Genomic DNA, 72,089 nt, shown 5'->3' with positions numbered 1-72,089 from the left:
AAAGCCAGGAAGAGAGAGAGGCAGAGGACTGAGAGAGAGGAAGACTAGGAGGAAAGAGAGAAGAGGGACAGAGGAAATCAGAGAGAGTGGGAGAAAGAGAGAGTGGGAGAAAGAGGGAGGAAGAGAGAGGCAGAGAGAGAAAAAGAGAGACAGGAAGACACACACACACACACACAGAGGTGCATTACACAAGCTACTTAGTGGAAAAGCAGATTCCTAACTTGTGTCCAGCCCTGCACATTTAGGGGCTATGAAAGGCTATTTCTGGCTGTCGTGCTATGTCTCTGCTCTCTTCGTCTTGGGCGTCCTGCAACAGAGAATCAACTGAGGTCCCTTCTTCAAATGCCCTCGCCTGAGTCTACATAAGGCTGAGGCCCAGGAGGGAGGGTGCTGCACTTGGGACCACTGGGAGGCCATTTGCCCCTGAGCCAGGGATGCAAGCAGAGCAGGTGAGTCGGTGCGGGGACCCTTTGCTGAGCGTGAACCCTCAGGGAATTGCAAATGAAAGTCACACCCCCGTGAGAAGAAGAAGCAATAGTTCTAGTAGTGGCTTTAGTAACGAGGTAGTTGACGAGCTGTAGTAATAGCATTAATTGCAGTAGTAGCATAGTAGAACTAGTAGTAGCAATAGTCCTGGCAGTGGTGGTAGTAATGGCAGTGGTGGTAGTACTAATTGTTGAAGTAATAATAACTATAGCAATGGCTGTATTAATGGTGGTAGCAGTAACAATGGTCCCATATATAGTCCTTGGTAAGCATCTGGAGCTGCTGTACACATGCATTCCATATATGAACTCACCTAATCCACTCAGTGACTTTGTTTTTTGTTTTTGTTTTTTTTTCTAAGACGGAGTCTTGCTGGGTTGCCCAGGCTGGAGTGCAGTAACAAGATCTTGGCTCTCTGCAACCTCCGCCTCCTGGGTTCAACCAATTCTCCTGCCTCAGCCTCCCGAATAGCTGGGACTACAGGTGGATGCCACCAAAGCTGGCTAATTTTTGTATTTTCAGTAGAGACGGGGTTTCGCCATGTTGGTCAGGCTGGTGTCGAACTTCTGACCTCAGGTGATCCACCTGCCTCGGCCTCCCAAAGTGCTGGGATGACAGGCGTGAGCCATGGCGCCCGGCCTAATCCCTGTTTTCATTTAAGCCTTCTGGGTTTGGTGTCATGCTCCCCCTGTGTTTCTGGAAGTCTTCTGAGATAACTGCAGGGTTTATGTAAATATAGATGTTACTCACCATGTGTTTCTTTCTGGAAGTCTTCTGAGATAACTGCAGAGTTTATTTAAATACAGACGTTAGTCAGCATTGGAAGGTACAGCGGGTTGAAGAGTGTTTCTCCCAAATTGACATCCACCCAGAACCTCAGAGTGAGACCTTATTTGGAAATAGGGTCGTAGCTGATGGAATTAGTTGAGATGAGATCATCTTGGGTTACAATGGGTCCTGAATGCAGAAGTATCCTCCCCTAGAGCCTCCAGAGGGAACTGAATACTATTGTAATGGACTGAATGGCGACCCCCAAAATATGTTGATGTCCTGTTCTCCAGAACCTGTGAATGGAACCGTATTTGGAAATAAGGTCTTTGCAGATGCAATTAGTTAAGGATCTGGAGATGAGATCGTCCTGGAGTAGGGTGGGCCCTAAATGCAATGACAGGTGTCTTTCTAAGACAGAAGAGGAGACACAGACACAGAGGAGGAGGCCACTTGGAGGTGGAGGCAAAGACTGGAGTGATGTGGTCACAAGCCCTGGGATGCCTGGAGCCCCCAGGAGCTGGGAGAGGCAGGAAGGTTTTTTCCTTAGAGCCTCCAGAGGGTGTGTGGTCCTGAGACACCTTGATCTCAGACTCCTGGTCTCCAGAACTGGGAGCAGATGAATCTCTGTTGTTTGAAACCACTCATTTTGTGAACACGGTTTTTTAGGAAAGTCCCAGAAAAGTCGTACAGAAGGATTCAAGAGTCCATTTCTAAAGAAATCCTCATGCAGCCCAAAATATTCATAAGCATGAAGTCGGCTCCTTCCAGATGTGACTGAATAATTTTTAATAACTACAACTTTGAAGTTCTCGAAAGTCTTTTTGGGGCACCCTGCTCAATTACTTTACAAATTCATGCTGATAATACTTCACAATGGGAAGCTATAAATTTGGCAAGGCATGGCAGGGGACAGGGCAGAAGTGTTTCAATAAGTTGTCTAATTCTTTTTTTTTTAACTTTTTAAAAAATTATTATACTTTAAGTTCTGGTATACAGTGCAGAACGTGCAGGTTTGTTACATAGGTATACATGTGCCATGTTGGTTTGCTGCATCCATCAACCCATCATCTACCTTAGGTATTTCTCCTAATGCTCTCCCTCCCCTAGCGCCCTACCCCGCAACAGGCCCTGGTGTGTGATGTTCCCTCCCTGTGTCCATGTGTTCTCATTGTTCACCTCCCACTCATGAGTGAGAACACGTGGTCTTTGTTTTCTGTTCTTGTGTTAGTTTGCTGAGAATGATGGTTTCCAGCATCATCCATGTCCCTGCAAAGGACATGAACTCATCCTTTTTTATGGCTGCATAGTATTCCATGGTATATATGTTAGGCTGTCTAATTCTTTATACATTGCTCTCTGCATCCTGGCTGAGTGCTGCATTGCTGGGAGGTTGTCAGAAGCTGAGACAAAAGCTGCTGTGTGCTGCTTTCTGGCTTTTCTCCCTTGTCCTTTCATCTTGGCACAAAGTCAAATAAAACTACAAGAGAAGACTGTCTTCCCATTCCATCCCCTTTCCAGCTCCCCATCCTGCTGAAAGCCACTTCCATTACTCAATAAAATCCTCTACCTATCTGTGCAGAGTATGCCAAAGGTTCTGCCCGCATCAAAGACCCTTTCTTGCCATATGTTAACACACCACCTACATCTGGACCATGTCAGACCATGACAGGATATTGTTCTTGTCAATGTCCCTCTTCTTGGACTGGTTTATACGCCCTTTTTTCTTTTCTTTTCTTTTCTTTTCTTTTTTTTTTTGAGATAGAGTCTTGCTGTGTTGCCCAGGCTGGAGTGCAGTGGTGCGATCTCGGCTCATGGCAACCTCCACCTCCTGGGTTCATGCCATTCTCCTGCCTCAGCCTCCCGAGTAGCTGGGACTACAGGCATCTGCCACCATGCCTGGCTAATATTTTTGTATTTTTAGTAGAGATGGGGTTTCACTGTGTTAGCCAGACAGGTCTCTATCTCCTGATCTCATGATCCACCCCCCTTGGCCTCCCACAGTGCTGGGATTACAGGCGTGAGACACCGTGCCCAGCCTTATTAACCCTCTTTTCTATTCCCTTTCTCTTGATGGTAAATGTTGCTTTGTTTGTTGTGGAATGTTTAACCTGTACCATTTATATATTGATTAAGTATACTATTACGTATGGTTTGCAATATTAACTAACTTGTGGAGTGGCTTGAGCCTGTATGACTACAGCTCTGACTACCAAGTGAACGGAAAGCACTAAGGAGAATTGCCTCCTTGGGAACTCCATGTAGCTGGTGGTGATATGGACAGGAGGAAGGGAAATACCGGGTAGAAAAGCGTGGGGTCCCTGGCAAGTGCTCCACCCTCAAGCCTGGGCCCATGGTCCTAAATGACAACTTCACATCCCTTCACATACAGTAAGCATGACTGGGTAGGCCTCAGGAAACATACAATCATGGCGGAAGGCAAAGAGGAGGGAGGCGTGCACGTCTTACATGGCATGAGCAGGAGGAAGAGAGCAAAGGGGGAAGTGCTACACCCTTTTAAACAACAAGATCTCATCAGAACTCACTCGCTATCATGAGAAGAGCAAGGAAGAAATCTTTCCCCATGATCTAATCACCTCCCACCAGACCTGTCCTCCATCACTGGAGAATCACAATTTGACATGACATTTGGGTGGGGACACAATCCAAACCATATCAAGTGCCAAACTGAAAGTGCAGGAGAGTCACATTCTCCACCAGTTACTGATGGATGTAGAGTGTCAGCACCCCAGCTCCCTCACCCCTCTGGTAGGATGATTCCCAGGTGGGTGTTTTATGCTGTTTCCCAGAGCATCACAATAAGATGATGCCCTAGGTGCCCTCTGTAGAGCTGGCTTAATAATTCACCCCTCATTGATGGATGCCCTTCCCTGTATAACCTTCCCCTGGCCCCCTGCCCTGGCCAGAGCCCTTACCACCCTTTCCGTTACTCAATCCTTAACCCAGGGTCTGTTTCTGGGAGAAGCCCAGTTGAGACACTTTACCTAGATTATAGTGGGGAAGGAGGAAGGAGGTGATGGGAGGAATAGATAAAAACTGTATTGGTTGTTCGGGGAGAAATTATTGCAACCTGGGCCAGATTGAGGACAGAGGTGCAGTGGTGAGACGTGGGCAGATTGGGGACCTGCTGATAAATTAGATGGATGGGTAGGAAAGACCCAATGTGGTTGTCTGTGCTTCTTCTTTTCTCTCTCTCTCTCTCTCTCTCTCTCTCTCAGGCTATTGCTGTGACCTTTTTCTACCTCATTTATTTCTCTGTTGTTTGTTCTATTTTTTTCCTCCTCTCTCTTTCACCTTGCCATATCCGGCTCTCCCACACCCATCACCTCGCTCTGGCTCATTAACATTATTGCAGAATTTAATTCAACTCGACACTTTTGCAGAGCACCTCGTAGGTGTCAGACACAGAGCCAAGTACCAGGGAGACGGAAATTACTACTTCACGTCCAAGGTGCAATGGGCATATGGAATAAATAATCAGGATATGGCATAAAATTGCAACCAAGCCTATCTAGTGTGAGGAGAAAGTTTGGAAAAAGAAAAATTGTTAGTCTTTACTGAAGAGTGTTTTTAAATCTCTATTGTAAAATCCAACGGGTGTCTATTCATATATCTGTCTTGATAGACAAATGCATCCACTTGTACAGGTACATACACACAAAGAAACAAATGCATAAATAATAAATAAATAATCCCTATCTAATTAATTGGAGTAGTTATTTTGCAATGTGAACCTTCAAGAGAAAAGAGATTTTCACCAGAAGTGGCCCACTAGAACAACAATTATTATTTGTATAACACATTATAATTTTCAAGAAACTGTATAATTTAGCTCATTTGTCTCTTCTAACAGTTCTGTGGGGCAGATGACATTATTACCACCCTCATCATCATCATTATTACCACCATCACCATTATCACTATCACCATCATTTCCATCACCATTATCATCACCACCACCATCATCATCATTATCACCACCATCACCATTATCTCCATTAGCATCATCATCATCACCATCATCACCACCATCACCATTATCATCACCATCATCATCGCCACTATTATCATCATCATGATCATTGCCATCACCATCATCACCATCATTATCATGACCATCACACCATCACCATCATTATCACCATCAACACCATCACTGTCATCACCATCACCATCATCACCATCACCATTATCATCACCATCACCATTATCATCACCATCACATTGTCACCGTCATCATTATCAAAATCATCACCATCATATTTTCACCATCATCATTACATCCCCACCATCATCGTCCTCACCATCACCATCATCACCACCATCACCATTATCATCACCATCATCATTGCCACTATTATCATCATGATCATCACTATCACCATCATGACCATCATTATCATGACCATCACATCATCACCATCATTATCACCATCAACACCATCACTGTCATCACCATCACCATCATCACCATCACCATCATCATCACCATCACATTGTCACTGTCATCATTATCAAAATCATCACCATCATATTTTCACCATCATCATTACATCCCCACCATCATCATCCTCACCATCACCATCATCACCACCATCACCATTATCATCACCATCATCATCGCCACTATTATCATCATCATGATCATTGCCATCACCATCATGACCATCATTATCATGACCATCACATCATCACCATTACCATCATCACCATCACCATCATCACCATCACTATCATCACCATCACCATCACCATCATCACCATCACCATCACCATCACCATATCATCACCATCATCATCATCACCATCACCATATCATCACCATCATCACATTTTCACCCTATCATCATCATCACCATCACATCATCACTGTCATCATTATCACCATCATCACCATCACCATCATCCATCAGCATCCTCATCATCACCATCATCACCATCACTATCATCACCATCACATCATCACCATCATCACCACATCATCACTGTCAGCATTATCATCATCATCACCATCATCATCGTCATGTTACGGAAGACAAAACTTGGGTTCACAGAAGTTGAGCCTTTCCCAAGGCCACAGAGCTTAAAATTAATGACACCACTCCTACCCACTCCTTAGAAATGCTAAACCTTTTTCTTTCTTTCTGTACCCACTGCTGCTGCCACATGCCAGAAACTTTCTTTCAAAATCATACGTGATTTGCCTTTTTCCCTCTTCCTCTTCCCTCCTTCCTGCACGTGCTTCATGGAGTGTGAGAGCTACCGTCTTGGATCATGAGGACAAAGAGAATATGACCTAGGGGAGGGAAAGCAAGGAAAGAAGATGAGCCTTATTTTTGAGGACTGTGTGACACAAAGGCACAATGCCAGCCCTGGACCATGTACCTCAGGGTCACCTTTACGTAAGAGAGGAACAAACTTCTGTTGCTTTAAAGCACTGTTGTTTTAGGGTTTCCGTGTCAGCCAAGCCTAATCCTGATACAACATTCAAGCTCCATGTAGCTTGCAAATAACCCCCAAGCTCTTACATCGGTACACACCCTAAACCCTCTATTACAACTACCTCCAAAGGCAGCTCAGCCATTTCTGTAATCTGATTTGCTTTTAATCCCTGGTGGAAAGGATAGAGGCAGTGACCTTCAAGGACAGTCCTGAATGAAAGGCATCCGATTGCGCCAGGTAAACATAGTGTACGGGGATAAGCGTTTGTTTGCAAAGCTCCAGCTCACCCTGAGTAATCTCGCAAAGAGCTATTAAAAAGCATTAAAAATTTAGTGTTGTTCTAAAATGCACATTTTCCATCTCTGATCAGGGTTGAGTCAGTGAAGGAAGGCAGGCAATCTTTGGCTTGAGACAACCTTTATCCCTCATTCCAAATTAATCATCATGGCTAAATGAGTTATGAAAGCTCTCAAGCCATCGTCCTGCAAAGCTCCGGGAAAGGGAGATGGTGAATCATCATTAGAGAGCTCGCCGGCTGACAGTGTGGTCACTCCAAACTCTAGCTAGGTATTACTGAGTTTCAGCCTTTCCCGTCTTCCTACGCCATCATCCTTGCATGTGGCTGACCAAATCCTGCTCTGCAAAGACCACGCATCTTCAGAACACAGTCCCTGCCTCAGGATGGTTTTTTCGACACAATAAGCTGCCAGTTATTACAGGCAGTCAGGTTTGGAGCATAAAGATGGCTCCTGTCGGAGAGCAAGCTCTTCTTGATGATACCAAGCAGTTCTGCAAGCTCTTTAGACTAAATCCGCAGAGTGCTGAGAAAGGGTAGGGCTGATACTAGCAGATGGATGAAATGCTCAGTGGTAATATATTTACATAAGTCGGCTGACCCATGCCCAAGTACCACTCTGCTGCCGACTTTGCGGAGAGCCAGGAGAGCAGGCATAGAGGCGTGAGGAGCTGTCTGCAAACTGATTCCTGAAATTGCAATGAGCAAAACAGTCTTCAGGATTTATTCCCCCGCAAAGAAAGACCTCTGGGTTTTCTCATGCCAAAAGTTCAAATTTATCTTGCAGAGAGGGTGAGGATTTCATCCAGTCCAAAGAAAATGAGATGGAGGGAAAAGTATCTCAGGAAATGATTCCAAAACATTTTCAAAAGACATCGTGTGATGCTTTCAAAAACAGTGTCGGCCAGGTGCAATGGCTCAAACCTGTAATCCCAGCACTTTGGGTGCCCAACGCAGGAGGATTACTGGAGGCCAGGAGTTCAAGATCAGCCTGGGCAGCAAAGCAAGACCCCATCTCTATTTAAAAAAGAAAAAAATAGAAAAAATTAGCCAGGCTTGCTGGCACATGCCTGTAGTCCCAGCTACTTGGGGGTCTGAGTGGGGAGGATCACTTGACCCCAGGTGTTTGAAGCAGCGGTGAGCCATTATCACGTCACTGCATTACAGGCTGGACAACAGAGCAAAACCCTGTCTTTAAAAAAAACTGTTAAAGAAAAAACTGTTTACAAGAATGTGACAAAGGTTTTGTGTGTATGTCTGTGTTGTGGGGGAACAGGAAGAGACAGCAGATAAAGAAAACACAGGGACCGTGCGTGGTGGTTCATGCCTGTAATCCCAGCACTTTGGGAGGTCGAGGCGGGTGAATCACGAGGTCAGGAGTTTGAGACCAGCCTGGCCAACATGGAGAAACCCCGTCTCTAGTAAAAATACAAAAATTAGCTGGGCATGGTGGCAGGCACCTGTAATGCCAGCTACTTGGGAGGCTGAGGCAGGAGAATCGCTTGAACCCGGAAAGCAGAGGTTGCAGTGAGCTGAGATCGCACCACTGCACTCCAGCCTGGGCAACAGAGCAAGGCTCTGTCTCAAAAAAAAAAAAAAAAAAAGGCTGGGCACGGTGGCTCACGCCTGTAATCCCAGCACTTTGGGAGGCCGAGGCAGGCAGACCACGAGGTTGGGAGATCGAGACCATCCTTGCTAACACGGTGAAACCCTGTCTCTACTAAAAATACAAAAAAATTAGCGAGGTGTGGTGGTGGGCACCTGTAGTCCCAGCTACTCGGGAGGCTGAGGCAGGAGAATGGCGTGAACCCGGGAGGTGGAGCTTGCAGTGAGCCGAGATCATGCCACTGCACTTCAGCCTGGGCGACAGAGTGAGATTCCGTCTGAAAAAAAAAAAAGAAAAAAAAAGAAAATAAATCACAGGGCCTGATGATAAGCACCCTGCTGGAATTTACAATACTTGTTTTGATTTTAATTTATACTACTGACTAAAATAGCATTTTCAGGCCGGGCACAGTGGTTTATGCCTGTAATGTCAGCACTTTTTGGGAGTCCAAGATGGGAGGATCACTTGAGGCCTAGTAACGGTCTTAGGAAATTCATGCAGATCCCAAGGGTGCTCAGAAGTTGGAGTGGCTCTCACTGGAAATGCCGAGTTATGAAGATCGAATGAATAGGGCAGATTGGAAAATTCAAAAGTGTAGGGAGAAAGATCAATTCTTTCAAAACTGATTTATTGAGTTTCATGACTGTTTAATGTGAGTCTCCCTTGGAGGCTACTAGTAACCCTGAAACCAGGACGCAAGTTTATTTGTTCACTTTTTTTTTTTTTTTTGAGGTGGAGTCTCGCTCTGTTGCCCAGGCTGGAGTGCAGTGGCGCGATCTCAGCTCACTGCAACCTCCGCCTCCAGGGTTTAAGCGATTCTCCTGCCTCAGCCTCCAGAGTAGCTGGGATTATAGGCGCCCGCTACCACGCCTGATTAATTTTTGAATTTTTAGTAGAGACGGGGTTTCACCATGCTGGTCAGGCTGGTCTCGAACTCCTGACCTCGTGATCTGCCCGCCTCAGCCTCCCAGAGTGCTGGGATTACAGGCATGAGCCACCACGCCCTGCCCCAAACATGCTTTTAACATAGTTATTGCAAATGTGTCAAACTGTGCCATTCAAAGAACAATAACAACAATAAGAATACACTTCAGTTGAGTGAAAGACCAAACCTTCACTGTACATAACCTACTGGACACTCTATATGTAAAGACCTTTGGCAAATTCAAGTGCGAATTTAAGGCAGAAAATAGCAAATGGGGTGAAAACGGAAATTTTATATTCCTCAAAGCCACAGTGGAGAGTGAATATTTAATCTCCACCAGCCTTCCTGTGTCAGCACAAAATTAAATAAATAAACCAATAGGGGCAGGGCACGGGTGGCTCACGCCTGCAATCCCAGCACTTCGGGTGGCTGAGGTGGGTGGATCACGAGGTCAGGAGATTGAGACCATCCTGGCCAACGTGGTGAAACCCCGTCTCTACTAAAATACAAAAAAAAAAATTAGCTCAGCATCATGGTGCACACCTGTAGTCCCACCTACTTGGGAGGCTGAGGCAGGAGAATCGCTTGAACCCGAGAGGCGGAGGTTGCAGTAAGCTGAGATCATGCCACTGCACTCCAGCCTGGCGACAGAGCAAGACTCCAAAATACATTATTTGTGAAATGCTCTTGAACATTTACAGAAACCAATTCAAAAGAAATGAGGAAGAGCGGCCGGGCATGGTGGCTCACACCTGTCATCCCAGCACTTTGGGAGGCCGAGGTGGGTGGATCACCTGAGGTCAGGAGTCCGAGACCAGCCTGGCCAGCTGTGGGGAAAAAAAAGAGAGATCAGACTGTTACTATGTCTACGTAGAAAAAGGAAGACATAAGAAACTCCATTTTGATCTGTACTAAGAAAAATTGTTCTGCTTTGAGATGCCGTTAACCTGTAACTTTAGCCCTAACCGTGTGCTCACAGAAACATGTGCTGTGTTGAATCAAGGTTTAAGGGATTTAGAGCTGTGCAGGATGTACCTTGTTAAGAATAGGTTTGCAGGCAGCATGCTTGGTAAAAGTCATCGCCATTCTCCACTCTCTATTAACCAGGGACACCACGCACTGCGGAAAGCCACAGGGACCTCTGCCCGAGAAAGCCTGGGTATTGTCCGAGGTTTCCCCCACTGAGACAGCCTGAGATATGGCCTCATGGAGAGGGAAAGACCTGACCATCCCCCAGCCCGACACCCATAAAGGGTCTGTGCTGAGGAGGATTCGTAAACGAGGGAGGTCTCTTTGCAGTTGAGATAAGAGGAAGGCCTCTGTTTCCCGCGTGTCCCTGGGAATGGAATGTCTCCGTGTAAAGCCGACCATTCCTTCTATTCTGATAGGAGAAAACCGCCCTGTGGCTGGAGGCGAGCTTTGCTGGCAGCAATCCTGCTCTGTTACTCTTCGCTACAGTGAGATGTTTGGGTAAAGAGAAACATAACTCTAGCCTACGTGCACATCCGGGCACAGTACCTTCCCTTGAAGTTATTTATGACGCAGATTCCTTTCCTCACATGTCTTCCTGCTGACATTCTCCCCACCATCACCCTATTCTCCTGCCACACTCCCCTTGCCAAGATAGTGAAAATAGTTATCAATAAATACTGACGGAACTCAGAGACCAGCGCTGGTGCAGGTCCTCACATGCTGAGTGTGCCGGTCCCCTGGGCTCACTATTCTTTCTCTATACTTTGTCTCTGTGTCTTATGTCTTTTCTCAGTCTCTTGTGTCCACCTGACGAGAAATAGCCACAGGGGTGGAGGGGCTGGCCCCCTTCAGCCAACATGGCAAAACCCCATCTCTACTAAAAATACAAAAATTATCTGGTCGTGGTGGCGCACACCTATAGTCCCAGTTCATTGGGAGGCTGAGACGGGAGGATCGCTTGAGCCCAGGAGGTTGAGGCTGCAGTGAGCTGTGATCGCGCCACTGCACTCCAGCCTGGGTGACAGAGCCAGACTCCATCTCAGAAAAAAAAAGGAAAGAGTGAGGTAGGACTAACTAAAACAGGTACAGGGCAGAAGCACCTCTGTGTCAGACACACCCACCAGTGTGCCATGTCAGTTTACCGTTGCCATGGCAACAATCCAATGATCCGGACGTTACCACCCTTTTTCTAGAAATTTCTGCATCACCGCCCCTTCATTTGCATGTAATTAGCAGTGGGTATCAATATACCTGTAGAACTGCCTCTAAGCTTCTGCTCCAGGTGCATTGCCTACGGGGTAGCCCCGCTCTGGAAGGATCCAAGCGTTTGCCGCTGCTGTGCACGGCCAGGATGCTTCAATAAAACCTGCTATGTAGGCCCGGCGTGGTGGCTAACACCAGTAATCGCAGCACTTTGGGAGGCTGAGGCGGGCAAATCACTTGAGGTCGGGAGTTCGAGACCAGCCTGGCCAACATGGTGAAACCCTGTCTCTACTAAAAATACGAAAATTAGCTGGGCGTGGTGGTGCGTGCCTGTAGATCTAGTTAATCATGAGGCTGAGGCAGGAGAATTGCTTGAATCCGGGAGGTGGAGGCTGCAGTGAGGTGAGATCACACCACTGCACTCCAGCCTGGGCAACAAAGTGAGACTCCGTCTCAAAACAAACAAACAAACAAACAAACAAACAAACAAACAAACAAAACAAAACAAAACTGCCAGCTGGGCGCAGTGGCTCATGCCTGTAATCCCAGCACTTTGGGAGGCCGAGGCGGGCAGATCACCTGAGGTCTGGAGTTCGATACCAGCCTGGCCAACATGGTGAAACCCTGTCTCTACTAAAAACACAGAAATTAGCCGGCGTGGTGGTGGGCGCCTGTAGACCCAGTTAATCATGAGGCTGAGGCAGGAGAATAGCTTGAACCCGGGAGGCGGAGGTTGCAGTGAGCCAAGGTCACGCTACTGCACTCCAGCCTGGGTGACAGAGCGAGAATCTATCTCAAAAAAAAAAAAAAAAAAGTTGCTGTCTAACACCACCGGCTCACCCTTGAATTCTTTTCTGGGCAAAGCCAAGAACCCTCTTAGGTTACCCTAACGTAGGGGCTCACCTGCCCTGCATCAGAAGGGCTCACCTTTCTCTCTACCGTCTGGCCTCACCTGGCATAATCAGGCTTAGTGAGAACGTGCTGGAAGAGGGTTGATGAGTCAGAGGTTGGATTTGACTCGTGCCTCACTGGGGATCAATTCTCATAGCCCACAGTCCAGCACTCCTGACAGTCAGGTGTGGTAGGTAACCCAATGCATAGTTGAAAGCAGGTGCATTGTGGCTGAGTGCCCAGGGACATGATGCGGAGCCTATTTATTAATTACCCTCTGTTTTCAAGCATCTGGGATCCCCCTGATTCCTCTGCAGGAGATGCTGAAACCTCAATGACTTGGGTACCTACATTTACCATTTGTTTTTGTTCTTGTTCTTTGTTGTTTTTTTCGTGAGTTTTTGTTTTGTTTTGTGTTTTAGACGGAGTCTCGCTCTGTTGCCAGGCTGGAGTGCAGTGTGCTATCTCAGCTCACCACAAACTCCGCCTCCCGGGTTCAAGCGATTCTCCTGCCTCAGCCTCCCGAGTAGGTGGGATTACAGGCGCCCACCACCACGCCCGGCTGACATTTGTATTTTTAGTAGAGACGGGGTTTCACCATGTTGGCCAGGCTGGTCTCAAACTCCTGACCTCAGGTGATCTGACTGACTGCCTCAGCCTCCCAAAGTGCTGGGAGGACAGGCGTGAGCCACCACACCCGGCCGATTATCCTCTGTTTTTATGCATCCAGGGTCCCCTTGATTCCTCTGCAGGAGATGCTGAAACCTCAATGACTTGGGTACCTACGGTTAATCCATTCCCTTTCTTCCCAGTGTATCTCCCTGAACCACCTAGTTTACTCACCTTCAGCGCCCCTGCGCCTAGCTCAAGTAGGCATTCCATAAAGAATTGCTGGATACATAAGCCAATGCGTGGCCCAGAGGCACGGCGTGAATTCCAAGACAGCCGAGGCTGGATTAATGATAACGGCAGACCATGCTTTTGCATCGTAATTGGACATCTACACCCTGGTGGAGAGTCTGTAATAAAAATGCAATTTCCACATGTGGATTTCCAAGCTCTTTGCTCAGGAAAGAGGCAGCTTGACAGGAATCCTTTCCAGCGCAAGAGAAAGTCATTGACCTTGAAGCTGGTCAGCTTCTTGGTCCTGGCTTTGAACGCCAGGCCCGCCTGGGTTGTGTGTCCTTGTGGAAGTCATTTTCGTCTTTGGAAGTTTTTCCTTTCTCGGGAAAAGATGAGTATTATGAACTGAACTGCGTCTCACTAAATTCCTAGGTTGAACCCCTGACCCCCAGGACCTCAAGATGTGATTGTATTTGGAGATCGGGCTTTTAAAGAGGGGATTAAGGTAAAATGAGGTCAGTAGGGTGGGCCCTTATCCAATAGGACTGGGGTCCTTATAAGAAGAGGAGATGAGGACACAGAAACACACAGAGGGACGACCCTGTGAGGACACAGGGAGAAGACGGTGTCTCCAAGCCCAGGAGAGAGGCCTCAGGAGGAACCAGCCCTGCCCACACCTGGATCTCAGACTTCCAGCCTCCAGGACTGTGGGAGAATCAATGTCTGTTGTTTATAAGCCGCCCAGTCTATGGTATTCTGTGATAGCAGCCTGAAATGGACTAAGACACTTCATAAGAGGAGGAGATGAGAACACAGACACACACAGAGGGACGACCCTGTGAGCACACAGGGGAAGACGTCATCTCCAAGCCCAGGAGAGCGGCCTCAGGAGGAACCCGCCCAGCTGACATCTTGATCTTGGACTTCCAGCCTCCAGGACTGTGGGAGAATCAATGTCTGTTGTTTCTAAGTCACCCAGTCTATGGTGTTCTGTGATAGCAGCCTGAAATGGACTGAGACACCTCATAAGAAAAGGAGATGAGAACACAGACACACACAGAGGGACGACCCTGTGAGCACACAGGGGAAGACGTCATCTCCAAGCCCAGGAGAGAGGCCTCAGGAGGAACCCGCCCAGCTGACATCTTGATCTTGGACTTCCAGCCTCCAGGACTGTGGGAGAATCAATGTCTGCTGTTTCTAAGCCTCCCCGTCTCTGATATTTTGTTACGGCAGTGCGAGAATAGTAATACAAGGAATTATGATAATTGTCTTATCAGGATAATATATACTCAAGGTGATGAGAATCATATAAATCAATGCAACGTCAACACACTCTCTTAACTATCATCTTTCTTTTCATTTAAAGAAACAGAGGACAGGCCGGGCGCGGTGGCTCACGCCTGTCATCCCAGCACTTTGGGAGCCCGAGGCGGGCGGATCACCTGAGGTCAGGAGTTTGGGACCAGCCTGACCAACGTGGTGAAACCCCGTCTCTACTAAAAATACAAAATTAGCCAGGCGTGGTGGCGGGTGCCTGTAATCCCAGCTACTAGGGAGGCTGAGGCTGGAGGATTGCTTGAACCCGGGAGGCGGAGGTTGCCGTGAGCCGAGATCCAGCCACTGCACTCCAGCCTGGGCAACAAGAGTGAAACTCCACCTCAAAAAAAAAACGAAAAATAAAAAGAAACACAGGACATAGGAAATCATGTTTACTTGTTGACTTTGGTTAAACAGAAGACAAGAGGGTGATTTCTGGATTCTGTAGAACTGAGACACTGTGTGTGTGTCTGTGTGTGTGTGTTTGTGTGTGTGTGTGTGTGTGTCTGTGTGTTTGTGTGTGTCTGTGTGTTCGTGTGTGTGTCTGTGTGTGTGTCTGTGTCTGTGTGTGTTTCTGTGTGTCTGTGTGTCTTTGTGTCTGTATGTCTGTGTGTGTTTGTGTGTGTCTTTGTGTGTCTGTGTGTGTCTTTGTGTATGTGTGTTTGTGTGTGTGTCTTTGTGTGTGTCTGTGTCTGTGTGTGTCTGTGTGTGTTTGTGTCTGTGTGTGTCTGTGTGTGTGTCTTTATGTGTGTCTGTGTGTGTCTGTATGTGTACATATGCATGTGTGTCTGTGTGTGTACACATGTGTGTGTGTCTCTATGTGTGTGTCTGTATGTGTCTGTGTGTCTTTGTGTGTGTCTGTGTGTGTGTACACATGTATGTGTGTGTATGTGCGTGCATATGCCTGCATGCACCTGTGTGTGTAGGGAGGTAAGACAGGTACCTAATGATGGAAATCGTAATCATGGAAAAATAAAGGGTTAGCAACATCAGTCCAGGTTTTAGTCATTGCCACGAAAATAGCAAGGTACTGACCATTTTGGTATATTCTGATTTTCCAGAAGAAAAAGGAACAGCTTTCCCGGGAGAATTACAATCATTCGGGTAATGACTATGATCATTTGATGGAAGCGTTAAGTGAATTCTATTGGGGTTTCTCTGAAACAAATCTATTTTAAAGCAGCTGCCTATTTAAACGAAATCCTTCAGCTTCCAGTAAGAACTCAAAAATGACCATCATTGAAAAGCCAGCCCAGCCCAGCCTCTGGTCACTTAGCAATCAAGGATACGTGGCTGAATGATGCCAAATCATGAGATGACCTGTGATGTACCCCTCTGCCAGCAGTCATCCTTGTATTCAAATGCCTCTAGTCACCATCTCAGACATTCAGAGAAAAGGCACGCAGCGATGATACAATGCAATCTTGATTCTTTAATATTTGCTCGAGGAGATGATGGGACTCAAATGCAGCCGGCACGGACACGGGAGGATTTCAGCGCGACGCTGACAGCTGTTCATTAGGCACGGATGAAGCTGTGTCCGTCCCAGCATTTCATTCTGCCGGCCTCAGACATTCTCTCATGGGAAGTCCAGGACGCCAGTGACTCGTGGAGAATGTGAAATTGCAGCAGGAAAAAAAGAGACAGAGACGGAGGCAGAGACAGAGAGGGAGAGACAGAGAGACAGAGAGGGAGACAGAGACGGAGACGGAGAGACAGAGAGACAGAGAGGGAGACAGAGACAGAGACAGTGACAGAGACAGAGACAGGCAGAGGGAGACAGAGACAGAGAGACAAGCAGAGAGACAGGGAGACAGAGACAGAGAGGCAAATACAGAGAGGGAGACAGAGAGACAGAGAGGGAGACAGACACAGAGACAGAGTGACAGAGACAGAGATAGGCAGAGGGAGACAGAGACAGAGAGACAAGCAGAGAGACAGAGAGGGAGACAGAGACAGAGAGGCAAATACAGAGAGGGAGACAGAGACAGAGAGACAGAGGCAGAGAGAGAGAGGGAGGCAGAGAAGAGAGGGACAGAGAGAGACAGAGACAGAGATAGAGACAGAGAGGCAGAGGGGACAGAGACAGAGGCAGTGACAGAGACAGAGGGGGGACATAGACAGAGAGACCGAGGCAGACAGGGAGACAGAGAGGGACTGAGAGGGAAGGAGACAGAGAGAGAGACTGGGAGCAGGGGAGAGAGAGAGAGAGAGAGACAGAGAGACAGAGAAAAGAGAGAGAGAAGGAAGACACAGAAAGAGACAGGGAAAGGGATGAGAGAGAAGCAGCAGGAGAGGTGAGGACAGGCTGAACCGGGCTGGTAGGAGGGCAGTGGCCGTGAGGAAGGAGCCGCCACCATCAGACAGGCACCTCCCCTGCTTGATTTTCCTTCTGTGTCCGGCGGGCATGGGGCGGTAGCTCGCCACGCCTTGGCCGGGACCGGAGCACATGGGGGTCTGGGGCTGCTGCAACCTTAGCGGGGAGTCACAGTTAAATGAACTTAGCTGCCCCTTCCTGTGGACGGCTCGGATGGCCACACAGCGGACAAGATGATTGCGCCATATGAACTGGATCAGAGGCAAAGGGAGAGAATGAACTCCTCGGAGACTTACAGATAAATTCGTTAGAGATTGTGACTCTCACCGTATGTGCTTTCTTAGGAGGGAATTTCACAAGATGCTGCTAATAAATGATGACTTGGAAAAAATCCAGACTGTGGAGAATGTGGATTTCAATCCCACCCTGGGGATGATCTACGAATAGAAATGAGGGGAGGAGAAAAATGAGTGTGAGGCTCATGACTCCACCAGGTGTCTTTCTGGCAGTGATGATGGTTTTGCCATTGGATTCTGAATTTTAGAGCACAAAGCGGTCTGGAATTAACGGAGTTCCAAGTCTCCGGCGCTCAGGCAGGTGCTCAAGCTTGTCATCACTACGTATTCCTGGACGCAGAGTGGAACTCTGAAGGATAGTTAGGGTCTGTTGTGCTGTCCCCATAAAATATGAGGTCTCGGCTGGGCACGGTGGCTCACTCCTGTAATCCCAGCACTTTGGGAGGCTGAGGTGGGTGGATCATTTGAGGTTAGGAGTTTGAGACCAGCCTGGCCAACATGGTGAAACCCCGTCTCTACTAAAATCACAGAAATTGGTTGGGTGCAGTGGCTCACGCCTGTAATCCCATCCCTTTGGGAGGCCGACGCAGGCAGATCACAAGGTCAGGAGATTGATACCATCCTGGCTAACACGGTGAAACCCTATCTCTACTAAAAATACAAAAAAAAAAAATTAGCTGGGCATGGTGGTAGGCGCCTGTAGTCCAAGCTACTTGGGAGGCTGAGGCAGGAAAATGGCTTAAACCAGGGAGGCGGAGCTTGCAGTGAGCTGAGATTGCGCCACTGCACTCTAGCCTGGGTGACAGAGTGAGACTCCATCTCAAAAATGAAAAATAAAAAAATCACAAAAATTAGCCAGACGTGGTGTTGTACGCCTGTAGTCCCAGCTACTTGGGAGGCTGAGGCAGGACAGTTGCTGGAGCCCGGGAGGCAGAGGTTGCAGTGAGCTGAGATCATGCCACTGCACTCCAGCCTGGGCGACAGAGCAAGACTCTGTCTAAAAAAAAAAAAAAAAAAAGTACAGAGACACAGAGACAGAGAGACAGAGAGGGAGGCAGAGACAGAGAGGCAGAGAGGGAGGCAGAGACAGAGAGACAGAGAGGCAGAGAGGGAGGCAGAGACAGAGAGACAGAGAGGCAGAGAGGGAGGCAGAGACAGAGAGACGGAGGCTCTTAGCAAGCTGCTGGTTTTCTCAGGGTTGGGGGCACGCAGTCATTATTTCGGGACATAAGGATTCATGGATAATTCTCTACGTACTTACCTGGTGTATTAGTCTGTTCTCGCACTGCTAATAAAGATTAGTTAATTTATAAGGAAAGAAAAAATTTATAATTTTTTATATATAATTTTTAATATAATATATAATAATTTATATATAAATTATTATGTATAATTTTTATATATAATAATTTTTATATATAATTATACATAATTTATATATAACATTTATATAAATTTATACATTATATATTATATATTTATATATAATATATAAATATATATTATATATTATGTATAGTATATAATATATATTATATATAATATATAATATATAATATATATTTATATAATATATTATATATATTTATATATAATATATAATATATTACATATAATATATAAATATATATAATATATAATATATAATATATTACATATAATATATAAATATATATTATATATTATATATTATATATAAATTTATATAAAATTTATATATAATTATATATAATTTTATATAAAATTTATATATAATTATATATATAAATTTATATAAAATTATATATAATTATATATATAAATTTATATATATAATTATATATATAATTTATGTATATAATTGTTATTATATATAATTTTTTATATATAATAATTTATAATAAAGACTGGTTCATTTATAAAGAAAGAAAAAACAGTTTAATGGACTCACAGTTCCACATGGCTGGGGAGACCTCACAATCAAAACTCCGTCTTTTTCAGTAGAGACGGGGTTTCTCCACGTTGGCCAGCTGTTCTCGAACTCCTGACCTCATGATCCACCCGCCTCGGGTTCCCAAAGTGCTGGGATCACAGGCGTGAGCCACCGTGCCCGGCCCATAAATTCTTATTTTCAAAGACTCTCATCGTCCATGGGTCTCATGCAGGCTAATTCGCCACATGTACTGGGTTGGTGCAACAGTCACTGCGGTTTTTCCCATTAAAAGGGGTGAAAGGAAAGTACCTTGGGCCCCTTCAAGCTGGGAGCTGCTTACGGCCAACCTGCCTCCCATTTTATTCAAAGTGACCCCTGTGCTCACTGAGACAGATGCCATATCTAGTTGCCTTCTTTGGAAAGGGTCATCAGACACTCAAAAGAATGTAGCCATTCAGGCGATCACTAAAAAGTCAGGAAACAACAGGTGCTAGACAGGATGTGGAGAAATAGGAACGCTTTTGCACTGTTGGTGGGAGTGTAAACTAGTTCAACCATTGTGGAAGACAGTGTGGCCATTCCTCAAGGATCTAGAACCAGAAATACCATTTGACCCAGCCATACCATGACTGGGTATATACCCAAAGGATTATAAATCATGCTACTATACAGACACATGCACACGTATGTTTATTGAGGCACTATTCACAATAGCAGACTTGGAACCAATGCAAATGTCCATCAATGATAGAATGGATTAAGAAAACGTGGCACATAGACACCATGGAATACTATGCAGCCATAAAAAAGGATGAATTCATGTCCTTTGTACCGACATGGATGAAGCTGGAAACCATCTTTCTGAGCAAACAATTGCAAGGACAGAAAACCAAACACTGCACGTTCTCACTCATAGGTGGGAATTGAACAATGAGAACACTTGGACAGAGAGTGGGGAACATCACACACCGGGGCCTGTCGTGGGGTGGGGAGATGGGGGAGGGAGAGCATTAGGAGATATACCTAATGTAAATGATGAGTTAATGGGTGCAGCACACCAACATGGCACGTGTGTACATATGTAACAAACCTGCAAGTTGTGCACACGTACCATAGAACTTAAAGTATATATATATATAATATATATATACACACACTAAATATATATATAAAATATATATAAAATATATAAAATATATATAAAAAATATATATAAAATATATATTAAAAATATATATATAAATATATATAATATATATAAAATATATAATATATATATAAAATATATATATAAAATATATATATAAGAATGTAGTCATTCATCTCTCTGGACCTGGAAACCCCCTCCCTGCTTCCAGTCTCCATTCAAGCTGGGAGCTGCTTAGGGCCAACCTGCCTCCCACTTTATTCAAAGTTACCCCTGTGCTCACTCAGATAGATGCAAATCTGATTGCCTCCTTTAGAAACGCTCATCAGAAACTCAAAATAACGCAGCCATTTGTCTCTTATCTATCTGTGATCTGGAAACCCCCTTCCCGCTTAGAGTCTTCCTGCCTTTGTTTGAACTCGTCCCACCTTCCCAGACTGAACCAATGTACTTCTTACATATGTTGATTGATGTCTCATGCCTCTCTAAAATGTATAAAACCAAGTTTTGCCCCAACCACCTTGGGTATGTGTCATCGGGACCTCCTGAGGGTGTGGCACAGGTGCCCGTCGTCAACCCTGAAAAAATAAACTTTCTAAACTTACCGCCACCTGTCCGACGTCTTCAGGGTTCACAAAAGCAATGGCAAAAACCGCCATTAGTTTTCATCAGTCTGATGGAAGAGTCACATTAACGTGAGGACGAAGCTCTGTTTTTATTTTTTTTCTTTTATCTTGCCCAAATGCCTATCTAAAGGAGCTGGAAAGTCATGCCCTAGAAACCATCCATTCTCGTTTGATTTATTTTTTTTTGACACAGAGTCTCTCTCTGTCGCCCAGGCTGGAGTGCAGTGGCGCGATCTCGGCTCACTGCAGCCTCTGCCTCCCAGGTTCAAGTGACAGGAAATAAAAGTGTGAACCACAAGGGCAGATCACCTGAGACTCTGTTACATGCGTGAGTTTTCAAAAACGTGTTAAAAATATAGCCGTCCAAAATGCACCTTCTTTTGGAATCTCCAAGTATTTATTTTAGCCTGGTGATGTTTCTTCTCTCCAGTGCTGTTCCGAAGGGGCCAGAAGGACTCAACTCCAACTGACTGCACTATTCTCAGTGCACCCAATCCCACAGCCCGGCACAATTGACGTCGTTGCGTTGTGTGCTGACTGTAATCATACGATTTTTGGTGGGAAATGTATAAATGCAGATGCTGAAAGTAAATACAGCTGTGTTTTCCTAGTGTGTCCCTGTTGAAAATAATTTTGGATAATTTGAGCCATTGTATTTCATCGACAATGTCATTAGCCCTGGCAGCAGGTTGGAGGGTTTTTGAAAACACAATGAACCAGGCGGGGTGGCTCACGCCTGGAATCCCAGCACTTTGGGAGGCTGAGGTGGGTGGATCGCTTGAGGTCAGGGGTTTGAGAACAGCCTGGGCAACATGGGGAAACCCCATTTCTACTAAAAATACAAAAAAACTACCTGGGCATGGTGTAAAAATTATGGAGTAAAAATAATTCAAGTTGTGAAATACTCCGTATGATACAATTTATCTACAAAACTTACAAAAGCAATCTATGTTGTTATAAGCACTTATTAATAATTATATATATTATATATGTCTCGCATGTACAGAAAAATATATACAGATGTATAGAGTTAGTAATATGTATTTATAGACACACATATCATATGCACAGTTTGAGTGTATACACATCCACGTGTACAAACACAGTTTGTACACACACACACACATAGACACACACATACACACACATCTCAAAATAGCATTTCCTGGGCATGGTGGTGTGCACCTGTAATTCCAGCTACTCGGGAGGCTGAGGCAAGGGAATGGCTTGAACCCAGGAGGTGGAGGTTGCAGTGAGCTGAGATCATGCCACTGCACTCCAGTCTGGGCAACAGAGTGAGACTCTGTTTCAAAACAAACAAAGAGACAGCCTGTTTTCGATGCAAAATAGAATAACACATGTCACCCATCCTGGAGCCCTAGATCTCCAAGTTACTTGGTGTCTGGACCCCTGAGAGGGAAAACATCCAAAAACGACTTAGCCAGGCAGTCACGGGTGGCCCATGTCTGTAGTCCTAGCTACTTGGGAGGCTGAGGCAGGAGGATGACTCCAGCCTGGGCGAAACGGCAACACCCTGTCTCAAAAATAAATAAAGATTAATACAATAAAATGAAAACCGAATGAATGGAACAGAAACAGTGCCTCCTCTCTGATTGTATGGCTGCATATTGAAGGGAGATGGGTCTTTTCCCATCTCCTAGGTGATGTTTGTTCACAGTTCATATAAGAGATTTATGGCTAGGCGCAGTGGCTCACGCCTGTAATCCCACCACTTTCGGAGGCCTAGGCAGGCAGATCACGAGGTCAGGAGGTCGAGACCATCCTGGCTAACACGGTGAAACCCCATCTCTACTAAAAATACAAAAAATTAGCCAGGCATGGTGGCGGGTGCCTGTAGTCCCAGCTACTTGGGAGGCCGAGGCAGGAGAATGGCGTGAACCCGGGAGGCGGAGCTTGCAGTGAGCCGAGATCGTGCCATTGCACTCCAGCCTGGGTGACAGAGCGAGACTCCGTATTAAAAAAAAAAAAAAGGAGATTTACAAGGAAGTCACTAAAGGCTTTATTAATAATTATTATTAATGTGGTAAAAATCACATAACATAAAATCCACCCTAACTTTTTTTTGTAAGTGGTTTGGCAAATACACCTGCCACACAATTCCAAGAACCAGCAATTTCTCAGCAAGTCGGAATCAGAGTATTCTTATTTCTGGCCTTGAGAGGCTGCTTCTCAGCACAGGCAAAGCTGGATATAAAGACAGAAGGGTACGGATAACCGGAGTGAGGAGTGGGACGATAAGGAGATAAGCTGTCCTCATTCGTCTAAACCTGAATGTCATTGCGGAGTCAACCACCACGTGCTGTACATAATCTGCTCCCTTTGTGGGGACGATGAGAAGTTTCTGGAACCAGTGTGAAGCAAGGACAATCCCCAGGGCAGAATGACTAAGCCACCAGGAATTCATTGTGGGGGCCGTGAGAAGTTTCTGGAACCAGCGTGAAGCAAGGACAATCCCCAGAGCAGAATGACTAAGCCACCAGGAATTCATTGTGGGGATGATGAGAAGTTTCTGGAACCAGTGTGAAGCAAGGACAATCCCCAGAGCAGAATGACTAAGCCACCAGGAATTCATTGTGGGGATGATGAGAAGTTTCTGGAACCAGCGTGAAGCAAGGACAATCCCCAGAGCAGAATGACTAAGCCACCAGGAATTCATTGTGGGGGCCGTGAGAAGTTTCTGGAACCAGCGTGAAGCAACGCCAATCCCCAGGGCAGAATGACTAAGCCACCAGGAATTCATTGTGGGGATGATGAGAAGTTTCTGGAACCAGCGTGAAGCAAGGACAATCCCCAGGGCAGAATGACTAAGCCACCAGGAATTGAGCCTAACAAATATTTAAGTATACCCTACAGTATTGTTAAACGAACATACCTAGGACAGGTGCGGTGGCTCAAGCCTGTAATTCCAGCACTTTGGGAGGCTGAGGCGGGCGGATCACGAGGTCAGGAGTTCGAGACCAGCCTGGCCAACATGGTGAAACCCCGTCTCTACTAAAAATACAAACATTAGCTGGGGTGGGCGGATCACCTGAGGTCAGCAGTTCGAGACCAGCTTGGCCAACTTGGCAAAACCCCATTTGTACTAAAAATACAAAAATTATCTGGGCATGGTGGTGGGAGCCCATAGTCCCAGCTACTCGGGAGGCGGAGTCAGGAGAATCACTTGAACCTAGGCCGCAGAGGTTGCAGTGAGCAGAGATTGCACCACTGCACTCCAGCCTCGGTGACAGAGCGAGACTCTGCCTGAAAAAAAAAAAAAAAAAGTAAGCAGTGCTGCTGATTTCCACAATCAATATGACATTATTCTGACCCGTGAGGAAACATGGCAGGAAACCTCATCCCGAAGCTTTTCCCAGGAACCACAGCCCTGAGCCATCTGAGAAGGACAGAGCACTGGGAGGCAGGTACCTGAGGGTATCGTGCAAAGCAGCCCTGTTCAAAAGACCCGGATCCTGGGGACCAGGTAAGAACAGGTGTGTCCCAGAGCAGCCTCTGCCTCTCAGCAATATCCAGCATGGCAGGAGTCAGGGACCCTGGGTGTCAGTGTGGACTCCTGTAACGTCAGTGACCTTCTAACCTCAAGCGGGTTACAGCCCATCCCTGGGTGTTAGCTTCTGGGGCTATGATGAGGGGACATGAGGAAGACTGTCTCAGAGGTCTCTGCATGCCTGCAGGGCTGGTTTCCAATAGATAGGTAACGGGCAATGGGGCCCTCACTGCTGGGCTGCGAGGAGAAGGGATTTATGGGTATAACAAGGGACTGAGTGTCCTTGAAGCGCAAATAGGACATTAAGAGGTGGTGGGAAGAGCGAGTGTCTCTCTAGCTTCAACCCTCTTCCTGTTTGCCCCGAGAATACTCACGGGCTGTACTTGTGGCAGCAGCATTTACTCTGAGATAACATTGCCACACAGTATCTTTTGTTTTTTTTAAGATGGATCCTCGCTCTGTCTCCCAGGCTGGAGTGCAATGGTTGTGATCTCGGCTCACTGCAACCTCCGCCTCCTGGGTTCAAGCAATTCACCTGCCTCAGCCTTCCGAGTATCTGGGATTACAGGCGCCCGCCACCACGTCGGGCTAATTTTTGTATTTTTAGTAGAGACGGAGTTTCACCATCTTGGCCAGGCTGGTCTTGAACTCCTGACCTCAGGTGATGCGTCCACCTTGGCTTCCCAAAGTGCTGGGATGACCACTGTGCTCAGCCTCAGTATCTCATTTTTATGATTATTTTCTCATCATTCTAATATGTCAACTTTGGAAACGGAAGACGTCATCCTATTTATACCATTCTGTCTTAATAGTGGTATTTCCATTTGAAATATAATCATTCTCGATCGCTGAAAATGTCGAATCCTAGAAAACAGATCATTGCCGCATGTGATATTAACATCGTTCTACCACAGTTGTTGGCTGAAGGTTCGTTGGATGAATCCAAGTTTTCCAAACCAGATGAGTCTGATGATTCAGGCGATTCTGATGGAACGTCTTTTTAGAAATAAATCCTAGAGCAGGTTTTATATTTTACGTTCACCTTGAAACTCAGTTAGATTTATGATGGAACGTGTTTATGTAAAATTAAATGAGTGCTGGCCGAGAGAGCTCAGTTTATTTTTCTAAATGAGAAACATCTCCAACGCACCTTCTCTCTCTAGGGTGCCTGTGTGATACCAGATGACGCTCAAGGCCCCCTGAGTCTCTTCCCCAATTTTAAGCCTGTCCCCCACCCAGAGGTGTTGACGCCCTTTGCCATCATCCACCTTCTCAGCCTGTGGATGCACTTGGCTCACTCTTGCGTTCTGAGGACCTCCATGGTGCCTGACACACAGTAGGTGCCTGATCACTGTTTTCTGGAACGCTTGCATGAGCTCACCCCAGGCAGGGCAGGGCTCTGCCTTCCGTGGAGCTGCCTTCCCCAGCTCTGCGCTGGGCTCCAGGGCAAAGCAAATGGGTAGACGAATTTGCAAATTTGCATTTCTGCATCTCCACTTTTCCATCGCCCCCGGAGTCTGACTCACACTTCTGCCATATTCTCTTTCTCCGATCGTCTCCTTTATGCCTTTATTAGTCCACAGCAGTGTGCCGCAGGCTGCTGGATGCTGAAGAGACAAACGATCGTGGCAAACAGAAGGGGTGCAAATCCTGAGTCCCAGTACCTACGAATGAAACCCTGTTTGGACACAATTTTTTTTTTTTCTTTTTTTGCAGGTGCAACTAGCTTAAGATGAGATAATCCTGGATTAGGGTGGGTCCTAAATACAACGACAGATGTCCTTCTAAAAGACAGAAGAGGAGACACAGACACAGAGGAGGAGGCCACGTGGAGAGGGAGGCAGAGACTGGAGTGATGCGGCCACAAGCCCAGGGATGCCTGGAGCCCCCAGGAGCTGGGAGAGGCAGGAAGGACCCTCCCCTAGATTCCCTGGAGGGAAATGGATACAATTGTAGTGGACTGAACTGTGGTTCCCCCAAAAGACATGTTCATGTCCTAATCCCCAGAACCTGTGAATGGGACCTTATTTGGAAAAGGAATCTCTGCAGATGTAATTGAATGAAAGATTTCAAGATAAGATCCTCTGGAATTATCTGGGTGGGCCATAAATCCAATGACAGGTGTCCTTGTAAGAGACAGAAGAGGAGACACAGACACAGAGGAGGAGGCCACGTGGAGATGGAGGCAGAGACTGGAGTGATGGGGCCACAAGCACAGGGACACCTGGAGCCCCCAGGAGCTGGGAGAGGCAGGAAGGACCCTCCCCTAGAGCCTCTAGGGAAGGCTAAATGAAATTGTAATGAATTCAACTATTGTCCACCAGAAAGATATGTCCACACCCTAACCCCCAGAACTTGTGAATGGGAGCTTACTTTGAGAAAAGATCTTTGCAGATGCAAGTAGTAAAATATTTTAAGATGAGATCATCCTGCATTACATGGACCATGAATCCAATCATTGCTGTCTCTATAAGAGACAGAGGAGGAGAACAGACACAGAGGGTAAGGCCGCATGGAGACGGAGGCAGAGACTGGAGTGATGCGGCCACAAGCACAGGGACACCTGGAGCCCTCAGGAGCTGGGAGAGGCAGGAAGGACCCTCCATGAGAGCCTCTGGAGGGAACTGGATACAAGTGAAGTAGATTGAACTGTGATCCCCCAAAAAGGTATGTCCATGTCCTGATCCTCAGAATCTGTGATTGAGACCTTATTTGAAAAAGGGGTGTTTGCAGATGTAACTAAATAAAGGACCTTAAGATGAGATCATCCTGAATTATCTGTGTGGTCCCTAAATCAATGACAGATGTCCTTCTAAGAGACAGAGAGGAGACAGACACAGAGGAGAAGGCCATGTGGAGACGGAGGCAGAGACTAAAGTGATGCACCCACAAGCCCAGGGACACCTGGAGCCCCCAGGAGCTGGCAGAGGCAGAAAGGATCTTCCCCTAGAGTCTCTGGAGGGAGCATGTCCTTGAGATACCTTGATCTGAGACTACCAGCTTCCAGGACTGGGAGAACATAGATTCTTGTAGTTTTAGCCACCGAATTTATGGCATTTTTTTGCAGGAACCCCAGGAAGCTCCTGAAGCAATCCGCCCTTCCATCTCTGTGTCTGGCAGACACTACTGTGTGATTCCAGCGGGACAGCACCCACCACACTCACCTTCATTGCTCAGGGGGAAGGAACAGTCAGTCAGCTGTGAGTCACCAGAAACCAAGAGCTTTCTTAATTTAGTTGCATCAGCTCTTCCCGGCAGCGTATGGATTTCCTGCAAAAGTGGCCTCATGATTTAGTTAGGGAAACAGCTCCAAGGATGGGAGACGGCTGCGCTCCACAATTTCCCTCCTGCAGCTAGGAAGGAAGTCAGTACTGTTCTGTGGGGTAAGTGAGATCCATAGTGTGCTTTCTTTTGTTTTGAGATGGAATCTCGCTCTGTCGCCCAGGCTGGAGTGCAGTGGCTCCATCTTGGGTCACTGCAATCTTCACCTCCTGGGTTCAAGCGATTCTCCTGCCTCAGCCTTTCGAGTAGCTGGGATCACAGGTGTACTGATGATTAATAAAGAAAAATAGAATTAAATTGATGATGCTGAGAAGATATTTTTTAAAAAGACTGATTGTATTCTGTTTACATGATATGCATGTAAAACAAAATCACACAAAATAATTAAAAACAAAACAAGAGGCCAGGCACGGTGGCTCACGCCTGTAATCCCAGTACTTTGAGAGGCCAAGGTGGACAGATCACCTGAGGTCAGGAGATCGAGACCATCCTGGCCAACATGGTGAAACCCCGTCTCTACTAAAAATACAAAGAATTAGCTGGGCGTGGTGGCGGGTGCCTCTAAATAGTCTCAGCTAGGTGGGAGGCTGAGGCAGGAGAATTGCTTGAACCCAGGAGGCGAAGGTTGCAGTGAGCTGAGATTGCACCACTGCACTCCAGCCTGGGTGACAGAGTGAGACTCCATCTCAAAAAAAAAAAAAAAAAAAAAAAAAGAAACGGAAATATCGGGCAAGAACTAGTCAACATCCTGCCAATGAAGTAACATTCGTGTGTGGTGCAAGAGTGTTTAGGGAGAAAAGCTTGCAACAATGTATTCTACATCAATACAAGTAAAACTGTTTGAGGATGATGTAAGAGGTCAATGTTCAATTCCCTGTACCATCATTAAACAGAAATGTGTGAAGAACCACAGAATGAACCAGGTCAACTTGTTCAACGTATTGAGATTGCAAATATATTATGGAGTAAAAATAATTCAAGTTGTGAAATACTCCATATGATACAATTTATCTACAAAACTGACAAAAGCAATCTATGTTGCTATAAGCACTTATTAATAATTATATATTATATATGTCTCGCATGTACAGTAAAATATATACAGACGTATAGAGTTAGTAATATGTATTTATAGACACACATATATGCACAGTTTGAGTGTATACACATCTATGTGTACAAACTGTGTGGGTACACACACACACACAGACATGCACAGACATCTCAAAATAGCATTTCCTACTGAATGACTACATTGCCTGGTGACAAAAAAAGAGGTGCTTAACTTTATATAATATTACACATTTCAAAGTTGGATATGTTCACAAATTATTTACATAAATAATAATATTACAGAATAAACAATTCCCTAATAATTATTATATTTTTTTGAGACAAAAAAATTAGCCAGCTGTGGTAGTGCATGCCTGTAATTCCAGCTACTCGGGAGGCTGAGGCAGGAGAATGGCTTGAACCCGGGAGGCAGAGGTTGCAGTGAGCCAGGATGGCGCCATTGCACTCCAGCCTGGGCAACAAGAGTGAAACTCCACCTCAAAACAAAACAAAACAAAACAAAACAAAACAAAAAAACAAAAGGTAAAGGCACAAACAACAGTCAATGGAATATATTTGGACAAAATTATCCCCTCAAAAATCAACACCATGCTGAGGTCACATTTTTGTGATTTGTATTTGAATTGGAAAACAGTGACTACATCCTTTTAGCCCAAATCATGCTGAAAGCAGTATTTACAACTTACTGCACACATTGTTGCTAACCAAATAGCATACTGAACACTAAATCAATCGTTAGTCACGATGCTGAACTAACTGTAATGGATAACAAGTAATCGGGATGCCATAATTGCATCTATCCCGACTATGTACGAAACCTACAACGCCCTGATAACAGCCCCTTTTCCCCCAACTGTGGGAATTTCAGTTGCATTCAGATCCAGCTGAAGTTCATGAGATTCGGCAAGCAGTGCTTTGGAGCAGGAGTTGTTAGTAAAATAACAAGTAGGGATCTTTAGGAAAACTCTAAAAATTTGCTCATTTACGCTCTGTGGATTGTATTTTCACAACAGGCTACTAGGAAACAGCGCTTAATCCGAAGTGGAATCTAACATCTGGGGAATCAGCCGTATTTGCCTGTGAGAAAGAAAGGGAGAAGCCATTTTTACATCAGCCCATGGTCCAAGGTCAGACAAGAGTCCCTTGCTTCTCTATGAAGTCTCAAATTTTCTCTTTCTTTTTATTTCTCTCTTTCTTTCTCCCTCCCTTCCTTCCCTTCCCTTCCCTCCTTGCCTCCCTTCCTCCCTCCTTTCCTTCCTTCCTTCCTCCCTCCTTTCCTTCCTTCCTTCCTTCCTTCTTTCCTTCCTTTCTTCTCTCGCTCCTTCCTTCCTTCTCTTGCTCTGTCCTTCCTTCCTTCTCTCGCTCCTTCCTTCCTTCCGTCCCTCCCTCCTTCCTTTTCTTCCTCCTTCCTTCCTTCCCTCCCTCCCTTCCTCCTTCCCTCCCTCCCTCCTTCACTCCTTCTTTCCTTCCTTCCTTCCTCTCTTTATTTTCCTTCTTTCCTTCCTTCCTTTTATGTTTCCTCTCTTCCTTCCTTCCCTCTTTTCCTTTTCTTTCCTTCCTTCCTTCTTTTTCTTTTCCTTCCTCTTTTGCTTTTCCTTCTTTCCTTCCTTCCTTTTTTGTTTCCTCTTTTCCTTCCTTCTTTCCTTTCCTCTTTTTCTTTACCTTCCTTCCTTTTTTCTTTTCTCTCTTCCTTCCTTCTTTCCTTCTTTCCTTCCTTATCTCCTCCCTTCCTTCTTTTCTCCCTTCCTTCTTTCCCTCCCTTCCTTCTTTCCCTCCCTCCTTCCCTCCTTCGTTCCTTTCTTTTCTTTTCTTTTTCTTTCTTTCTTGCTTTCTTTCTCTTTCTTTCCTTCCTTCCTTCTTTCTTCTTTTTCTTTCTTTTTCCCTTCTTTCTTTCTGTTTCTTTCGCTCCTCCCCCATCCTCCTCCTTCCCTCCCTACCCCCTCTTTCAGTCTTGCTTGCTTTCTTGCTTGCTTGCTTTCTGAGACCCCTTTTCACATGTGATGAAAGCTCAGAACCCTCCATCTAGACATGGTGCAGACATACTCATACGTGCAAAGTTTTGCACCTAATTTCAGATGATTCATGAGGCCCCCAGACCCTTTCCTGGACCCTATATTCCAGAATAAAATTTACCTTCTACCTTTCACACAATTTCTTCCATGACCTAGGAATTCGACAGCGAAGACCCAAGATACTTCCAAGAGAAAGGCACAGTCCATTGAAGATTCTTTATAACCTCGGAAAGGTAAAGAGAGTCTTTATTTATTGAAGATGAAGATCCCTGAGTATTATTTTTTATGGCACCTCCGTGGGCTATGATGGATGACCCTGAGGGTCTCTCTAGCCCTGAAGTGAGACGGATTTTTCTACTGAACCACTGCAACAGTGAATAGGAGGTTGTCTCTTACCTCTGTCTGTTGATTTTCACTGTTTCCTTTTTCTTTGTGTTTTAAAATTTTTATCTTTTGTGGGTACATGGTAGGTGTATATATTTATGTATATGTTGTGTGGATATATAGTAGGTGTATATGTTGTGTGGATATATAGTAGGTGTATATGTTGTGTGGATATATAGTAGGTGTATATGTTGTGTGGATATATAGTAGGTGTATATGTTGTGTGGATATATAGTAGGTGTATATGTTGTGTGGATATATAGTAGGTGTATATATTTAGGGTGCGTGAGATTTTATTATTATTATTATTATGCTTTAAGTTCTGGGGTACATGGACAGAACGTGCAGGTTTGTTACACAGGTATACATGTGCCATGGTGGTTTGCTGCACCCATCAACCTGTCATCTACATTAGGTATTTCTCCTAATGCTCTCCCTCCCCTATGCCCCAACCCCCCGTCAGACCCTGGTGTGTGATGTTCCCCTCCCTGTGTCCATGTGTTCTCATTGTTCAACTCCCATTTTTCACACCCACACTGGGTGTGTCTGCGAGGGTGTTTTGGGAAGAGATGAGCATTTGAATAGGTAGACTGAGTAAAGACCACCCTCACCAATGGGGATGGGTACTGTCCTCTCCACTGAGGGATTTGCAGAGAATGAAAATGCAGATGAAGGGAGACTATGTTCTCTTTTCCTTACCTGGAACCGGGACCTCCAGCTTCTCATGCTCTTGGACATTGGTGCTGCCGGTGTTTGGGCCTTGACCTCCGTTTTTGTATACATCAGATATCACACACAGTCAACATGGCATAATTCATGTTCAATGCGCCGTGCAGAGAGGATGTTTTGATACAAGCATGCAATGCTTCATAATCACATCGTGGAGAATGGAGCTTGCATGCCTTCAAGCATTTATCCTTTGTGTTACAAACAATCCAATTATACTCTAATAGGATTTGGCTGTGTCCCTACTCAAATCTCATCTTGAATTGTATCTCCCATGATTCCCATGTATTGTGTCCCCAGCCAAATCTCATCTTGAATTGTATCTCCCATGATTCCCATGTGTTGTGGTGTCCCCACCCAAATCTCATCTTGAATTGTATCTCCCATGATTCCCATGTGTTGTGGTGTCCCCACCCAAATCTCATCTTGAATTGTAGCTCCCATGATTCCCATGTGTTGTGGGAGGGACTGGGTGGGAGATAAATGAATCATGGGGCTGGTTTCCCCCAGGCTGTTCTGGAGGTCGTGAATAAGTCTCATGAGATCTGATGGTTTTATCAGGGGAAACTGCTTTCACTGGGCTCTCACTGTCTTCTGCCTGCCACCATGTAAGATGTGCCTTTCTCCTTCCACCATGACTGTGAGGCCTCCCCAGCCATGTGGAACTGTGAGTCCATGGAACCTCATTTTCTTTATAAATTTCCCAGTCTTGGGTATGTCTCTTTTTTTAAATAAATTACCCAATCTAGGGTATGCTTTTTTTTTTTTTTTTTTTTTTTTGAGACCAAGTCTTACTCTGTTGCCCAGCCTGGACTGCAGTGGTGTGATCTCAGCTCACTGCCACCTCTACCACCCATGTTCAAGTGATTCTCCAGCCTCAGCCTCCTGATTAGCTGGGATAACAGGCACGGGCCACTACACCTAGCTAATTTTTGTATTTTTAGTAGAGATGGAGTTTCACCATGTTGGCTAGGCTGGTCTCAAACTCCTGACCTCAGGTGATCCTCCCACCTCAGCCTCCCAAAGTGCTGGGATTACAGGAGTGAGCCACCATGCCTGACCGGGTTTTTTTTTTTTTTTTTTTTTTTTTTTTTGAGACAGATTCTCGCTCTGTCACCCAGGCTGGAGTGCAGTGGCATGATCTCAGCTCGCTGTAACCTCCACCTCCTGAGTTCAAGCAATTCTCCTGCCTCAGCCTCCTGAGGAGTGGGATTACAGGCATGGGCCACCACGCCCAGCTAAGTTTTGTATTTTTAGTAGAGATGGGGTTTCACCATGTTGGCCAGGCTGGTCTCAAACTCCTGACCTCAGGTGATCTGCCCACCTCGGCCTCCCAAAGTGCTGGGATTACAGGCGTGAGCCACTGCACCCGGCTTTGGGTATGTCTTTATCAGCAGCATGAAAATGGACTAATACATACTCTTTTACTTATCTTAAAATGTACAATTAAATTATTTTGACGATAGTCACCCTGTTGTACTATCGAATACTAGGTATGAATAATTACATCATGGAGAATGGAATTCTTTTTCTATTTTCTTTTATCTTTTTCTGTTTTCTTTTCGATGAAATGAAGCCTCAGATGAGTGTCCAACTGTGATAAGCTCTTCCGTGCCATTTTCAAACTCTCTTGTCCTGTCTTTTACTCTTTAGGCAACATGTTCTCTTCTTCGTTTTCAAACTACACTCTCAATACTGTCATACCAGGGAAAAAAAGAGAAAAGCATCCTTTAGTGAACAATTGGGTGAATTTGGGTAATTTAGCCAGCCATACCAGGTGGCATTATTCATATTCAGAACACTATTTTTTTTTAGATGGAGTCTCACTCTGTTGCCCAGGCTGGAGTGCAGTGGTGCCTTCTTGGCTCACTGCAACCTCTGCCTCCCAGGTTCAAGCAAAACACGATTTTTTTTTTTTTTTTATAGAAGAAATGTCACACTCACATTACATCTTTGAGCCAACCTGCATTTTCTCCTCTGCAAGACTGACCTCCGGAGAAAAAGGGAAGTGCAGATATAAGTGGTGCTCACCTGAACAGAATTAGGGGCAGCTAATCCCAACCTCACGGCCGTTGTCACCGTTACACAAATCAAAACAGAAGCGAGAGGAATGTGACAGAGCATGGAGGAGAAGAACCCTGGCTGGAGAAGCAAAGGGCAGATTCAGTGAATGAGACTGACAGAAGAAAAGCCGAGGATGAAATGAAAGACTCCAGGGTGGCAGCTATGGAAAAGAAAAAAATACAGACAGAGGGCATTGAGAAACAGAAACAAAGAGGAAAGAGAGAAAATTAAAGTTTATTTGTAAAAGTGTGTTTACTGGCCGGGTGCAGTGGCCCACGCCTGTCATCCCAGAACTTTGGGAGGCCAAGGCGGGTGGATCACAAGGTCAAGAGATCGAAACCAGCCTGGACAACATGGTAAAACCCCATCTCTACTAAAAATGCAAAAATTAGTCAGGCGTGGTGGCATGCGCCTGTAATCCCAGCTACTCAGGAGGCTGAGGCAGGAGAATCACTTGAGCTTGGGAGGCGGAGGTTGCAGTGAGCCTAGATCGCACCACTGCGCCCCAGCCTGGCAAAAGAGCGAGACTCCTTCTAAAAAAAAAAAAAAAAAGGTGTGTTTACTATTTCTTCCTGGGGCAAAGGATGGTTGGCGATGTGGGGGCTTCCTGAATATGAAGACAGGGATGTACAGTTTGCAGATACCTGTAGCTATGACTATTAACATGTCTAGTGAAACGGCTCAGGTTAGCACGGTGATGATATAAGCTTCACCATGAGCCCACAAGGTGGGATGTTGTATGCGGCCCAGGCCTGCCTTTAGGAGACTGTATTTGTCAGTTCTCAGCTGGTTATAAAGAAATACCTGGCCGGGCGTGGTGGCTCACACCTGTGATCCCAGCACTTTGGGAGGTCAAGGCGGGTGGATCACCTGAGGTCAGGAGTTCGAGACCAGCCTGGCCAACATGGTGAAGCCCCATCTCTACTAAAAATATAAAAATTAGCTGAGCATGGTCACGGACGCCTGTAATCCCAGCTACTCAGGAGGCTGAGGCAGGAGAATTGCTTGAACCCAGCAGGTGGAGGTTGCAGTGAGCTGAGATAGCACCACTGCACTCCACTCTGGTCAACAAAGAGTGAAACTCTGTCTCAAAAAAAAAAAATTTCCACAAAAAATGTTAAAATTAGTGGGGCATGGTAGTGCATGACAGCAATCCTAGTTACTCGGGAGGCTAAGATAGGAGGATTACTTGAATCTGCAAGGTTGAGGCTGCAGTGGGCTGTGATTGTAGCACTGCACTCCAGCCCGGGTGACAGAATGAAGTCTTGTCTCAAAACAACAACATAAACAAAAACAGAAATAAGGACAGAGGGCCGGATGTGGTGGCTCACGCCTGTAATCCCAGCACTTTGGGAGGCCGATGCCTGCGGATCACCTGAGGTCAGGTGTTCAAGACCAGCCTGACCAACGTGGTGAAACCTCGTCTCTAGTAAAAAATACAAAAATCAGCCGGGCGCGGTGGAGCATGCCTGTAGTCCCAGCTACTCAGGAGGCTAAGGTGGGAGAATCGCTTGAACCTGGGAGGGAGGGGTTGCAATGAGCCGAGATCATACCACTGCATTTCAGCCTGGACGACAGAGCAAGACTCGGTTTCAAAAAAGACATAAGGGCAGAGTTTGCATCTACTGTGAGAAGGGTAATTAGGCCAGTTACTAACAGGTATTCTGCTTTTTAATTAATTAAGTAATTAATTGACTAATAATTAGTTGAATTAATTAATTGACTAATTTATTGAGATTCCAGCTCTGTCGCCCAGGCTGAAGTACAGCGGCGCGATCTCAGCTCACTGCAGCCTCTGCCTCCTGGGTTCCAGCAATTCTCATGTCTCAGCCTCTCAAGTAGCTGGGATTACAGGAGCGCCCCACCATGCCTGGCTAATTTTTGTATTTTTAGTAGAGACAACGTTTCACCATGTTGGCCAGGCTGGTCTCGAACTCCTGACCTCAGGTTACCCACCTGCCACGGCTTCTGAAAGTGCCGGGATAACAGGCGTGGGCCGTGATGCCTGGCCAGTAGCTGTTCTGCTTTAAAAAGGAGAGTGAGGATTCACTTAATGAGAATTTTCTCTGGTGCAAGAATGAAACAAGAAAAACAAAGAAATAAACAGACAAAAACGGGAGCTAGGGTTGACCTTAAAGCAAGCAGAAAAACAGAAACACACATGATACAGGTGTGCCAATGACGTGCCTGGAGATTTATGTCAAAGGGAGAGAAAATACAAAAAGAGCTAAAGGCCAGGTGCCATGGCTCACGCCTGTAATCCCAGCACTTTGGGAGGCCGAAGCGGGTGGATCACGAGGTCAGGAGTTCAAGACCAGCCTGATCAGCATGGTGAAACCCCGTCTCTACTAAAAATACAAAAAATTAGCCGGGTGTGGTGGTGGACGCCTTTAATCCCAGCTACTCTGGAGGCTGAGGCAGGAGAATCGCTTGAACCTGGGAGGCGGAGGTTGCAGTGAGCTGAGATGACACCACTGCACTCCAGCCTGGGCAACAAGAGTGAAACTCCGTCTCAAAAAAACAAACAAACAACAACAAAATCTGAGAGGTTTTTAATAGTGGTAAAATACACAAAACACGTAATTTACCATTTTATAGTGAACAATTCAGTGGCGTTTACTGCATTCATGATGTTGTGTGATCACCCCCTGTATCCAGTTCCACAACATTTCTGGCACCTCCAGAGGAAACCCTGTTCCCATTTGCAGGCACCCCCCTTCCCCTCACCCCTCAGCCCCTGGAAATGACCCCAATGTCCAACAGTGGATGACTGGATACTCCCAATGTGGTTTATCTGTACTGTGGAATATTATGCAGCCATGAAAAGGAATCAAGCTCTGATATGTGATTCAGCCCAGATAAGCATCGTTCCATTTTACTCTGCAGGTCACAGGGCGGTTTAAAGAAACACCTTGTTGTTAGATGAAAATAAAAGGGATACTTGGCGGAGCATGGTAGCTCATGCTTGTAATCCCAGCACTTTGGGAGGCTGAGGCAGGCAGATCACAAGGTCAACAGATGGAGACCATCCTGGCCAACACTGTGAAACCCTGTGTCTACTAAAAATACAAACACAAAAAAATTAGCTGGGCATGGTGGCATGCACCTGTAATCCCATCTACTCAAGAGGCTGAGGCACTAGGATCGCTTGAACCCGGAAGGCAGAGGTTGTAGTGAGCCAAGATTGCACCACTGCACTCCAGGCTGGTGACAGAGCCAGACTCATCGCAAAAAAAAAAAAAAAAAAAAAAAAAAAAAAAGATACTCATGATTGCAAAGGATAACTAACTATAGACAGTGTTTGTAGGCATTCAGCTAAGCACCTGTTGCATGCATCCTTCCAGGTATTATCTCTTAATTCTTACAGCAAACTTTGCAGGTGTACGCTACCATCATCCCGGCCAACCCATGGCCACGTTGTCACCAACAACTGAGTTCACCTGCAAGCAGTCCCCTCCCAGATGCATCAAAATCTCAACCCTGAATTCTTAAAAGCTGCACGACAGTGTCTCTCTCCCTGTGTCCTCACTTTGAGGAGACAAGACAGAGCTATGCAGAGAAGTGAACAGTGTTAGTGACGGACGGTTCTGGGTTTTGATCCCATCTCATTTCACGTTCCCTTTGCCGTGGGTATCTCAGTATCTCACAGCCTGATCTGCTGAGTTACCCTGACGTTGGCGGCTCAGAAAATAGAGAGAGATAAGAACAGAGATAAGAAAGTAAAAGGATATAGAGAGATGGACCTAATGGAATTCCTAAGCTGCTCTCAAGAGGAGAATAAAGATTTGGGGATATGGATTGCCAGACACAGTGCATAGTGTGGTGGTTTCTGTTGAGGGCTGGGTATGAGAGAAAAGTGGAGAGAAGGAGAGAAGGAGAGAGAGGGAAGAAGGGGCATGGAGAAGACAGAGGAGAGAGAGAGAAAAAAGGAGAGAGGAAGAGAAACGGAGAGATGGAGAGTAGGGTAGAGAGGGAGGAAGAAAGAGACAGGGTGAGAGGGGGAAGAGGGAGATTTTGAGAGAGAGAAAGAGAGAGGGAGAGGAGGGAGAAAGAGAGAGGGGAAACATACTGAGAAAGAGAGAGTCAGAAAGGAGAGGGAAAGAGAGAAAGGAGAGAGAGAGGGAGTGGGGGAAAGACAGAAGAGAGATACTGAGAAAGAGTGAAAAAGGAGAAGGAAAGAGAGACAAAGAGGGAGAAAAGAGGGGCTGGGTGTGGTGGCTCATGCCTGTAATCCCAGTACTTTGGGAGGCCGAGGTGGGCGGATCACCTGAGGTCAGGAGTTCGAGACCAGCCTGGCCAACATGGCAAAACCCCATCTCTACTAAAAATACAAAAATTAGCCGGGCGTGGTGGCTTGCACCTGTAATCCCAGCTACTTGGGAGACTGAGATAGGAGAATCACTTGAACCCGGGAGGCAGAGGTTTCAGTGAGCTGAGATTGCACCACTGCATTCCACTCTGGGCGGCAGAGTGAGACTCCATCTCGTGATCTCACGGAGGCAGAAAATGGAAGGTTACACCCGTGTCGACTATTTCACCAGCTTTTGTGAATTGAGCTGGGACAAATCATCACGTTGAGGTTAAAACAGTCTCCTACTCACAATATACAAAGAACTGAAACAGCAACAACAACAAACAAATAACACTATTAAGATGTGGGCAGGCTGGGCGCGGTGGCTCACAACTGTAATCCCAGCACTTTGAGAGTCCAAGGCGGGCAGATCCTGAGGTCAGGAGATCGAGACCATCCTGACCAACATGGTGAAACCCCGTCTTTACTAAAACACAAAAAATTATCCAGGCGTGGTGGCTTGTATCTATAGTTCCAACTACTTGGGAGGCTGAGGCAGGAGGATTGCTTGAACCCAGGAGGTGGAGGTTGCAGTGAGCCAAGATGGAGCCACTGCACTCCAGCCTGGAGATAGAGCAAGACTCTGTCTCAAAAAAAAAAAAAAAAAAGCAAAAAGAAAGTTACATCGGTTTTTAATCTACCATCCGTTTTTGTGGGTGACAGAAACATGATTTGTTTGCAGCAGAGTGGGGCTCCCTCCTTTGTTCCTGATCTTAGAGGAAAGACCTTGGTCAGTCTTCCATCCTATGAGTTAAGGTTAGCTGTGGGTTTTCTGTCGATCCCACTATAGGGTTAAGCAGACTTGGCTCAGCATTTTTATTTACAAGTTGATTTTCATTTTTGTCAAGTACTTCTGCTGCATGTTTTGAAAAGATCGTACACATTTTTCTCTTTAGTGGCTTGATTGAGCTAATTACATTGATTTTTCGATGTTAAAAAACAGCCCTTCTTGTGTTTATAAAATAAACCTCACAGGGTCATGGTGCCATATATCCAGACAGTGTTTTCCTTGATTTGTTGATACGCTGTTGAGAATTTCTGCTTCTGGGTGAATGACGAATATCTGTCTGTGGTTTTCTTGTCTGACATTTTTCCTCTTTATGTTGGTATTGTGGTAATAATGTTGGCTTCATACAATGGGTTGGAAATGCTGTGTTCTTCTATTTTAGGAAGTGTTTGGGTAAAATTAGGTATCTTCCTCCAATAACTGTTTAATGGAATTGGCCAGTGAAGACCTCTGCAGAGTTTTCTGTGTTGGAAGGTGTTAACTAAGAATTCATTTATTTGGGTGGGCATGGTGGCTCATGCCTGTCATCCCAGCACTTTGGGAGGCCAAGGCAGGTGAATCACGAGGTCAAGAGATTGAGACCATCCTGGCCAACATGGTGAAACCCCGTCTTTACTAAAATACAAAAATTAATTGGGTGTGGTGGTGCGTGCCTGTAGTTTCAGCTATTTGGGAGGCTGAGGCAGGAGAATTGCTTGAACCCAGGAGGCGGAGGTTGCAGTGAGCTGAGATCATACCACAGCACTCCAGCCTGGTGACAGGGTGAGATTCAGTCTCAAAATAAATTTTTTTTTTTTTGGTAGATATAGAACTATTCAGGTTATCGGTTTCTTCTTGAGTTAGGTTTGGTAGTGTGTGTCTCTCTAGGACTTTGCCTTTACATCAATGCTACCAATTTTATGTGCATAAAATCATTTGTAGTATCCTTTCATTATCCTTTTAGTATCAATAGGGGCTACAGGGATGTCCCTCTTGCATCCCTGATATTAGTGATGTTTATGTTTTATTTTTTTTTTCTTTCTGGTGAAAGCTCCATCCATATGTTTGATCCCTTCCATGAATCTGATTTTAGATTTATTCATTTTTTCATATTTTTTTTGTTTCTAATTATATCTTTATTATTTCTTTTCTTCTGCCTGACTTGGCTAAACTTTTCTCTTCTTTTAATAATTTTTTTAAGGATAGGACATCAGATAGTTGATTGCAGACATTTTTCTAAAAAAAAGTAAACATTATATTATCTAATAAGTATTAGAATATATTATAGAATATAAGCATTATATTATGTATATGCAATAAATTTTTTCAAAGTACTCCTGTACCTGTTTTTTTTTTTTTTTGAGATGGAGTCATGCTCTGTTGCCCAGGCTGGAGTGCAGTGGCGTGATCTCGACTCACTGCAACCTCTGCCTCTCGACTCACTGCAACCTCCACCTCCCGGGTTCAAGTGATTCTCCCGCCTCAGCTTCCCAAGTAGCTGGGACTACAGGCACCCAGCACCACGCCCAGCTAACTTTTGTATTTTTAATAGAGACGGGGTTTCACCATGTTGGCCAGGCTGGTGTCAAACTCCTCACCTAAAATGATCCACCCGCCTCTTTGGCCTCCTGAAGTGCTGGGATTACAGGTATGAGCCGCCGCGCCAGGCCCCCTGTTTCTCGATTTTTGATACATTGGTAATTTCATTTTCATTCAATTAAAAGTATTTCAAAATTTCCCTTCTTGCTTCTCCTCTGACCCATGAGTCATTTAGCTGATAACTTTTTAGTGTCCAAATATGTGGGCATTTTCCAGATATCTTCCTGCTGTTGATTAACGGTTTCATTATTTATAGGACTGTAGCAAGTATTATTTTAATTGTTTTAAATTCATTAAGGTTTGTTTTACAGCTTAGAATATGTTGTATCTCTGTGGCATTCGCTGGGTACTTAAACGGTGCATTTTCTGCTGTCACTTGGTGGAATGTTCTAGAAATGTCCATTGAGTCATTGATTGATTGGTTGATTGATAGTATTATTATTATTATTATTATTATTATTATTTTGAGACAGAGCCTCTCTCCGTCCCCCAGGCTGGAGTCCAGTGGTACGACCTCAGCCCACCACAACCTCCACCTCCCAGGTTCAAACGATTCTCGTGCCTCAGTCTCCCGAGTAGCTGGGATTACAGGTGCCCGCCAGTATGACCAGCTAATTTTTAGTAGAGAGGGGATTTCACCAGATTGGCCAGGTGGGTCTCGAACTCCTGGCCTCAAGTGATCCACCCACCTCAGCCTCCTAAAGTGCTGGGATTATAGGTGTGAGTCACCATGCCCAGGCAATATTATTATTATTATTATTATTATTATTACTATTACTGTTATTATTTTGAGACAGGGTCTTGCTCTGTCGCCCAGGCTGGAGTGCAGTGCTGTGATCTCGGCTCACTGCAACCTCCACTTCCCAGGCTCAAGGATCCTCCCACCTCAGCCTCCCGAGTAGCTGGAACTATAGGTGTGCACCGCCATAGCCACCTAATTCTTCTATTTTTTTGTAGAGTTAGAATTTCGCCATATTGCTCAGGCTGGTCTCAAACACCTGGACTCAAGCCATCCACTTACCTCGACCTTCCAGAGTGCTGGGATTACAGGCATGAGCCACCATGCTCGGCCTAACGATTGATTGTGTTATTAAAAAGTCTCTACTTAATGTATCAATTATTGAAAGAGGAATGTTCGTGTTCCCAACTGTAAGGCGACAGAGAGAGACCGTATCTCTAAAAAGAAATGAATTATGCATTCACCTATTTCTCCTCTCAATTCTATGTTTTCTTTCGCTTTGTGTATTTCGAGGATTTGTTTTGCGTTGAATACATCATCAAAATCATTTTGTCTTCTTGGTGAATTGCCCCCTTTGTCATGAGATAATGTCCCATTTTACCGGTGGTAATTGTTATTGTTCTGAAGTGTACTTTGCCTGACGTTAACAGGATCTCTCCACTGCGTTTCCGTCTTTTCTTTCTTTTTTTTTTTTTCTTTTTTTTGAGATAGAGTCTTGCTCTGTCACCCAGGCTGGAGTGCAGAGGCACGATCTTGGCTCACTGCAACCTCCACCTCCCAGGTTCAAGCGATTCTCATGCCTCAGCCTCCTGAGTAGCTGGGATTACAGGCACATGCTACCACACTTGGCTAACTTTTGTATTTTTAGTAGAGATGGGGTTTCACCATGTTGGCCAGGATGGTCTCGATCTCCTGATCTTATGATCTGCCTGCCTCGGCCTCCCAAAGTGCTGGGATTACAGGCATGAGCCACCGCGCCCAGCCCCATATTTTCATATTGTTGCGGTAAACTGAGGAACGGAGAGACCAATACGGAGTATAGCAGGATTTGTTTATTTTAGGTACGCACCTGCTCACAGGACTCACATCCAAAAGCTGAGCTCTGAACAAAGACAGAGCGGGGTTTTTATAAGCGGCTTTACAGAAGCAAAATAAAAGCAGTTAATCCTACAGTGACAGGTCACGTAATCTATAGCATCACATAAGCTGTGACTGCGTAGCTGGCGGCCTTGTAACTACATTGAAAGAAAAACAAGAACTGGCTAAATACAGACATTCGTAAAGCATGATCATGCTAATTATGCTTAAGAAGGCTGGGAAAAGCGTAACAGTGAAAGAATCTGTGTTTCTCTTTTTTCCTTCACCCTTGCTCTGGGAGGGAGGTGGGGTGTCTGGAGACCATTCCTTTGGCCTTGGCTATTCGGACAGCGTTGTCTTCTAACTGTCCTTGAAGCGAGCTGCTAGGAGAGGAAAACTTCTTCTTTTCTTTCTAACCCTCACCTTGCCACATTCTGGGCCTTAGCTTTTACTTTTCTTGGAGTGAATAAATGCAGTACTTATTATTATTATTATTATTATTATTTTGAGGCAGAGTCTCACTCTGTCACCCAGGCTGGAGTGCAGTGGCACGATCTGGGCTCACTGCAAGCTCCGCCTCCCAGGTTCACGCCATTCTCCTGCCTCAGCCTCCCCAGCAGCTGGGACTACAGGCGCCCGCCACCACGCCTGGCTAATTTTTTGTGTTTTTAGTAGAGATGGGGTTTCACCGTGTTAGCCAGGATGGTCTCGATCTCCTGACCTCGTGATCCTCCCGCTTTGGCCTCCTAAAGTGCTGGGATTACAGGCGTGAGCCACCGCGCCCGGTCCTTATTATGATTATTTTAAAGTTCTGCCTCAGTATGTTTCTATTCCCGTATGTTTGCCTTTGCTACAAGAACAAAATATGGAAAATATGTACTAGGCCTCCCTGGCTGTTTGGCAAATAGAAAACCCACAGTTGCAATGGAAAAACCCAGCGGGCTGCCGAGGTAAATAGCATCTTGGAGGCTCCAGCTTGATACTGTCTAATAAAAGTAAAAATGGAAGGATTGAAAAAAAAAAAAAAAAGACCAGGGTTTTCCTTTCTTGCTTGCAAACAAGCATAGATTACAGCATTTGTACAAGAAAAATATTAATTCTAGCTGCTTTGCTGGGAAGATGCATTTTTTTTTTTTTTTTTTTTTTGAGATGGAGTTTCACTCTGTCGCCCAGGCTGGAGTACAGTGGTGTGATCTCGGCTCACTGCAACCTCCGCCTCCCGGGTTCACGCCATTCTCCTGTCTCAGCCTCCCGAGTAGCTGGGATTACAGGTGTGCACCACCATGCCTGGCTAATTTTTGTATTTTTTAGTAGAGATGGAGCTTCACCATATTGGCCAGGCTGGTCTCGAACTCCTGACCTCGTGATCCGCTGGCCTCGGCCTCCCAAAGTGCTGAGATTACAGGCTTGAGCCACTGCACCCAGCCTATGCATTCATTTTTTAAAAATGAATGTATTTCCATAAAATTTCCACAGAAATTGCAAAGTAACTGGGCCACGATGTCTTAATTTTTCCCTGCAATTGAGATGTCTGAACACATATGATTCCAGTAATTACAAAGTACATTTTAATATCCAGATGACAGGTAGTTTGAATTTTCCTCCTTGCTTGGAGGATTGTCCAAGCAATTGAGAAACCACATCGTTTCATCAAGGGCTTTACCGCTGAGTCCACGAGGGGATGGCAGAGCTTGGGCTTGCAAAAAATATGGGGCAGGGTGGGTTGAGGGGCCAGTTTGGCCTTCACGTTCTCTCCTGTACCACACCATGCACAGTTTAGCCAGGACTCAAAGGAGATGGCCGCTGGAGTCTCAGCCGCTGATTCTCGTTCCCCAGCTGACTTTACTGGGAAGAGGGAAGAGGTACACCTTGTTTATCTCCAGGAGGTGGAATAGGATTAAATGTGGTTCTGCAGAAATGCAGGTGACAGTTCAGTCCCAATGGAGATTGTGATGTGGATATTTGTCCTTCACTGCCTCCTATGTAACAAGAAACCTGGAGGTCTCGGCTGGGCGTGGCAGCTCACGCCTGTTATCCCAGCCCTTTGAGAGGCCAAGGCGGGTAGATCACGAGGTCAGGGGTTCGAGACCAGCCTGGCCAACGTGGTGAAACCTCGTCTCTACTAAAAATACAAAAATTAACTGGGCGTGGTGGTGAGTGCCTGTAATCCCAGCTACTGGGGAGGCTGGGCAGGAGAATCTCTTGAACCCAGCAGGCGGAGGTTGCAGTGAGCCGAGATCGCGCCATTGCACTCCAGCCTGGGCAACAGAGCAAAACTTTGTCTCAGAAAAAAAAAGAGAGAGAGAGAGAGACCTGGAGGTCTGACACTTAAAATCACTGCTGATGTGGCTGGTATAGGACACACACGTAAACAATCCATAAATACGAAGCAAACAGCCTGCTGATGTGGCTGGTACAGGACACACACGTAAACAATCCATAAATATGCAGCAAACAGCCTAGTTATTTGACATGGTGCAAACACAAAACAAAATATGATTCTTAAATATTTTCTTCAGTTGAAGAATATGAGCCTGGCTGAGAGACGCTCATTAACCAGGTTAGATAATAGCAAAATTACAAAGAATCTCTGTGCAGAATTTGAGTGCTGTTTCCCCTGAATGCCTGTCTGTGGGGCAAGTGTTAGAATCATCAAACGAATTGGTTAAAAGTACTATGAGGCCAGGCATGGTGGCTCATGCCTGTAATCTCTGCACGTTGGGAGGCCAAGGTGGGAGGATCGTTTGAGCCTAGGAGTTCAAGACCAGCCTGGGCTATATAGGAACAAGCCCCTCTCTGCAAATAAATAAATAAATAAATAAATAAATAAATAAATAAATAAATAAGCTGGTGTTTGGGTGCACACCTGTAGTCGCAGCTACTCAGGACGCTTTGATGGGAGGACTGCCTGAGCCCAGGAATTCAAGAACAGCCTGGGCAACATAGTGAGACCCCTGTCACTACAAAAATAAAAATAAAAAAATCAGCTAGGTGTGGTGGTGCACGCCTGTAAGTTTCAGCTACTCAGGAGGCTGAGGTGGGAGGGGATCACTTGAGCCCAGGAGTTTGATGCTGCAGTGAGCCATGATCAAACCACTGCACTCCAGCCTGGGTGACAGAGCAAGAGCTTGTTTCTAAACAATTAAAAATTAATAAATCATTCTAGTATAAAGAAACAGGCACATGTATGTTTCTCGAGGCACTATGCATGGTAGCAAAGACTTGGAACCAACCCAAATGCCCATCAATGATAGACTGGATGAAGAAAATGTGGCACATAGACACCAAGGAATACTATACAGCCATAAAAAAGGAAGAGTTCATGTCCTTTGCAGGCACATGGATGAAGCTGGAAACCATCATTCTCAGCAAACTAACACAGGAACAGAAAACCAAACACCTCATGTTCTCACTCATAAGTGGGAGTTGAACAATGAGAACACATGGACACAGAGAGGGGAACATCACACACCAGGGCCTGTTGGGGGGTGGGGGACAAGGACAGGGAGAGTATTAGGACAAATATGTAATGCATGCGGGGCTTAAAGCCTAGATGATGGGTTGATGGGTGCAGCAAACCACCATGGCACATGTATACCTGTGTAACACACCTGCACATTCTGCACATGTACCCCAGAACTTAAAGTAAATGAACAAACAACAAAAAAAAAACATACGATAGACCTGGTGTCTAACCGAGTTATAGTCGTCGGAGATAGAAACCAGGAATATGTATTTTTATGGTACATCTGGAGTGAATTTGATGTACAGTCAGGCTGAGAAAACACTTCATGAAAGACGTCAGAAGACACAGATGTAAAACTCAACTGCTTTATTCATCCACTTATGAGCCCTGGAGTTTCAGACATTTGATAAAATAGGATGTTCATGGGGCCTGCCTAGTGCCCAGTGTCCGGAGAGAATTCAGCAAAAAAACAAATCTGAAAGTCCCTGAGAACCTGCGTTCCAAGACACAAACACACGACCTGCTCTGTGGATGTAACGACTTACGAGAAAAATGAAGTGTCAACATTTCGTGCTAGCAATGTCCAAATAGCCAACATCTAATATCAGATACATCGTCTCTGGGAGAGAAATGGAGTGAGTTCCCCAGAGGACAAAGAGAAATGGGGGTTTCTCCTACTCCCCTCCACCCAGGAGGTTTGACAATGCTGATAAGAGTTCCCATATCATCCACGGGCAGAGTCGTTCTCTGCCTTCTTTCGTTCATTTGTTCTTTCTTTCTCTCTCTCTTTCTTTCTTTCCCCTCCCTCCTTCCCTCCCTCCTTCCTTCCTTCCTACCTTCCTTCCTTTCTCTCTCTCTCTCTCCCCTCCCTTCCTCCCTCCCTCCCTCCCATGTGGCCAGGCTGCTCTCGAACTCCTGACCTCAAGTGATCTGCTTGCCTCGGCCTCCCAACATGCTGGGATTACAGGTGTGAGCCACCATGCCCGGCCTCAAATCAGAAAGTCTCTGAATCCACCTATGACCTGTGGGCCCCCGCTTCCAAATATCCCACCCTTTTAGGCCAAAACCGACGTATAACCTTCTTGTACTGATTTGTGATTTTACCTGTACCTTCTGCTTTCCTGAAATGTATCCCTGCTTGGGGTCAGGTGTGATGGCAATCACCTGTAAGCCTAGCACTTTGCAGGACTGAGACAGGAGGATCGCCTGAGGTTGGGAGTTTGAGGCCAGCCTGAGCAATCTAGTGAGACCCCATCTCTACAGGAAAATAAAAGAATTAGCCAGGCATGGTGGTGCACACCTGTGGTCCCAGCTACCTGAGAGGCAGCGATGGGAGAATGGTTGCAGCCTGGGAGATCAAGGGTACAGTGAGCCATGATGGCACAACTGCACTCCAGCCTGGGCGACAGACAGGGACCGTATCTCTAAAAAGAAATGAATACTTTTTTAAAAATTAAAAGCAGCCGGGCGCAGTGGCCCAAGCCCGTCATCCCAGCACTTCAGGAGGCCGAGGTGGGTGGATCACAAAGTCTGGAGTTCGAGACCAGCCTGATCAACATGGTGAAACCCCGTCTCAACTAAAAATACAAAAATTAGCTGGGCGTGGTGGGAGGTGCCTGTAACCCCAGCTACTGGCGAGGCTGAGGTAGGAGAATCGCTTGAACCCGGGAGGCGGAGGTTGCAGCGAGCCGAGATCACACCACTACACCCCAGCCTGGCAACAGTGAGACTCTGTCTCAAAAAAAAAAAAAAAAAGAAATTAAAATTAAAAGCCATCAGAGGAGTCAGGGCTTAAGCATGAACTGCTCGATTCTCCTTGCTTGGCGCCCTGCAAATAAACATCCCGTTTACTCCCACTGCAAAACCTCGGTGTGGATGTTTGGCCTCACTGTGCCCGGCTGGTGGACGCCAGTTCAAATCAGTAACGATTTTTGAAAAAATGCAGCAGGAAAGCACCCGCCGCTGGATCTGAGCATCCTCTCTGGAGGTTCACTGTTAGCAGCAGAATCCGACCCTGAGCCAATTCTCTTCCCCCAAATCAGCAAGGGTCAAAAAGACACTTGACAGATCAGGCAGGGAGGAACAGCTCCTGGGGGCCGCAGCCGGGCGTCGCTGACGTAGAAATGATTCCACACTGGGTCCAAGGGGAAGGATGGAGCAGGGAACGGGAGGAGGCTGAGGGGTTGCCGTGGGGATGACGCTGCCTGGAGGTGAGCTGTCATCTTGTGGCAAATGGCCAGGCTGCCCAGGAGGACTCAGCAAGCGCATCTCTACTGACACCAAGGTCAGGAGCCAAGTACAAGGGCAGGGTTTTTAGGGCAGACGCAGCCTCACAACTCTCTCTTGCTCGCTCATCCAGGGAGAAAATCCAGCCCCACGGAAAGAGGCTGGAGGCAGAGGGCCAAAGGAAGCAAGCAGGAATGGTAGAAAGACACCATTTGTGCAGTCTCTTCAGAAACAGAGACACACCCATGGCACCCTGTCTGTTCTGCAAAGAGGATTTCGGGCAGCAGATGGGACAAGCTGCCAGCGTCTCTGCTGTAAGGATGAGGCGCTGACAAAATGCCAAGGGGATGCTTTCACATCTGCAGTCCAATGACAGAGACTCGTAGGCGATCAAATGGAAGCAAGGGAGACTCGAGGCAGAGGAGAATGAGGACTCAAGTCAGCAATGAGCTTGACACCCTTTGAAGCGAGTGGAAGGGCAGCTTCCAAAAAGATAGGTCCGTGTGCCAAGCCCTCGTACCTGCAAATAGGACCTTATTTGGAAGTAAGAAGTTTGCAGATGTCTTTAGTTAAAGTGCTCCAGATGAAATCATCTTAGATTCAGGTGGACCCTAAATCCAGTGAGCAGCGTCCTTTTAAGAGGCAGAAAACGGGCCGGGCGCAGTGGCTCAGGCCTGTCATCCCAGCACTTTGGGAGGCCGAGGTGGATGGATCACGAGGTCAAGAGTTCCAGACCAGCCTGGCCAATGTGGTGAAACCCTGTCTGTACTAAAAATACAAAAATTAGATGGGTGTGGTGTTGTGCACCTGTAGTCCCAGCTACTCGAGAGGCTGAGGCAGGAGGATTGCTTGAACTTGGGAGGTGGAGGTTGCAGTGAGCCGAGATCATGCCACTGCACTCCAGCCTGGTGACAGAGAGAGACTCTGTCTCAAAGAAAAAACAAACAAACAAACAAAAACAGTGACAGAAAAGCAGGCAGAGACACAGAGAAAGCCACGTGGACATGAAGGCAGAGACTGGAGTGATGTGGCCACAGTCCCAGGGACATCTGTGGAGCCCCCAGGAGCTGGGAAAGGCAGGGAGGATCCTCCTCTACAGCCTCTGGGGAGAACTGGATATAATTATACTGCATTGAACATTGGCCCCCAGAAAGATCTGTCCACATCCTAAAGCCCAGAACCTGGCAATGAGACCTTATTTGGAAATAGGGTCTTTGCAAATGTGATTAAGAGAAGGATCTTGAGATGAGATCATTCTGGAGTAAGGTGGGCCCCTAAGTCTGATGACAGGTGTCCTTCTAAGAGACAGAAGAGGAGACACAGACACAGAGGAGAAGGCCACGTGGAGACAGAGGCAGAGACTGGAGTGATGCAGCCACAAGCCCAGGGATGCCTGGAGCCCCCAGGAGCTGGGAGAGGCAGGAAGGACCCTCCCCTAGAGCCTCCAGAGGGAACTGCATACAACTGTACTGGATTGAACAGTTGTCCTGGCAAAAGATATGTCCAGGTTCTGATCCCCAGAATGCATGGATAGCACCTTAATTGGTAGTAAAGCACTTCGTATGTGTAATTAGTTAGGGGTCTTGAGATGAGGTCATCTTGAATTAGGGTGGGCTCTAAATGCAATGGCAGGTGTCCTTGTAAGACACAGAAGAGGAGACACAGTCACAGAGGAGAAGACCACGTGGAGAAGGAGGCAGAGACTGGAGTGATGCGGCCACAAGCCCAGGGACGCCTGGAGCCCCCCGGAGCTGGGAGAGACAGGAAGGACCCTCCCCTAGAATCTTCAGAGGGAACACAGCCCTGCAGACACCTTGATCCCAGACTTCTGGTCTGCAGAAATGGGAGAGAATAAACTTGTGTTCAGCCCTGCAGTTTGTGGTAGGTTTTTAGAGCAGCCCTAGGAAAGTAGCATACAGTGTTACAGACTTAGGAGAAAAAGTATTGTATCACCCATGGGTCTCATGCAAATGCACACTTTTATTGGCTACAGACACCTGTCTGTTCAATCATTCACTCCACAGGTTTTATTTATTTATTTTTTTGAGACAGAGTCTCACTCTGTTGCCCAGCCTCGAGTGCAGCGGTGCGATCTCAGCTCACTGCAGCCTCCGCCTCCAAGATTCAAAAGACTCTCTGCTTCAGCCTTCCGAGTAGCTGGGATTACAGGTGTCTGCCACCATGTCCAGCTGTTTTTTTTTTTTTTTTTGGCGGAGTCTTGCTCAGTAGCCCAGGCTGGAGTGCAATGGCACGATCTCGGCTCACTGCAAGCTCCGCCTCCTGGGTTCACGCCATTCTCCTGTCTCAGCCTCCCGAGTAGCTGGGACTACAGGTGCCCGCCACCACACCCGGCTAATTTTTTTTTGTATTTTTAGTAGAGATGGGGTTTCACCATGTTAGCCAGGATGGTCTCGATCTCCTGACCTCGTGATCCGCCCGCCTCGGCCTCTCAAAGTGCTGGGATTACAGGCGTGAGCCACTGCGCCTGGCCCACAGTTTCTTAGTGCCTCCTGAGAGCACGGCTTTTGGCTAAATTGAAGACACCAACTGCACTCCTGGCTGCAAAGGCTTTGAGCTCCAGACTTAATTAATATTCACATATGGATCCTTGTAAGCTCTCAGGGTCCAGGGAGAGCCATGTGCGTCTTCCTAACTTCATACACTTTGCACACAATACACAAGTCTTTCCCAGTGTTTGGCCAGTTCTCTAGTAAGGCGAAGCTGTGTGTGTCGGCTCGGGCTGAGGCTGGGCCAAAGTGTAAGGATCTGGGCGGATGGAGTGAGAATCGGAAGAAAAGTTTGATCAATTCAGGTTGTAGATATCATTAGTTAGGGATCTTGAGAAGAGGTCATCCTGGATGAGGGTAAACCCTAAATTGAATGGCCAATGTCCCTGTAAGGCACAGAGGAAGGGACCGGGCATCGTGGCTGACACCTGTAATTCCAGCACTTTGGGAGGCCGAGGCAGGCAGATTGCCTGAGGTCAGGAGTTCGAGACCAGCCTGGCCAACATGGAGAAACCCCATCTCTACTAAAAACACAAAATTGGCCGGGCGTGGTGGTGCATGCCTGTAATCCCAGCTATTCGGGAGGCTGAGGCAGGAGAATCACTTGAACCCGGGAGGTGGAGGTAGCAGTGAGCCAAGGTCGTGCCATTGCACTCCAGCCTGGGCAACAAGAGCAAAACTCCTCTCAAAAAAAAAAAAGAGACAGAGGAGGAGACACAGACACAGAGGAGGAGGTCACATGGAGACAGAGGCAGAGACTGGAGTGATGTGGCCACAAGCCCAGGGACGCCTGGAGCCCCCAGGAGCTGGGAGAGGCAGGAAGGATCCTCCCCTAGAGCTTCTGGAGGGAGCATTTCCTTGAGACACCTTGATCTCAGACTAGGGAATTTTGTCTAGACTGGCAATGGGACAAGAAATTCAGCTCATCATTTACTAGACAAAGGTGGGGAATTTGGAGGTTTTGGATCTGGCTTTGTCTTAAGTAGAAAAAGAGACATCCACAAGCCTTATATGTAAGGCCTATGAGGAAGGGAACTCTTTGGAATAAGGTATTTTCTGGAAGACACACAAAGGTCAGGGTATTTCTTGGTTAGGATGTTTTCCAGGAGCATAGGTGCTGTGGTCTGAATGTTTCTGCCCCTTCACATTCCTCTGTTGAAATCCTAATTCTCCAGGTGATGATATGAGGAGGTGGGGCCCTTGGGAGGTGACGAGGTCATGAGGGAGGAACCTCATGAATGGGATGAGTGCCTGGGTGAGTCCATTTTATGCTGCTATAAAGGAATGCCAGCTGAATGCGGTGGCTCACGCCTGTAATCCCAGCACTTTGGGAGGCCAAGGTGAGTGGATCACCTGAGGTTAGGAGTTCGAGACCAGACTGGCCAACACAGTGAAACCATGTCTCTACTAAACATACAAACAATTAACCAGATGTGGTGGTGGGCACCTGTAATCCCAGCTACTCGGGAGGCTGAGGCAGGAGAATGGCTTGAACCTGGGAGGCAGAGGTTGCAGTGAGCCGAGACTATGCCACTGCCCTCCAACCTGGGTGACAGAGAAGACTCCATTCAAAAAAAAAACAAAACAAAAAAGGAATGCCTGAGGCTGGGTAATTTATAAAGTGAAGAGATTTATTTGGCTCACAGTTTTGCAGACTGCACAAGGAACACCAACGTTGACTGCTAGTGAGGCTCTCAGGAAGATTTCAACCGTGGTGGAAGGTGAAGAGCAGCTGGCATGTCACAGGGTGAGAGAGAAGACAGGAGGGAGAAGGCAGGGAGGTGTCAGGCTCGTTTTAGCAACCAGGTCTCAAGTAGGCAAATGTCCAACAATGACAGACTGGATTAAGAAAATGTGGCACATATACACGATGGAATCCTATGCAGCCATAAAAAAGGATGAGTTTGTGTCCTTTGCAGGGACATAGATGAAGCTGGAAACCATCATTCTCAGCAAACTATCGCAAGGACAAAAAACCAAACACCGCATGTTCTCACTCATAGGTGGGAATTGAACAATGAGAACACATGGACACAGGAAGGGGAACATCACACTCTGGGGACTGTTGTGGGGTAGGGGGAGGGGGGAGGGATAGCATTAGGAGATATACCTAATGTAAATGACGAGTTAATGGGTGCAGCACACCAGCATGGCACATGTACACGTATGTAAGTAACCTGCACGCTGTGCACATGTACCCTAGAACTTAAAGTATAATAAAAAATCAAAAAATAAAAAAAACTCTGAAAAAAAAAAAAAAAAAGAAATCATCCATTACCATGGGGAGGGCTCCAAGCCGTGTATGAGGAATCCACTTCCGTGACCCACACGCCTCCAGCCAGCCCTACCTCCAACACTGAGAATCAGATTTCAGTGTGAGATTTGGAGGCAACAGACACGCACACGATTATCAGCGTCCTTATAAAAGAGACCCCACAGAGCTCCCTCGTCTCTTCCACCATGTGAGGACACTGTGGGAAGGTGCCATCTATGAACCAGGAAGTGAGACCCCACAGAGCTCCCTCGTCTCTTCCACCATGTGAGGACACAGTGGGAAGGTGCCATCTATGAACCAGGAAGCGAGACCCCACAGAGCTCCCTCGTGTCTTCCACCATGTGAGGACACAGTGGGAAGGTGCCATCTATGAACCAGGAAGCGGGTTCTCCCCAGGCTCTGAATCTGCCAAGCCTTGATCTTGGATATTCAGCCTGCAGAACTATGAGCAATAAACGGCTGTTGTTTATAAGCAATGTGATATTTTGTTACAGCAAACTGAAAAGGCTGACCCACAGTAGCAGCTCTCAAGTACTTGGAACTGGAGTAACTTAAATGGTAGAAATGGATGCTTCCAGAGGGCAGAATTTGTTTGTTTGTTTGTTTGTTTGTGTGTTTGTTTGTTTTGAGATGGAGTCTTGCTCTGTGGCCCAGGCTGGAGTGCAATGGCACGATCTCGGCTCACTGCAACTTTCGCCTCCCAGGTTCAAGCTATTCTCCTGCCTCAGCCTCGTGAGTAGCTGGGACTACAGACGCCCGCCACCACACCCGGCTAATTTTTTGTATTTTTAGTAGCGATGGGTTTCACCGTGTTAGCCAGGATAGTCTCCATCTCCTGACCTTGTGATCCACCTGCCTCAGCCTCCCAAAGTGCTGGGATTACAGGTGCCCGCCACCAAGCCTGGCTAATTTTTTGTATTTTTAGTAGAGACAGGGTTTCACCATGTTGGCCACGATGCCCTCGCTCTCCTGACCTCATGATCCACCTGCCTCGGCCTCCCAAAGTGCTGGGGTTGCAGGCATGAGCCACCGCACCTGGCCTCAGAAGTTTTAAATCAAGGTGTTAGCAGGGGGTTGGTTTCTTCTGCAGTCTGCAGTAATACTGGTACCATGCCTCTCTGCTAGCTTCTGGTAGCTCCAGTCATTCCTTGACTTGGAGGTGGTCTTTTCTCCATCTTCAAATTGTCTTTCCTCAGTGCATGGGTATGTGTGTCTCTTCTCCTCTTCACATAAAAATACTGATCTACAGCTGAGCGCGGTGGCTCACACCTGTTATCCCAGCAGTTTGGGAGGCCAAGGCGGGCAGATCATGAGGTCAGGAGATCAGGACCATCCTGGTTAACACAGTGAAACCCCGTCTCTGCTAAAATAAAAAAAATTAGCCAGGTGTGGTGGCACGCACCTGTAATCCCAGCTACCTGGGAGGCTGAGGCAGGAGAATCGCTTGAACCCAGGAGACGGAGGTTGCAGTGAGCTGAGATCACACCACTGCACTCCAGCCTGGGCAACAGAGCGAGACTGCCTCAAAAAAAAAAAATGCTGATCCTCTCACATTAAGGTCCAGGAGATGTACAGTTGGCAAAGCTGACCGTCTTCAGTGAGATATTATGGTGTAGATATCATCAAACCATTATCCTTTCTCTTATGTTGCCTCTTGAATCATTCAATTTGCCTTCTAAGCCTTTTCAAAAGTCCTAATGAAGCTGCCCAAAGCATTGGTTACTTTATGTGATGTTCATAAAATAAATTAACTCCATTCCTGGGCTAATAATCAAAGAGAGAGATTCATGTCCTTGATCAATAGTTTCAATGATAACATAGGAAGAGGCTTGGTCTGCTGTGAATACAAGGAGCACATAACTTCCTGTATCTAGCAGAAAGCACAGGACCCAACCAAATACAAGATCAAAACTCATCATTTTCAAAGCATTTGCTTGGGGCAAGGACTGTGCCTGGCAAGTTGATTACTCAGCTTATTGCCAGTGGGAGGTTCCTGGTTTTCCTCTTGCATTTTCCAGCTGATGTTCACAGTCACATCGTTATGTAGTCAGACAAGCAGATGGATTCTCAGGTGTTCTTGAAAAGTGAAGTTGAGTGAACCAAAAATGACCCGGGCACTTGTACCCTAAGGCGTCTTTCTTTCTCTCTTTCTTGCTTTCTTTGCTTTCTTTCCTTTTCTTTCCCTTCCTCCCTTCCTTTCTTCCTTCCTTCCTTCTTTCCTTCCTTCCTTCCTTCCTTCTTTCTTTTTATTTTCTTTCTTTCTTTCTTTTCTTTCTTTTCTTTTCTTTCTTTCTTTTCTTTCTTTCTTTCTTTCTTTCTTTCTTTCTTTCTTTCTTTCTTTCTTTTTTCCTTCCTTCGTTCATTCCTTCCTTCCCTTCCTCCCCTTCCCTCCCTCTCTCCCTCCCTTCCTTCCTTTGTTTCCCTTTCCTTTCTCCCTCTCTATCTCTTTCTATCTTTCTCTCTCTCTTTCTCTTTCTTTCTTTCTCTTTCTCTTTCTTTTTTTTCTCTCCTTCCTTCATTCATTCCTTCCTTCCCTTCCTTCCCTCCCTTCCTTCCTTCCCTCCTTCCTTTCTTCCTTTGTTTCCCTTCTTTCCTTTCTCTCTCTCTATCTCTTTCTTTCTCTCTTTCTTTCTTTCTCTTTCTTCCTTCCTTCCTTCCTTCCTTCCTTCCTTCTTTCCTTCTTTCTTTCTCTCTCTCACTCTCTCTCAGAGTCTTGCTCTGTCACCCAGGCTGGAAGTACAGTAGTGCAACTTGGCTCACTGCAGTGTCCGCCTCCCAGGTTCAAGCAATTCTCCTGCCTCAGCCTCTTGAGTAGCTGGGATTATAGGTGTGTGTCACCACACCTGGCTAATTTTTGTATTTTTAGTAGAGACGGGGTTTCACCATGTTGGCCAGGCTGGTCTTGAACTCTCAACCTCAGGTAATCCGCCCACCTCAGCCTCCTAAAGTGCTGGGATAACAGGCGTGAACCACTGCGCCTGGCCTCCCTAAGACGTTTTTAAGGAGTGTTCACCTTTCAAGACTCATTGGAAAATCCCACCATCCAGACAACACTCACGTTGACCTGTGTGATGAAGTACCAACCTGTGTTGGTTGATACTTCCAAACAACAGATCAACTCTGTGTCAGGCTGAAAGGAATCCAGAGCTGTAGGGATGAAAGTGACTGACTGGCTTAAACGACTGGACAATGGATTACATCGAGGACTTTAGGGCAACTTATCTATTCTAGTTCTAATTCCAGTTCAGATTCCACTATGTTTCAGCACAGTGCCTCATCTTAACTAGTCTCCATGAACTTCAAAACAATCTTTGCCGCATTTCAATTCTACTTCCAGGGACTTTAAGAGTGTGGCTTGTATGTAGTGTGATAATGACCGAACATCCTCAGTGTAAGAGTTAAAGAGGGCCAGGCACGGTGACTCACGCCTGTCATCCAGCACTTTGGGAGGCCAAGGAGGGTGGATCATGAGATCAGGAGATCGAGACCATCCTGGCTAACACGGTGAAACCGTGTCTCTACTAAAAATACAAAAAAGCCGGGTGTGGTGGCGGGCGCCTGTAGTCCCAGCTACTAAGAGGCTGAGGCAAGAGAATGGCATGAACCCAGGAGGCGGAGCTTGTGGTGAGCCGAGATCTCGCCATTGCACTCCAGCCTGGCCACAGAGTGAGACTCAGTCTCAAAAAAAAAAAAAAAAGAGTTTAAAGAAAGAGAAAAGAAACACGGAAAGCAACTCAACAGTCAAAGACAGGTTTATTTTGGAAGATAAATCTGAGATGGGCTTCTGGCTGATTTCGGTCAGGAGCGTTCTTTCTTAATAGATCAAGGATATTTAAGGGTTTAGGAAGGGGGGAGGTTATCACGTGTTCGGAATGTTTGTATGTGAGGGGAAAGTTTATTTTGGGATGGGAATGTCTCTGGTCAGAGGGGAGGCTATCTCAGGGTTGGCATGTTTCTGCTTGGAAGTGGGTTTATCTTAGGGATGGAATGTTTCTGGTTATGCTGACATTAGCCATTAGGCTGATGTTTGGGGGCTGGATTTGGGCGATTTTTTAATCAAGGGGAACTTCAAATGGCAGTGTTTGTCCAAGACGGTGAGGCTCCTGCTTTGCCACTTAGGAAGCTCTGAAAGGTCTCAGGGGGTAGCCTGGTGAATTTCCCTGGCATCTGAGAAGTGGTTCTCTTTCCAGCTCCCCTAAAATTAACAAGGCTGCCTTTTTTTAAAAAAAATTATTTTATTTTATTTTATTTTTTGTATGTATTTATTTATTTATTTATTTTTTGCTTCTCAGGCTGTGAAGGACTGGCAGATAGTCAACCATCCGTCCAAGCTCCATTCCACCTCTTGGCTTGAGCTTGGCTTGAGGAATCCCTCCACCATGTCACTTTACAGACTTCTGGTAGAATCCGGGAACATTCCACTGACCTTGCATTTTTTCCTCCTGCTGAGTCATGTGACTCACCAAGTCCTGGGCCAACCAAAATGGCCAAGGCCACAGGGAGCATGGACCAGGCCACCCATGAGACTATCATGGGCAGGTACTCTTTCTCAAGCATCTAATTTTTTTTTCCTGCCTCCTTTTGACCTAACCATGTTTCTCACTGCCATTTGCTCATCTCTGCTTTGGACAGCTTCTGACCCATTGCTCAGACAATAATATGGTTCTTTTTTTTTTGGATGGAGTCTTGCTCTGTTTCCGGGCTGGAGTGCAGTGGCATCATCTCGGCTCACTGCAACCTCCGCTTCCTGAGTTCAAGTGATTCTCCTGCCTCAGCCTCCCAAGTAGCTGGGACGACAGGCACGGGCCACCATGCCTGGCCAATTTTTATGTTTTTTTTAGTAGAGACGGGGTTTCACCATGTTGGCCAAGATGGTCTCGATCTCTTGACCTCCTGATTCTCCCACCTCGGCCTCCCAAAGTGCTGGGATTACAGGCGTGAGCCACCATGCTCAGACAATAATATGGTTCTTTCTCCTTTCCCACAGAGATCACCTCCCAGCTTGGACCAATCATTTGGGCCCCAGGTAGAGGCCTCTAGGTCTATAGCTGCGGGTTTGGAGTGATGAAGCTTCCCTGGTAGATAGACAAAGCTCCCAGGACCATCCTGAGACACACTGATGTTCCCCTGGCTCTCTGAAGCCTCTGTCACAATTCCTCCAGCTGAGCTAGCTCTCCATACCTCTGGCCACCCCATAGCAACCCTCAGTTCCCCCAGACGCTCCCTACTCAAAGTGTGGTCTATGGACCAGTGGTATTCGCGTCACTGGGTACCTTACTAGACATTCAGCATCTCAGGCTTCCCTAGATCCACTGAGTGAGAATTCCAGTTTCACAAGCACAAGGAAGGTTTGAGAGCCGCCATGCTGGCCATCCTGCCCATGGTGGGAGACAGCTGTTTAATCCTATCAAGGAATCCGAGATGGTGGTTAGTTGTGTAACCTGTTTCTTGCTCTTCTGACAGAATTCCCGCAGTGGCCCACGCCTGTAATCCCACCACTTTGGGAGGCCGAGGTGGGCGGATCCCTTGAGGTCAGGAGTTTGAGACCAGCCTGGCCAACATGGCGAAACCCCATCACTGCTAAAAAATACACAAATTAGCTGGGCATGGAGTCTGAGGCAGGAGAATCTTTTGAACCTGGGAGGCGGAGGTTGCGGCGAGCCAAAATCATGCCACTGCACTCTAGCCTGGGCAAGATACTAAGACTCTATCTCAAAAATAATAATAATAATAAAATAAATAAATAAATGCACACACTTCCTTTACAAAACCCTCTAGTGTGCAAGTCCAGCCACAGACAGAAAGGCTAAGGAGGTTTTTGGTTGGGACAGATTTTTTCCTTTCCTTTTTTTTTTTTTTTTTTTTTGAGACGGAGTCTCACTCTGTCACCCAGGCTGGAGTGCAGTGGTGCAATCTCGGCTCACTGCAAGCTCCGCCTCCTGGGTTCACGCCATTCTCCCGCCTCAGCCTCCCGAGTAGCTGGGACTACAGGCACCTGCCATCACACCCAGCTGATTTTTTGTACTTTTCTTTTTTGTATTTATTTATGTTTTTGAGATGGAGTCTCGCTCTATCACCCAGGCTGGAGTGCAGTGGCGCGACCTCGGCTCACTGCAACCTCTGCCTCCCGGGTTCAAGCCATTCTCCTGCCTCAGCTGGGACTACAGGCATCTGCCACCACACTCGACTAATTGTGGTATTTTTAGTAGAGACGGGGTTTCGCCATGTTGGTCAGGCTGATCTCGAACTCCTGACCCCGTGATCCACCAGCCTCGGCCTCCCAAATGGCTGGGATTACAGGCATATGCCAGCATGCCCAGCCCATTTTGTGCTTTTCAATATGTATCGTACAAGGGTTGAATTTCAACCAGGTGCCAGAGTTAACACGGTAGTTGTTTATACTGTTGGTCACGTCCTCTGGGGGGTTTCCTTCAAGTGAGTGAACAAAGCTATGCAGGAATTTAAGGCAGGGAAGAGCGCCACGCTGTTTCATTCCAATCTGTAGCTTTCCACATTGCCACCCGTCTGCCAGCCTCCAGCAAAGAAACCGTCCGTCAATGCAAAAGCATCGCCCACACATATCCCATTTCTGCCTCGAAACTGTCTCTGGTGGGCCGGGCGCGGTGGCTCACGCCTGTCATCCCAGCACTTTGGGAGGCCGAGGCGGGCAGATCACAAGGTCAGGAGTTCGAGACCAGCCTGATCAGGAGTTCGAGACCAGCCTGACCAACATGGTGAAACCCTGTCTCTAAGAAAAATACAAAACTTATCCAGGCACGGTGGCTCATGCCTGTCATCCCAGCACTTTGGGAGGCCGAGGTGGGCGGATCACGAGGTCAGGAGATCGAGACCATCCTGGCTAACATGGTGAAACCCCGTCTCTACTAAAAATACAAAAAATTAACCGGGCATAGTGGCGGGCGCCTGTAGTCCCAGCTACTCGGGAGGCTGAGGCAGGAGAATGGCATGAACCGGGGAGGCGGAGCTTGCAGTGAGCTGAGATTGCGCCACTGCACTCCAGCCTGGGCGACAGAGCCAGACTCCGTCTCAAAAAAAAAAAAAAAACAACAACAACAACAAAAAAAAAAAAAACAAAAAAAGAAAAGAAACTGTCCCTGGTACCATCTTCTGGTGTTGAGGAAGTTGCTCTTAAAAATAATGTTGCAGGGGCCGGGCCCGTTGCCTCAACGCCTATATTCCCAGCACTTTGGGAGGCCGAGATCCGTGGATTACTTGAGGTCAGGAGTTCCAGACCAGCCTCACCAATATGGCAAAACCTCTACTAAAAAGACAAAAAAATTAGCCAGGCATGGTGGCACATATCTGTACTCCCAGCTACTTGGGAGATGGTGGCAGGAGAATTGCTTGAACCCGGGAGGCAGAGGTTGCAGTGAGCCAAGATCACACCACTGCACTCCAGCCTGGGCTATACAGAGAGACTCCCTCTCAAAACAAAAATGATAATAATAATAAATAATCTAGATCATCTACAGAGTCTGCTTTGTATTAATCAAGTTGTCATGAAAAGAAAAAACTTAAGGAGAAAAATGCAGGCAGTGAATTCATTATGGATAGGTGGGATTTGCTATGGCAGTAGATTTTTGGATCAATGTATTGTATTGCACTCTGCCTACTGGATTTCCTCTTCTCAGAAAATCCAAAAAACACACAGAAGAAGGTATAATGATTCAAACAGCAAATTAAAGATCAATGGATTTTTTTTTTGCCAACATTTCCTGGACTGTTATTGATATGAATGTACTTGAGTCCACTATTCCTACAATCATCAAACACTCCTTAAAGAAAAACATAAACCCAGTTATTTTTCTGTATTTATAAGACTCTAAGGATATGCTTCTGGCTTGCACAAACGCCACAGAACAGAGTGTGATTGATGGGAGCTGTAACAGGGCTGCTGGCTGCTTAAAATTGACAAAGGCGGGAGAAGATGTGGAGAAATAGGAAGGCTTTTACACTGTTGGTGGGAGTGTAAACTAGTTCAACCACTGTGGAAGACAGTGTGGCAATTCCTCAAGGATCTAGAACTAGAAATACTATTTGACCCAGGCATCCCATGACTGGGTATATACCCAAAGGATTATAAAATTTTTGCAATCTACCCATCTGACAAAGGGCTAATATCCAGAATCTACAAAGAACATTAACAAATTTACAAGAAAAAACAAACAACGCTATCAAAAAGTGGGCAAAGGATATGAACAGACACTTCACAAAAAAAGACATTTATGCAGCCAAAAGACACATGAAAAAATGCTCATCATCACTGGCCATCAGAGAAATGCAAATCAAAACCACAATGAGATACCATCTCACACCAGTTAGCATGGTGATCATTAAAAAGTCAGGAAACAACAGGTGCTGGGGAGGATGTGGAGAAGTAGGAACACTTTTACACTGTTGGTGGGACTGTAAACTAGTTCAACCATTGTGGAAGTCAGTGTGGCGATTCCTCAGGGATCTAGAACTAGAAATACCATTTGACCCAGCCATCCTACTACTGGGTACATACCCAAAGGATTATAAATCATGCTGCTATAAAGACACATGCACGCGTAACTTTATTGTGGCACTATTCACAATAGCAAAGACTTGGAACCAACCCAAATGTCCATCAATGATAGACTGGATTAAGAAAACGTGGCACATAGACACCATGGAACACTATGCAGCCATAAAAAAGGATGAGTTCATGTCCTTTGCAGGGACATGGATGAAGCTGGAAACCACCATTCTCAGCAAACTATCGCAAGAACAGAAAACCAAACACCGCATGTTCTCACTCATAGGTGGGAATTGAACAATGAGAACAGTTGGACACAGGGTGGGGAACATCACACACCGGGGCCTGTGGTGGGGTGAGGGGCTAGGGAGGGAGAGCATTAGGAGATATACCTAGTGTAAACGACAAGTTAATGGGTGCAGCACACCAACATGGCACATGTATACCTATGTAACAAACCTGCACGTTGTGCACATGTACACTAGAACTTAAAGTATAATAATAATAAAAAATTGACGAAGGTGGAGAACCACATCTTTGGGCAAACAATACTAGCTTGCATTCACCTCCATCTTCAACCAAGAATCTGATTTTCTGGACACAGTGGCTCATGCTTGTAATTGCAGTAACTTTGGGAGGCTGAGGTGCAAGGATCACTTGAAGCTAGGAGTTGGAGACCAGCCTGGGCAATGTAGTGAGACCTCAGCTCTACAAAAAATGATAAAATTAGCCAGGCATGGTGGCACATACCTGTAGTCCCAGCTGCTAGGGAGGCTGAGGCAGGAGGATTGCTTGAGGCAGGGAGTTTGAGATTGCAGTGAGCTGTGAGTGTGCCACTACGCTCCAGCCTGGACAACAGAGAAAGACCCTGCCTCAAAAAAGAAAAACAAACAAACAAACAAGAAAGGAATCTTCACTGGGTGCAGTGGCTCACACCTATAATCCCAGCACTTTGGGAGGCAGAGGAGGGCAGATCACCAGAGGTCGGGAGTTCGAAACCAGCCTGGCCAATATGGTGAAACTCTGTCTGTACTAAAAATAAAAATAAATTAGCTGGGTGTGGTGGTGCACATTTGCAATCCCAGCTACTTGGGAGAGTGAGGTGGGAGAATCGCTTGAACCCAGGAGGCGGAGGTTGCAGTGAGCCGAGATCACACCACTGCACTCCAGCGTGGGTGCGACAGATCGAGACTCCATCTCAAAAAACAAACAAACAAAAAACGAAAACAATAACAACAACAAAAAGAAAGGAATCTTATTTCTTTCTTAGGTTGAGTGTGTACACTCCATATCAAAGCTATTTACGTGGTGGTCCCTGCTGCTCTGATGTTTGTGAGACAGCATTTTGAAATATAAATATCTGGCCGGGCGCGGTGGCTCATACCTGTAATCCCAGCACTTTGGGAGGCCAAGGCGGGTGGGTCACGAGGTCAGGAGATCGAGACCATCCTGGCTAACACGGTGAAACCCCGTGTCTACTAAAAATACAAAAAAGTTAGCCGGGAGTGGTGGTGGCGGGTGCCTGTAGTCTCAGCTACTCGGGAGGCTGAGGCAGGAGAATGGCGTGAACCTGGGAGGAGGAGCTTGCAGTGAGCCGAGATCGCGCCACTGCACTCCAGCCTGGGTGACAGAGCAAGACTCCACCTCAAAAAAAAAAAAAAAAAAAAAAGAAAGAAAGAAAAGAAAAGAAATATAAATATCTGTGCTTTTTAAAAATTTTTCCCTATGTCCTTGTGACAGTCAGTGACAGTTCTCTAGGCCATGTAGGAAGGAGGAGATGGGGACAACCCCATGAATTAATGTAAAACAGCTCTTCTGCCCCACTTCCAAAACGCACTGCCTGGTCATGGAGTGGGCGTGGGGGGGCCTGTCTCTTGGAGCGGTTCAGGAAGATGACCTTCGCCGTGATACCACGTCTAATCCCTCCCCCCCCCCCCCCCCCCCCGCTCTGTGCCATCTTCCAACCAGGACTGGGGTACAGTCTGTCTAATTCTGGGGTTCAGCTCCTTGTATAATCGCTGCCTCTCTAAACCACATGCTCCCATGTAGCCTGGGCAGGCCATTACCCCCTGGCTAATTTCTCTGCGTCTCCCTTCCTTTCTCTTCCTCATTTGCTCCAAAGGGTTTGGAAAGGGCTGTCCCTGTGCGTCTTCACATTCTAGCGATTGCAATTGTCAGCACAGAACAAAACAGCCTAGAACCAGTCGCTTCAAGAATGTTTAATAATATGGCCCCAAGAAAATGTGTGGAATTTTTTTTTTTTTTTTTTTTGAGACAGAGTCTCATTCTGTCGCCCAGGCTGGAGTGCAGTGGTGCGGTCTCGGCTCACTGCAACCACTGCCTCCCAGGTTCAAGCAATTCTCCTGCCTCAGCCTCCCTAGTAGCTGGGACTACAGGCGCCCGCCACCACACCCGGCTAATTTTTGTATTTTTAGTAGAGATGGGGTCTCACCATGTTGGCCAGGCTGGTCTTGAACTCCTGACTTCAGGTGATCCACCCACCTCGGTCTCCCAAAGTGTTGGGATTACAGGCGTGGGCCAGCGCACCTGGCCAGATTTTTTTTTTTTAATAAATCCTTAGTATGGCCCTTACCGGCTTTTCCCCTGTATCATGCCTGGGACGAGTAGCTCATCTTGCTTCCAGAATCCATGCACGGCAACTTTGTCAAAAGCTGCCTTGTTTTTTGGCAGCCATGCAGGAAAGCCAGGCTGATTGCTGATGTGGGAATGCTACCAGCAATTTGTTCTCTTTGGGAAGGAAAATCGCTATGTTGGTTTTCCAGCGTGATTGTTCTTTTGGAATCTGTCTCATCCAGAAAACAAAACAAAAAAAAGCACCTCACCTCCAAAACGCCACCACCCTCTCGAAAGGCAAAAAAGCTCCCGTCCCTAAACGTGCTTAAATTTTCCTGTTAAGGTGAGTGCTATGAAATGGTGTCGACGTAACACTGCAACATTGCTGCAGATTTTCAATACAGTTTATTATTCCTAGTTATCAAACCAACAGTACATGCAAGACCAGCTCCTTGCCAATGGGAGTTTGAGGCCCAGTTGAATTTTTGGAATCACCTCAGAAGTTTCCTTATTTTATTTTATTTATTTTACAGTTTTCTGAGATGGACTCTCGCTCTGTCGCCCAGGCTGGAGTGCAGTGGCGCGATCTCTGCTCACTGCAACCTCCACCTCCTGGGTTCAAGCGATTCTCCTGCCTCAGCCTCCTGAGTACCTGAGACTACAGGCGTCCGCCACCACACCCAGCTAACTTTTTTTTTCTGTATTTTTACTAGAGACGAGGTTTCACCGTGTTATCCAGGATGGTCTTGATCTCCTGATCTCGTGATCCGCCCGCCTCGGCCTCCCAAATTGCTCTCCTTTCTTATGACTATTTAAAACCAGTTATTAAGACCGGGCGCAGTGACTCACGCCTGTAATTCCAGCACTTCGGGAGGCTGAGGCGAGTGGATCACTTGAGGTCAGGAGTTCAAGACCAGCCTGGCCAACATGGCAAAACACCATTTCTACTAAAAATACAAAAATTAGCCGGGCATTGTGGCAGGCGCCTGTAATCCCAGCTACTCGGGAGGCTGAGGCAGGAGAATCGCTTGAACCTGGGAGGCGGAGGTTGCAGTGAGCCAAGATTGCATCACTGCACTCCAGCCTGGGTGACAGAGCGAGACTCTGTTTCAAAAAAAAAAAAAATAAATAAACAAATAAAACTACATATTTAAAAAGCAGTTCCTTGGTATGAGGTTTTAATTTGTGTTTAGAAGTTACCTTCATTGTTCTTTCTGGCAGAAAAGCCTCAGAGAATGCTTGTTATTATTGGATCCAATTTTGAAGTAAAAAAAAAAAAAAAATAGGAAATAAAAGAATGAGGCCAGGAACAAAGCTTGGGCTGCATATTTTACAGCTGCCAATTTAAAAATCAATTTCAATTTTTTTGATGTTTTCATTGTTTTATTTTTATTGATATTTATTTATTTAGAGACAGAATTTCATTCTTATTGCCCAGGCTGGAGTGCAGTGGTGCGATCTCGACTCACTGCAACCTCCTCCCCCTGAATTCAAGTGATTCTCCTGCCTCAGCCTCTCGAGTAGCTGAGACTACAAGAGTGCACCACCACGCCTGGCTAATGTTTGTATTTTTAGTAGAGATGAGGTTTCGCCATATTGGCCAGGCTAGTCTCGAACTCCTGACCTCAGGTGATCCGCCCGCCTCGGCCTCCCAAAGTGCTGGGATGACAGGCTTGAGCCACCACGCCTAGCCTGTTCTCATTGTTTTAAATAATGCAATGTAATCTCTTAAAATTTTAAAATAATGCACTTTGTGTTAATAATACAAATAAAAATTGCATATATTTATGGCATGCAACATGATGTTTTCATACAAATACGCATTGTGGAATAACTAAATCAAGCTAAACTAAATCCTTCCTGCCTCTCCCAGCTCCTGGGGGCTCCAAGTATCCCTGAGTTAGTCTGCGGTTACATCACTCCAGTCTCTGCCTCCCTCTCCAAGTGGCCTTCTCCTCTTTGCATCCAACTTTTCCCCTTCTTATAAGGCACCAGCCCTTGGATTAGGGCCCTCTTGAATCCAGCATGACCTCCTGTTAACCAAGTACCTTTGCAGTGACCCTACTTTTTGATAAGCTCTACATTCAAAATTCTGCGTAAATGTGGATTTTATAGGAGGACCTTGCTCAACCCAGTATAATCATTTTCCAAGATTGGACTTTCCATCTCAAACACAGTTCCCAGGCCTTTGCATTTTGTATCTTCTCCAATTTTTTTTTGTTTTTTTAAAGACATAGCCTCACTTTGTCTCCCAGGCTGGAGTGAAGTAGCGCGATCTTGGCTCACTGCAACCTCCGCCTCCTGAGGCAGTTCTTCTGCCTCAGCCTCCCAAGTAACTGGGATTGTAAGCATGCGCCACCACACCCGGCTAATTTTTGGCATTTTTAGTAGAGACGGGGTTTCACCATGTTGCCCAGGCTGGTCTTGAACTCCTGACCTCAAGTGATCCGCCAGCCTTGGCCTCCCAAAGTGCTGGGATGACCAGCACTATTAATTTTTTAAGAGATGGTGTCTTGCTCTGTATGTAGCCAAGGCTGGAGCGGAGTAGCATGATCAGGGCCTCTACTTCATAAGCTAAAACAATCCTCCTGCCTCAGCCTCCTGAGTAGCTGAGACTACAGGCATGCACCACCATGTCCAGCTAAGTTCTAAAAATTTTTTGCAGGCTGGGTGTGGTGGCTCACACCTGTAATCCCAGCACTTTGGTACAGCATAGGAAATGCATGCCCTTTTCTCTGTCCACTAAACCTGCCCTTGCCCTGGTTCTGTGAATATTTTGCTGCCTTTCCTGCCATCTTGGGATAGACTGGTCAGCGGAATCTGGGAGGACTCATGACTTTCTTCTTGGGGCACTGTCTCTCCTAGTTTTCCATCACTCTTTTTCTTTTTTTTTCTTTTTTGAGACGGAGTCTCGTTCTGTCGCCCAGACTGGAGTGCAGTGGCGCGCTCTTGGCTCACGGCAACCTCCGCCTCCTGGGTTGAAGTGATTCTCTTGCCTCAGCTTCCCAAGTAGCTGAGCTTACAGGTGCCCGCCGCCATGCCTGGCTAATTTTTGAATTTTTAGTAGAGACAGGGTTTCACCATATTGGTCAGGCTGGTCTTGAACTCCTGACCTCAGGTGATCTGCCCTTTGGGAACTCAGGTTCCCAAAGTGCTGGGATTACAGGTGTGAGCCGCTGTGTCTGGCCCCGTCACTCTTTCTTTGCTCACTCCTTATTTTTCTTTCTTGAGGACTCAGTCTCCTCCGTCTGACTTTTAACCATCTCTTTTTTTTTTTTTTTTGAGATGGAGTCTTTCTCTGTCACCAGGCTGGAGTGCAATGGCGTGATCTAGGCTCACAGCAACCTCTGCCTCCTGGGTTCAGGTGATTCTCCTGCCTCAGCCTCCCACGTAGCTGGGACTACAGGCATGTACCACCATGTCCGGCTAATTTTTGTATTTTTACTAGAGGTGGGGTTTCTCCATGTTGGCCAGGGTGGTCTCGATCTCTTGACCTCGTGATCCACCCACCTCAGCCTACCAAAGTGTTGGGATGACAGGCGTGAGCCACCATCTTAATTTCCTTAAGGTGAGTCCTAGACCTTCCTTGCCGTGTGCTGCTGGAAGCAATTTTGTCTTCACTCACAACACGATCCATCAATGACTCTCAGACGAGTATCTCCAATTTTGTCTTCACTCACAACACGATCCACCAGTGACTCTCACACGAGTATCTCCAATTTTGTCTTCATTCACAACACGATCCACCAGTGACTCTCACACGAGTATCTCCAATTTTGTCTTCACTCACAACACGATCCACCAGTGACTCTCACACGAGTATCTCCAATTTTGTCTTCACTCAGAACACGATCCACCAATGACTCTCAAAAGAGTATCTCCAATTTTGTCTTCACTCACAACACGATCCACCAGTGACTCTCACACGAGTATCTCCAATTTTGTCTTCACTCAGAACACGATCCACCAGTGACTCTCACACGAGTATCTCCAATTTTGTCTTCACTCAGAACACGATCCACCAGTGACTCTCACACGAGTATCTCCAATTTTGTCTTCACTCACAACACGATCCACCAGTGACTCTCACACGAGTATCTCCAATTTTGTCTTCACTCACAACACGATCCACCAGTGACTCTCACACCAGTATCTCCAATTTTGTCTTCATTCACAACACGATCCACCAGTGACTCTCAAAAGAGTATCTCCAATTTTGTCTTCACTCACAACACGATCCACCAGTGACTCTCACACGAGTATCTCCAATTTTGTCTTCACTCACAACACGATCCACCAATGACTCTCACACGAGTATCTCCAATTTTGTCTTCACTCACAACACGATCCACCGGTGACTCTCACACCAGTATCTCCAATTTTGTCTTCATTCACAGCACGATCCACCAATGACTCTCACACGAGTATCTCCAATTTTGTCTTCACTCACAACACGATCCACCAATGACTCTCACACGAGTATCTCCAATTTTGTCTTCACTCACAACACGATCCACCGGTGACTCTCACACCAGTATCTCCAATTTTGTCTTCATTCACAACACGATCCACCAATGACTCTCAAAAGAGTATCTCCAATTTTGTCTTCACTCACAACACGATCCACCAATGACTCTCAAACAAGTATCTCTGACCAGCTGGCTCTACCTCTGCAAATCTCATTGCTTTCTCAACAGCGAACCTTGAATGAGTCCCGGGTATGTCTGAAACAACCCCCTAGACTATCCTCCGTGTCTCTGTCTGTTTGCAGGGCTATACATAAGTACCTCAAGCTGGGTAATTTAGAAAGAAAAGAAGGCTGGGAGCAGTGGCTCACACCTGTCATCCCAGCACTTTGGGAGGCTGACACGGGTGGATTGCTTGAGGTCGGGAGTTCTAGACCAGCCTGGCCAACATGGTGAAACCCCATCTCTACTAAAAATACAGAAAAAAAAAAAAAAAAAAGCTGGGCATGGTGGCAGGTGCCTGTAATCCCAGCTACTTGGGAGGCTGAGGCAGGAGAATTGCTTGAACCTGGGAGAAGGAGGTTGCAGTGAGCTGACATCACGCCATTGCACTCCAGCCTGGGCAACGAGAGCGAAACTTCATCTCAATAAATGAATGAATGAATGAATGAATGAATGAATCAATCAATCAATCATTCAATCAATAAAATAAAGGTTTATTTGGCTCCCAGTTCTACAGGGTACACAGGAAGCATGGCACCCACATCTGCTTCTGATGAAAACCTCAGGAAACTTCCACTCCTGGTGGAAGGGGACAGACAGCTGGCATGTACAGAGAACACACAGCACAAGAGACACAGCTGAGGTGCCAGGCTGTTTTCAAAATCCAGCTCTTCTGGGAACTAAAAGTAAGAAATGCCCATCAATGATAGACCGGATAAAGAAAACATGGCACATAGACACCGTGGAATACTATGCAGCCATAAAAAAGGATGAGGCCATGTCCTTTGCAGAGACATAGATGAAGCTGCAAACCATCATTCTCAGTAAACTAACACAGGAACAGAAAACCAAACACTGCATGTTCTCACTCATCAGTGGAAGTTGAACAGTGAGAACACATGGACACAGGGAGGGGAACATCACACACTGGGGGCCTGTCGGGGGGTGGGGGGCTAGGGGAGGTGTAGCATTAGGAGAAATACCTAATGTAGATGATGGGTTGATGGGTGCAGCAAACCACCATGGCACATGTATACCTGTGTAACAAACCTGCATGTTCTGCACATGTATCCCCAGAACTTAAAGTGTAATAAAAAATAAAAATAAAATAAATTAAGTAAGAACCCACTCACTGTCTTGAGAATGGCACCATGCCATTCATGAGGGATTTAACCCCATGACCCAAACACCTCCCGCCAGGCCCCGCCTTCAACACTGGAGATCAGATTTCCACATGAGACTTGGTGGGACCAGACAAACTATATCCAAACCAGAGAATGTCCAAAGTTGATCGTCTCCAGGAATCCCTGTGTTAGGAAATCAGATTGGGTAAGCCAGAATCTCACAGTCAACTTATCCACATGCCACGACGTGGAGAGAAAAAACAGAATCCATCTTTTAGTCTACTTAGGAAGGAGAAAACTTTCCCCCAAAGCTGTACCCACAGGAGAAGGTCTCTCCCATATTATTGGACAGGGTTCAGTTGCATGTGCTTTTCTAAATCAATCATTGCTGAAGGATCAGCCCTGGAGGGCAGGTAGAAGCAGCCTCTTTGTGGCACAGACTCAGAAAGGAGGAGGCTGGGCGCAATGGCTCATGCCTGTAATCCCAGCACTTTGGGAGGCTGAGACAGGTGGAGCTCCTGAGGTCAGGGGTTCGAGACCAGCCTGGCCAACATGGTGAAACGCGGTCTCTACTAAAAATACAAAAAAAGTTTAGCCAGGTGTGGTGGCGCGTTCCTGTAATCCCAGCTACTTGGGAGGCTGAGGCAGGAGAATCGCTTGAACCTGGGAGGTGGAGGCTACAGTGAGCTGAGATTGCGCCACTGCACTCCGGCTTGGGCAACAAGAACAAAACTCCATCTCAAAAAACAACAACAACAACAACAAAAAAAGGAGGGACAGAGAAAAGATGAACAAATCAGAGATCTGTTCAGAAGAGGAGGATGCATTTCACAGGCAATGTCCATCCTACAGAGACCCCACTAGCTTTGTTATCTTTATTGCCCCCACCTACTTGGCAGCAATATTGCTACAGTTGTTAAGTTTCTGCGCTCTTGTAGACGGATCTCAGAAACAGAGACCTCTGCATTTACAAGACGAATGTTTCCAAATGTGCATGGAATAGGATTTTTTAGAGGCATGGAGATTTAAATCCGATGTACAAAAGCATTTCTTCAGAGCTTAATTACAAATTTACCCCAAAGGATTTATTTCTGACACATTTCATTTCTTCATCCAAATATCCAGAAAGTGGAAAACAGAGAGCTGTGTGCATAGCTTTGATTATGTCAGCATCTAAATCAAGACACTTGTTTGGTTTTAAATTAGTGGAAATTTGGCTTTTGTAGGGAAAAAAAAAAAACCACGAAAACATCGTTTGGGGAAAGAACTTCATCTGGAGTCAGAAAATTGTCATCAGTTAAGGAGAAATAAATACCTCAAATTTGCCACAGGAAAATGGATGTTATGGTAAATTTAGTCTGTTTTTTCTTTCAGCAGATAAAAACACAATTTATCAAAGAGGCACTCGGAAAGTTGAGATCACAGCGACAGTTTCAAGAGAGGCAAAAGGATTTTGAATTATTACCTGTGACATCAAGTCAATATATAAAAGAAAAATTTGCCATCTCTGTAGATTCCTTGTGAAATATATTTTAGATTATAGTGTTACAGATAAGTACAAACATAAAGATTAAAAAAAACCCAAGGATGAATGTGAAGAACACATTTCCCCTTCAGGGTAGTAATTACCTCTGAAGAGAGGAGGGGTAAGGGATGATTTGGGGTCTTCAAATATCTTGCACATATACACACACCCATTTCTCCCCCATACAAATACCTTTTGAAAGAGAATGTTAAAATGCAGTCTCCAATAGACACCAAGATAAAACATGTTTGAAATTTCAAGGTGAGATACACATCATCATACATACGTTTACAAACAAGAAGAAAAAAATATGAAACCATTCCCTAATTCTTTACCTTTGCTCCACATTTAAAAACTATGAAAACATGCAAACAATTGGTTGTGAAATCTTTTCTTAGAGAAGTTTTGTGCTAAGAGCCTTTTCCCACCCTAGAAGATGCCTGCTTTCTGTATCAGTCAGCTACACCTGAAGTTATGCTGGATAACAAATAGTCCTAAATCTCAATTCTCTACCATAATAAGTATTTATTT

The 72,089-nt window shown here is 46.1% G+C and overlaps 1 long non-coding RNA gene across 1 annotated transcript; it reads left to right on the top strand.

Annotated features, from left to right (window-relative positions):
* Window positions 1-26,192: 26,192 nt before the first annotated feature.
* On the top strand, window positions 26,193-58,933 carry LOC129530057 (uncharacterized). The gene is made up of 5 exons (XR_008675813.2): window positions 26,193-27,245; window positions 27,646-27,961; window positions 29,948-30,061; window positions 31,103-31,179; window positions 57,419-58,933. It is a non-coding gene; the product is annotated as an uncharacterized lncRNA (long non-coding RNA).
* Window positions 58,934-72,089: the final 13,156 nt, after the last annotated feature.

The sequence above is a fragment of the Gorilla gorilla genome, chromosome Y, assembly GCF_029281585.2.
Source record: "Gorilla gorilla gorilla isolate KB3781 chromosome Y, NHGRI_mGorGor1-v2.1_pri, whole genome shotgun sequence".
In the NCBI taxonomy this organism is placed as follows: domain Eukaryota; kingdom Metazoa; phylum Chordata; class Mammalia; order Primates; family Hominidae; genus Gorilla; species Gorilla gorilla.
This window is presented reverse-complemented; position numbering and strand designations above follow the sequence as displayed.